The sequence below is a fragment of the Heptranchias perlo genome, unplaced genomic scaffold (assembly GCF_035084215.1).
Source record: "Heptranchias perlo isolate sHepPer1 unplaced genomic scaffold, sHepPer1.hap1 HAP1_SCAFFOLD_97, whole genome shotgun sequence".
Taxonomy (NCBI): Eukaryota; Metazoa; Chordata; class Chondrichthyes; order Hexanchiformes; family Hexanchidae; genus Heptranchias; species Heptranchias perlo.
The window spans coordinates 1,403,246-1,475,334 of record NW_027140014.1 but is presented as its reverse complement, the minus strand read 5'-3'; the positions used below and the strand labels follow the sequence as shown (position 1 = coordinate 1,475,334).

At 45.7% G+C, this 72,089-nt stretch overlaps 2 protein-coding genes and 1 non-coding gene across 3 annotated transcripts; 2 read left to right on the top strand and 1 right to left on the bottom strand.

Annotated features, from left to right (window-relative positions):
• Positions 1–29,653: 29,653 nt before the first annotated feature.
• On the top strand, positions 29,654–34,878 carry LOC137320058 (probable G-protein coupled receptor 139). Its single transcript, XM_067981861.1, has 4 exons — positions 29,654–29,723; positions 30,610–31,443; positions 34,191–34,328; positions 34,817–34,878. The coding sequence occupies exons 1-4, from the start codon at positions 29,654–29,656 to the stop codon at positions 34,876–34,878; spliced, it is 1,104 nt and encodes a 367-aa protein (XP_067837962.1).
• Positions 34,879–42,046: 7,168 nt separating this feature from the next.
• On the bottom strand, positions 42,047–42,118 carry trnay-gua (transfer RNA tyrosine (anticodon GUA)). The gene has a single exon. It is a non-coding gene; the product is annotated as a tRNA-Tyr (tRNA).
• Positions 42,119–55,958: 13,840 nt separating this feature from the next.
• Positions 55,959–56,864, top strand: LOC137320057 (probable G-protein coupled receptor 139). The gene has a single exon (XM_067981860.1). The coding sequence runs from the start codon at positions 55,959–55,961 to the stop codon at positions 56,862–56,864; it is 906 nt and encodes a 301-aa protein (XP_067837961.1).
• Positions 56,865–72,089: the final 15,225 nt, after the last annotated feature.

The window sequence follows — 72,089 nt, the reverse complement described above, 5'->3', positions numbered from 1 at the left end:
AAGAAATTCCTCCTCACCTCAGTCTTGAATGGCCGACCCCTTATCCTGAGACTATGCCGCCTCGTTCTAGACTCTCCAGCCAGGGGAAACAACCTCTCAGCATTTACACTGTCAAGACACCTCAGAATCTTCTATTTTTCAATGAGATCTCCTCTCCTTCACGAAGAAGTTTGGAACTTTGTGGGGTATAAGAGGAGGCAGTATTGGGACTTTTCGCTCTCTTGCTTCCTGCCTGCTCTCATCTTCGCTGGTCCTCACCTTCACAACAAGAACCGAGCACTCTGCCTGGGACGGAGAGAAGAAATCACAACGAGAAGGAGAGCCTCGCTCTTCAACTGTATGGACAAACCTCAAACTGAGACTTGAATACTGCGCGGCGGTACAGAACCAGGAGACTCGTTTTCTACAAGGGGAAACAGTGATAAAGTCAAGCGACAATCAGGTTGAGCATTGTCCACGTCCACATCCTTAAGACCACCGGGATTGTGTGAGGGGGTGTTGTGTGTTCCCAACCAAGCCACAGGGGTTTGGTTGGAAGGTTCTGTGGGGTTGGATATAGCGTATACTCTACTCTGGGTAGTGATGTGGTGCACTGTATTGTCTAACTCCACCGTTTTTATTTATGTATTGAAAATGGCGATGTGTGTTAACCTGAATAAACAATGTACAGTTGAGTCTGAAAAACTTGTCCGTGAGTCAATTCTGTTCACTGTAATTCCCGTCATCCAGAACCGTGTAAGGGGGAGGTGATTCGAACCCACCCATCCACTTACATTCCGGCTGTCGTGCTGACGACTTGTGCTCCAGAACTCGCCGCGCCTCTCGCAAAATTGTTCCAGTGCAGCTGCAACACTGGTATCTCCCCGACAATGTGGAAAATTACCCAGGTATGTCCTGTCCACAAAAAGCAGGACCAATCTAATGCGGCCAATTACCGCCCCATCAGTCTACTCTCAATCATCAGCAAAGTGATGGAAGGTGTCGTCGACAGTGCTATCATGAGGCAAGTGATAGACTTCAAGAGGCAACGGACAGGCTGCTGGCACGGGCGGAAACTTGGCAGATGAAATTTAAGGCAGAAAAACATGAAGTGTTACATTTCGTTGGGAAGAACGAGAAGAGGCAATATAAAATGGAGGGCTCAACTCTAAAAGGGGGTACAGGAACAGAGAGAACTGGGGTTATATGTGACTAATCGTTGAAGGTGGCAGGGCAGGTTGAGAAAGTGGTTAAAAAAGCATACGGGATCCTGGGCTTGATAAATAGATGCATAGATTACAATAGCAAGGAAGTCATGATGAACTTTAATAATTAACTTCGTTTGGCGATAACATGTGTATTGTGTCCAATTCTGGGCACCGCACTTCAGGAAATTTGTGAAGACCTTAGAGAGGGTTCAGGAGAGATTTAAAAGAATGATTCCACGGATGAGGGACTTCAGTGACGTGGAGAGACTGGAGAAGCTGGGATTATTCTCCTTCGAACAGAGCAGGTTGAGAGGAGATTTGATCGAGGTGTTCCAAATCATGAAGGGTCTATTCAGAGCAGATAGAGAGAAACTGTTCCCATTGGCGGAAGTGTCAAGAAGCAGAGAACACAGATTTTAGATGTTTGGTCAAAAGAACCAGAGGTGACATGAGGAAAAACTTTCTGAACGCAGCAAGTGGTACGGATCTGGAATGCACTGACCGAGTGGGTGGTGGAGGCAGTTTCAGTCATCGCCTTCAAAAGGGAATTGGATATTTACTTGAAAGAAAAAAAAAATGCATGGCTACAGGGGATGGGGCGGGGGAGTGGGAATCGCTGGATTGCTGTTGCATAGAGCAGGCACGAACTCGAAGGACCAAATGGGCTCCTTCCACGCTTTAACCTTTCTAAGTAGCTATGATTCAACAAGAGCAGATCAGAGGCTGAGTATACTGCCGCGAGTGACTCATCTCCTGACTCCCCAAAGCATTTCCACCATCTAAAAGCCATAAGTCAAGAGGCTCGACTCCATGCAGGACATGCAGCCAGCTTGATTGGCACCCCATCCACTGCATTAAACATTCACTCCCTCCTCCAGCGGCGCACCGTGGCTGTGGAGTGTCCCACCCACATGATGCACTGCAGCAATTTGAAACATAGAAACATCAAGAATTGGAGCAGAAGCAAGCTATTTGGACCTGTGAGCCTGCTCTGCAATTTATTATGATTATGGCTGATCGTCTGTCTCAATACCATATTCCCGCTCTCTCCCCATTCCCATTGATGCATTTTGTGTCTTGAATTCTATCTAACTCTTTCTTAAATATATTCAGTGACTTGGCGGAAAAGAGCTCTGCTCATGGAGGCAGAGAGGATGGCTGAGGTACGAAATGAATACTTTGCATCTGTCTTTACCAAGGAAGAAGATGCTGCCAGAGTCTCAGTGAGGGAAGATATAGTTGAGATACTGGAAGGACTAAAAATTGCTGAAGAAGAGGTGCTTGAAAGGCTAGCTGTACTTAATGAGAGGAGATCTTATTGAAAATTGCACGATTCTAATGGGACCCGATAGGGTAGATGCTGAGAGGATGTTACCCCTCATGGGGGAATCTAAAACTAGGGGGCATCGTCTCAGAAACAGGGGTCGCCCGTTTAGGACGGCAATGTGGAGGAATCTTTGGAATTCTTTCCCCCAAAAAGCTGTGGAGCTGAGTCACTGAATACATTCAAGGCTGAGTTAGACAAATTTTTGATCAGCAAGGGAGTCAAAGGATATGGGGAAAGGGCGGGAAAGTGGAGTTGAGGTAAAAATCAGATCAGCCATGATCTCATTAAATAGAGGAGCAGACTCTCGGGGCCGAATGGCCGTCTGCTGTTTCTATCTCTTATTGTCTTACGGTCTTATAAAGAAGAGGTAATTGAAATGCTAACTGTTCTTAAAGTAGTTTCGTCACCCCGTCCGGATGGGATGCATCCTCGCTTGCTGAGCGAAGTAAGGGTGGAAATTGTGGAGGTACTGGCCTTAATCTTCCAAACATCTGCAGATATGGGGGTGGCGCCTGAGGAATGGAGAATTGCGAATGTTACACCTTTTATCAAGATTGCGGCCCATGGAATAAAGGGGGCAGTAACAACAGGATAGAGAATTGGCAAAGGAACAGGGAACAGAGAATAGTGGTGAACAGTTATATTTCGCACTGGAGGGGTTGTACAGTGTTGTTCCACAGGTTTTGGTGATGGGACCACAGATTTTCCTGATATATATTAATCACTTAGACTTCGGTGTACAGGGAACAATTTCAAAATTTGCAGATGATAAAAATTTGAAAGGGCAGTAAAAAGTGAGGAAGTTAGTGATCGATTTCAAGAGGATGCAGACAGGCTGGTGATGTGAGCGGACACGTGGCAGGTGAAATTTAACACAGAAAAATGCGAAGTTATACATCTTGAACAAAATGGCGGAAAACGCGGTCACCATCTTGGACAAAAGGGCGGCAAGCGCGGCCACCATCTTGGACAAAATGGCGGACAACGCAGCCACCATTTTGGAAAAAATGGCCGCTGGGGCGGCTGCCATCTTATCAGATGGCGGCAAGTGGCCAACAGGGCGTCCCCGGTGATCCCGCAGTGAGCCCAGAATGTCCCAGTGACCTCAGAGTGATGGCAGAGTGCATCCAGGCATCCCAGAGTGGAGCCAGTCAGCCCAGAGTAAGCCCAGAATGCAGCCGGGGATGCCAGTGTGATGCCAAAGCGGCGGCCTTTGTGTTGGGGCCACCAGCACAACAACCACCACCACAACAAAAACTTGTATTTACTATTTATATTATCTACATATTTATATTGTATTTATCTAGTTCTATGTGTTATGCCATGGGTACAGCTTTGAAAAAACGGCGGCAAGCACTGAGTCCACCTTGAACAAAGCGACATGAAGCGCTGAGTCCATCTTGGACAAAATGCAGGAGACCGCGACACCACCTTGGACAAAATGGCGGCAAGCGCGGCCACCATCTTGGACAAAATGGCGGCCAACGCGGCCACCATCTTGGAAAAAGAAAAAGGGTGGCCAAGGCAAACGTCGGTCCCTTTCGAGGACGAGACCAGGAAATTAATGGTGGGAAACATGGAGATGGCAAAAATGCTGAACAAATATTTTGTTTCAGTCTTAACGGTAGAGGACATTAAGAATATCCCAACACTGGACAAACAGGGGGCTCTCGGGGGGGAGGAGCTAAATACGATTAAAATCACTAAGGAGATGGTACTCAGTAAATTAATGGGACTCAAAGCGGATAAATCCCCTGGACCTGATGGCTTACATCCTAGGGTCTTGAGGGAAGTGGCAGTCGTGATTGTGGATGCTTTGGCAATAATTTTCCAAAATTCCCTGAACTCAGGAAAGGTCCCGGCAGATTGGAGAACTGCTAATGCAACACCGTTATTTAAAAAGGATAGTAGGCAGAAGGCTGGAAATTATAGGCCAGTTAGCCTAACATCTGTGGTGGGTAAAATTTTGGAGTGTATTATTAAGGAGACAGTAACGGAACATTTTGATAAGCATAATTTAATAGGACAAAGTCAACATGGCTTAATGAAGGGGAAGTCATGTCTGACAAATTTGCTTCAGTTCTTTGAGGACATAACGTACAGTGTGGATAAAGGGGAACCAGTGGACGAAGTGTATTTGGACTTCCAGAAGGCATTCGACAAGGTGCCACATAAAAGATTATTGCTTAAGATAAAAACACACGGCATTAGGGGTAATATTCTGGCATGGGTGGAGGATTGGTTATCTAACAGGAAGCAGAGAGTTGGATAAATGGTTCATTCTCGGACTGGCAACCAGTAACCAGTGGTGTTCCACAGGGGTCAGTGCTGGGTCCCCAACTCTTTACAATCTATATTAACGATTTGGAGGAGGGGTCCGAGTGCAATATATCAAAATTTGCAGATGATACAAAGATGGGAGGGAAAGTAGAGAGTGAGGAGGACATAAAAAACCTACATGGGGATATAGACAGGTTGGGTGAGTGGGAGGAGATTTGGCAGATGCAATTTAATATTGGAAAATGTGAGGTTATGCACTTTGGCAGGAAAAATCAGAGAGCAAGTTATGATCTTAATGGCGAGAAACTGGAAAGTACTGCAGTACAAAGGGATCTGGGGGACCCAGTGCAAGAAAATCAAAAAGTTAGTATGCAGGTGCAGCAGGTGATCAAGAATGCCAACGGAATGTTGGCTTTTATTGCTAGGGGTATATAATATAAAAAAAAACAGGGAGGCATTGCTGCAGTTATATAAGGTCTTGGTGAGACCGCACCTGGAATACTGCATACAGTTTTGGTGCCCACACTTAAGAAAAGACATACTTGCTCTCGAGGCAGTGCAAAGAAGGTTCACTCGGCTCATCCCGGGGATGAGGGGCTGGACATATGAGGAGGGGTTGAGAAGATTGAGACTCGACTCATTGGAGTTCAGAAGAATGAGGGGCGATCTTATTGAAACAAATAAGGTTGTGAATTGGCTTGATCGGGTGGATGCGGGAAGGATGTTCCCAAAGATGGGTGAAACTAGAACTAGGAGGCATAACCTTATAATAAGGGGCTGCTCTTTCAAAACGGAGATGAGGAGAAACATCTTCACTCAGAGGGTAGTAGGTCTGTGGAATTTGCTGCCCCGGGAAGCTGTGGAAGCAACATCATTAGATAAATTTAAAACAGAAATAGACAGTTTCCTAGAAGTAAAGGGAATTAGGGGTTATGGGGAGCGGGCAGGAAATTGGACATGAAGCTGAGTTCGGATCGGTCAAGGTCCTGTGGGTGGCGGAGAGGGCCCAGGGGCTGAGTGGCCGGGTCCTGCTCCTACTTCTTATGTTCTTTAGATTTGTGGTTCGGATCAGATCAGCAATGATCTTATTGAATGGCGGAGATGGCTCGAGGGGCCCATTGGCCTACTCCCGCTCCTATTTCTTATGTTCTTATGTTGCAAATGGAGTCAAGCGTGGCCACCAGCATGGACAAAGTGGCGGGCAACGCGGCATCCAATTTGGAAAAGATTGCCGTTGGCGCGGCTGCCATCTTGTCAGATGGCGGCAAGTGGCCAACAGAGTGTCCCCGTTGATCCCGCAGTGACCCCAGAATGTCCCAGTGACCCCAGAGTGATGGCAGAATGCAGCCAGACATCCCAAAGTGCAGCCAGTCAGCCCAGAGTGAGCCCAGAGTGCAGCCGGGGATGCCAGTGTGATGCCTGAGCGGCGGCCATTGTGTTTGGGCCACCACCACGATTACTGGCAGTCCCATTTTCGGAGAGAAGTGACGATGTTTGCTGACGTTATAGATTGGTAGTTCTTCCGTTTTCAAAGCAGTCTTATTTGTACCAGAGGGAAAGCTCAAGTGAGGCACGAGCATTAGTTACCGTCCATTTAACAAACAAATTACGCCATGCTGCATTGACTCCTCCTGCCGAGGGTGTAGGATGGTTTGCAGTGATATTTCCTCGTTGAACGAGTAAGAGCACTAGAATAATATTTTCAGACAAAATATTTAATATTGCAACACAATGGCACAGAGGATGGAGGAGTCCATCTGCTGCATGAGTGAAATTGTGGCACAGGTACGGGAGGGAATCTCTGAGATAGTGTCGTGGGCAAGTGCGGGAATGTACGCAAAGGAGAGAAGGCTAGCCTCCATTGAGCTTCAAGCACGGCTCACAGATGAGTCCATTCAGGCCCTGACAATGGCCGTTCTGACTCAGGGTGAACAACAGTCTGTCCCCTTAAAGAGGCAGGCAGATACTCTCGCACTAGCCTGACAATGCTTCATACATGTCCTCCAAACTGTTGTCCAGAAAGGTGGTGGGATGTGGTGAGGGCCTGGCCCAGGCGAGTGACAATGTCCAAAGGGGACATGGAAATGGGGACGCCACCCAAAGTGCTCCCACGCCTCACCCATTGCCCCTCTCTCCTATACAGGGAGAGTCCACAACGAGTAAAAGGGAACGATTCACTCCTGTCTCATACTGTACGGCCGGTGTGTGCCTCAGTGTCGGTTCCCGTACATGAACAGTGCAAAGCAGGTAAAACGGAACGATTCGCTCCTGACTGGCACTGTACGGCCCATGTGTGTCTCAGTGTCAGCTCCTGTACATGTACAGTACACAGTGGGTAAAAGTGAACGATTCACTCCTGTCAGGTACTGTACGGCCCATGTGTGTCTCAGTGTCAGCTCCTGTACATGAACAGTACACAGTGGGTAAAAGGGAAGGATTCACTCCTGTCTGGGACTGTACGGCCCGTGTGTGTCTTCGAACTGCTCGTGTGCTTCTGGTGCCGACCGGCCGCCCATTATAGAAACGAGACAATTTTCAGTTCTGTTGCAATCAATGAGGATGAAAGACAAGCAATCCCAACAAGGGTTGTATAATTCAGAGCCCCAGTCTCACAGTGGACAGCTCGTCCAAAACCTCCCACAGTGTGATGGAACTTGGCGTTCGAAACTGTCCAATCGAGTTCTTATGCGAGCACATCGTTCAAGTTTGCTTTGAATGCTCGAGTGCATCGATTGGTGTAAAATTATCAATGATTGTGGAACCACAGGAATAGTTAAACACACTTGAAATATTATTTTATCCCACGTTGGAACAATCCTGCATGGCAATATGGTACAACAGTTTAAAAATAATTCAAGTGGGGATCAGAGGAGATTGAAACAGGCTGTTTCCAATAGTTGAGGGGCCAAGAACGAGCAGCCATCGGCGCAAGATTAAATGTTGCGTTTGGAATAAAGGGCAACAGATATTTCTTTACACCAATAGAACAACAGAGTCGAATCATAGAAAAGATGCAGCACAGAATGGGGCCATTCGGCCCATCGTGTCCGCGCCGGCTCGAAGAACAACCAGGTGCCCATTCCAATCCCACCTTCCAGCACCCGGTCCGTTGCCCTGCAGCTGACAGCACTTGAGCTGCAAGTCCAGGGACTTTGTAAAAGATGTGGAACTCTGCCTCAACCACCAATTCAGTCAGCGAATTCCGTACACCCACTCCCCTCCGGTGAAAAAAGTGTATCCTCATGTCCCCCTCCAATCATTCCACCAATCAGCTTAAAACGATGTCCTCCAGTTCTTGAACTCTCCACTAGGGGAAACAGGAACTTCCTGTCGACACGATCAAGGCCTCTCATAATTTTTTTCACCTCAAACAAATCTCCCCTTTGCCTCCTCTGCTCCAAAGAAAGCAACCCCAGCCTATCCAATCTCTCCTCGTAGCTGCAATTTTCAAGACCTGGCAACATTCTTGTAAATCTTCTCTGCACTCTCTCCAGATCAATAATATTGTTCCTGTAATGTGATGACCAGAACTGTGCATAATACTCCAGCTGTGGCCTTACCAGCGTTTTATAAAGTTCCATCATTAAATCCCTGCTTTTGTATTCTATACCTCGGCTAAGAATGGAGAGCACTCCGTCTGCTTTCTTCACAATCTTATCTGCCTGCACTGCCACCTTCTGGGACATGTAAACATGCAGTCCAAGGTGTCTCACTTCCACCACCCCTCTCATTATATTCCCGTTCACTCCGTATTCCCTTTTACTGTTTGCCCTCCCTAGGTGCATTACCTCACACTTCTCCAGGTTGAACTCCATTTGCCACTTTTCCGCCCACTCCACCAACCCGTTGAAATCTTATTGGAATCGACAGCGATTCTCTTCACGATCAACGACATGGCCAATTTTTGTGTCGTCTGCAAATTTGCCAATCATGCCCCTACATTCAAGTCCAAATCATTAATATATACCACAAACAGCAAGGGACCCAACACTGAGCCCCGTGGCACACCACTGGAAACGGATTTCCATTCGCAAAGACATCCATCAACTTTTACCCTTTCTTTCCTGTTACTGAGCCAATTGTTTTTGGATCCAATTCGCCACGTTTTCCTGTATCCCAAGGGCGTTTACCTTTTTGACCAGTTTGCCATGTGGGACCTTGACAAATACCTTCCTAAAATCCATGCAGACAACATCCACTGCACTCCCCTCATCAATCCTCCTTGTCACTCCCTCAAAGAATTCAATCAGATCTATTTTATTCGTTAATGCGTTATGGGCATCGCTGGCAAGGCCAGCATTTATTGCCCATCCCTAATCCCCCTTGAGAAGGTGGTGGTGAGCCACCTTCTTGAACCGCTGCGGTCCGTGTGGTGAAGATTCTCACACAGTGCTGTTGGGAAGGGAGTTCCAGGATTTTGACCCAGCGACGATGAAGGAACGGCGATATATTTCCAAGTCGGGATGGTGTGTGACTTGGAGGGGAACGTGCAGGTGGTGTTGTTCCCATGTGCCTGCTGCTCTTGTATATGGTAGAGGTCGTGCGTTTGGGAGGTCCTGTTGATGAAGCCTTGGCGAGTTGCTGCAGTGCATCCTGTTGATGGGAAACACTGCAGCCACAGTGAGACGGTGGTGAAGGGAGTGAATATTTAGGGTGGTGGATGGGGTGCCAATCAAGCGGGCTGCTTTGTCCAGGATGGTGTCGAGCATCTTGAGTGTTGTTGGAGCTGCACTCATCTACGCAAGTGGAGAGTATTCCATCACACTCCTGACTTGTGCCTTGTAGATGGTGGAAAGGCTTTGTGGAGTCAGGAGTTGAGGCACTCGCCGTAGAATACCCGGCCTCTGACCTGCTCTTGCAGCCACATTATTTATGTAAGGCATGAGCTTCCCTGAACAAATCCATGCTGACTCACCCTGATTGAACCATGCCTTTCGCAGTTACAGTTTATCCTATCTCTCAGTATTGACTCAAATTGTTCGCCCACCACTCAGGTCAGACTGACTGGCGTTTAATTGTTCGGCCTTTGCCTTGGACCCTTTTTAAACAATGGTACTATGTTTGCAGTCTTCCAGTCCTCCGGTACCTCCCCTGTATCTAGTGAGGATTGGAAAATGATCCTCAGAGCATTCAGTATTTTCTCCCTGGCTTCCTTCAATTGCCTCGGAAACAATCCATCCGGCCCTGGTGACTTATCAACTTTCATGGATTCAAGTCCCACTCGTAGGTCCTCTCTCGTCATGTTTACCTCATCCAATATTTCACACGCCTCCTCTTTAAATACTACGTCCGGAACATACCTTTCCTTTGTGAATACGGAGACTAAACATTCATTTAAAATCCTACCCACATCGCCTGCTTCTGCACACAAGTTACTCTTATCATTCCTGATAGGTCCCACCTTTTCCTTAGCTCTCCTCTTATTCTTAATCTGCTAATAAAACATCTTTTGGTTTTGCTTAATCTAATTTGCTAATATTTGTTCGTGCTCTCTCGTTGCTTTTTTCATTGCCTTTGTAACGTTATCCTTATAATTTTTATACACCTCTCGGCTTTCAGCAATATTTCGTTTTCTGCGACAGTCATAAGCTTACTTTTTCTGATTTATCTTGCCCCGTATACTTCGAGACAACCAGGGGGCTCTAAATTTGGCAGTGCCATCCTTTTTCTTTGAGGGGACGTGTCTGCATTGTACCCACAGAATTTCACTTTTTCGTGCCTCTGACTGCCTTGCCACTGATTTCTCTTCAAGTCGTTGTGTCCAGTCCACATCTGCCAAATCAGCTCTTCGTTCTGTTAATTTTGTCTTCCCCCAATTTAAAACGTTTACTTCTGATTTAACTTTGTCCTTTTCCATAATAATGCAAAAACTAACTGAATTGTGGTCACTATCCCAAATATGGTCACCCATTGTCACTTCACCCAATTGCCCATCTTCATTTCCCAGGACTAAATCGAGAATTGCATCCCGTCTTGTTGGGCTTGACATGTACTGGCTAAAAAAGTTCTCCTGGACACCGATCAAGAATTTTGCGCCTTCTGTGCCCCTCACACTGTTTGAATCCCAGTTGATGTTCGGGTAGTTGAAGTCACCGACTATTATTTCCCTCTTATTTTTGCATTCAGATATTTGACGACATATTTGTTCTTAAATCTCCCTTTCGCTATTCGGGGGTTCACAGTACATTCCTAGTAGTGTGACTGCCCCATTTTTCTTTCTTAGCTCATCCCACATGGCCTCTACTGATGATCCATTTAGCATATCATCCCTTCTTAGAACTGTAATTGATTCTTTAACCAATAATGCTACCCCCCTCCTTTTTTAATCTCCCACTCAATCCTGCCTGAAAACTCGATATCGAGGGATATTGAGCTTCCAATTATCCCCCTCTTTAAGCCAGGTTTCCGTTATAGCACTGAAATCATGCTGCCATGTGTCTGTTGTGCCCTTAGCTCATCTGCTTTGTTTGTAATACTCATTGCATTGAAGTATATGCCCTTCAACCCCGTCAAATTCCTGTGCTGAACGCTATTTAACGTTTGCTTCTTTTGCGTTTTTGAATCGCTAACTCCGTCATTAACTGCTTTTCTATTCCAGTTTCCAGATTGTGCTGGAATACAATTCAACAATACAAATGAGAGGTAACCGAGAGCAGAGATGATTTCTCAAGAAGAACAACAGTGACCGAGAGCAGAGCGGGGATATAAAGGAGAGGTATCAGTGACCGAGAGCAGAGCTGGTTTATTAAGGAGAGGGGCCAGTGATCGAGAGCAGGGCGGGGATATAAAGGAGAGGGAGGAGTGACCGAGAGCAGGGCGGGGATCTAAAGGAGAGGGAGGAGTGATCGAGAGCAGGGCGGGGATCTAAACGAAAGGGAGGAGTGACAGAAAACAGGGTGGGGATATAAAGGAAAGGGACCTGTGACCGAGAGCAGTGGGGAATAGAAAGGAGAGGGAGGAGTGACCGAGAGTAGGGCTGGGATATCAAGGACAGGGACCAGTGACCGAGAGCAGAGCGGGGATATAAAGGAGAGGGACCAGAGACCGAGAGCAGGGCGTGGATATAAAGGAGAGGGACCAGTACTTCATATCCCCGCCCTGGTCTCGGTCACTGGTCCCTCTCCTTTTTTCCTCGCTGTGCTCTGGTCATTGGTCACTCTCTTTTCTATCCCCGCTCTGCTCTCGGTCATGGTCCCGCTCCTTTGTATCTCCGCCCTGGTATCGGACAATCCTCCCTTTCCTTTACATTCCCGCCCTGCTCTCGGTCACTCCTCTCTCTCCGTTTTATATCCCCGCTCCACTCTCGGTCACTGGTCCCTTTCCTTTCCATCCCGGCCCGGCTCTCTGTCACTCCTCTCTCTCCTTTATATCCCTGACCTGCTTTCGGTTCCTGGTCCCTCTCCTTTATATCCCCGCCCTGCTCTCGGCCACTGGTCCCTCTCATTTTTTCCCCGGTCTGCTCTTGGTCACTGGTACCTCTCCTTGAAATGCCCGCTCTGCTCTCGGTCACTGGTCCCTCTCCTTTTTGTCCCCGCTCTGCTCTCGGTCACGACTCCCGATCCGTCATATAACCGCTCTGCTCTCGGTCACTGGCCCTGCTCCTTCTGCTTTAAAATGCATGTGCAGCAGGTAATTAGGAAAGCAAATGATATGTTGGTCTTTATTGAAAGGGGGTTGGAGTACAAGAGTAAGGAAGTGTTACGACAATTGTACAGGGCTTTGGTGAGACCTCACCTGGAGTACTGTTTACAGTTTTGTTCTCCTGATCTAAGGAATGATATACTTGCCTTAGAGGCGGTGCAATGAAGGTTCACTAGATTAATTCCTGGGATGAGAGTGTTGTCCGCTGAGGAGAGATTGAGTAGAATTGGCCTATATTCTCTGGAGTTCAGAAGAATGAGATGTGATCTCACTGTAACAGAGAAGATGCTGAGAGAGCTTGACAGGGCAGACGCTGAGAGGGTGTTTCCCCTGGCTGGAGAGTTTAGAACTCGGAGGCATAATGTCAGGATAAGGGGTCAAACATTCAAGACTGAGATAAGGAGGAATTTCTTCACTCACAGGGATGTGAATCTTTGGAATTCTCCACCCCAGAGGGCTGCGGATGCTCAGTCGTTGAGTATATTCAAAGCTGAGATCGATAGGTTTTTGGACTATCGGGGAATCAAGGGATATGGGGATCGGGCGGGAAAGTGGAGTTGAGGCCGCTGATGGAATGGTAGAGCAGGCTGGATGGGCCGAATGGCCGACGAATGCTTCTATTTCTTATGTTCTTATCAGCACCATACAGGTACAAGAGACATCGAGTAAAAGGGAGTGACTTCCTCCCGTCTCATACTGTACGGCCCATGTGTGTCTCAGTGTCAGCTCCGGCACATGAACAGTGCACAGTGTGCAAAATGGAACGATTCACTCCTGTTTTTTTCTGTACGGCCCGTGTGCGTCTCGGTGTCAGCTCCGGTACATGTACAGTGCACAGCGGGTAAAAGAGAACCCACCACACTCTGGGTAAAAAAGTTTTTCCTCATGTGCGCTCTACTCCTTCTGCCAATCAGCTTAAATCTATGTCCTCTATTTCGCGAACTCTCCACCAGCGCAAACAGTTACTTCCTGTCCACTCTATCTCGGCCCCTCATAACTTTGTATCCATCAATCAAGTCTCCCCTCAGGCTTCACTGCCCCAAGGAAAACAACCGCAGCCTGTCCAATCTCTCCTATGAGCTGCAATATTCAAGCCCTGGCAACATTCTTGTAAATCTTCTCTGCACTCTCTCCAGAGCAATTATATCCTTTCTGTTATGTGGTGACCAGAACTGCGCACAATACTGCGCACAATACTCCAGCTGTGGCATACCAGCGTTTTATACAGTTCGATAATTATTTCCCTGATTTTGTATTCTGTACCTTGGCTAATAACGGAGAGCGTTCCGTCTGCCGACATCAAAACCTTAAGTACCTGTACTGCCACCTTCAGGGACCTGTGCAAATGTACTCCAAGGTCTCTCACTTCCTCGACTCCTCTCAAGAAACCCCGTTTACTGCGTATTCCCTTTTACTGTTTGCCCTCCCTAAGTGCATTACCTCACACTTCTCCGGGTTGAACTCCATTTGCCACTTTTTCACCCAATCCACCAACCCATTGATATCTTCTCGGAGTCCACAGCGACCCTCCTCACAATCAACTGCACGACCAATTTTTGTGTCGTCTGCCAATTTGCCAATCATGCCCCCTACTTTCAAGGCCAAATCATTAATATATACCACAAACAGCAAGGGACCCAACACCACTGAAAACGAATTTCCATTCGCAAAGAAATCCATCGACTTTTACTTTTTGTTTTCTGTGACTGAGCCAATTTTGGATCCAATTCGCCACATTTCCCAGTGTCCCATGGGCTTTTCCCTTTCTGACCAGTCTGCCAGGTGCGACCTTGTAAAATGCCTTAATAAAATCAATGTCGATAACATGCACTGCAAAACCCTCATCAATCCTCCTTGTCACTTCCTCAAAGAACTCAATCAGATTTGTAAGGCATGACCTTCCGTCGACAAATCCTGAACAAATCGTCGTGAGGCCGTGGAATTCACTTGTCGGGTTAGTGGTCGAGGCAAAAACTATCTCAACATTCTAGCCTGAGTTGGACAGGTGGATGAAGAAACATCAGACATTGCTCCCATGATAAGTGGACAGTCGGAATCCAGCAGCAGACATGATTTCAGTTGTGATGAATTTACGTCTCCAGAACACCTGAAGGAGGCGCTTTCTCTGCCATGGATCAGGGCTGACAGGGAGCGACGCAATTGGATTGTCCACAACCACGGAGTTGAGAAGCAAGTTTATTCAACAAAAATTATTCGAATTACATTTCACTTTACAAGTCGGAAGTTAGCAAATTGGAAGCAAAATGGCAGATCAGGCAGGAAGACGCATTGGATAATCAACAATGTTAACACGTTGAAAAGACAAGCTCGCAGTTTCAGCAGATATGTGTTTCTGACGGGAGGAGGAGGAAGGAGTTTGAGGGATATATTCGGGAAACAAGTGTCGGGTTTAGACCGGTCAAAAGCGGCAGCTAACTTTGCATAATTGATTTGTTTCAGTACTAAATAGTTGGCATGTCTTTGTTTCAATCCGATACCGCTTGGCTTACATTATCGGCCAAGTTAATATTACCCAAAGTATCTTTGATCTCACACAGTATGACGTCTGATATGAGGACCAGATGGCAGCTCCCATTGGAGATTCCGTGTACATGTCAACTGGACAACCTCTGCTAGGTTCCGATGGATGGAATTACGTTTTACTCCAGTGCGGTTACTTAACGTATTTGAATACATTTATAATGAGGGTCACGGGACTCGTAATAAGATTCTTCAATTGCTCTCTGAACTTACTCTGGGACACTGCATAAATAAACGTGTTTGTGCATGAACTCAAATTCCGAAGCATGTAGCCGGTCTGCTCCATGATATTGAAAGGAGCATTGTAACTTGTTTCGGTAACTTGAGCCTCTGTAAACTGTACAAATATGAAAAAGACGAACGTTACCGCCTATAAGATCATGAAACTAGCAGATATGGTCAGCAGTAAAACGATGGACTTCCTTCGGTTCTCCACCTCTGGATCATTGTGATCCTCACTGTTATTTTTTCCACGGAGTCCCCGCCTCACTCTATTGGCCTGCACAATGTGCCTGATGGTTTGAGCATTGAACAGTAAAATGAAGAGAAATGGGAAAAATGCGCTAAGAATAATTTCCAACCACAGGTGTACTATCCATATGGTTCAGGCATAAAAGCTTGGTTTTATTATGCAGGACCATGGAGCACTGTTAATTATCTCCCGATGTTCAAATATAAAATTGATTGGAGCGTTTTCTATAAGACTTAAGGAACACACAACTGTTATAACCACAGCCGCAGTTTTCTCTGTGCAATATTTTTTGCGGAATGTTTCGTGACAGATGGCCACGAATCGGTCAAAGGTGAAAGCGACAGTTAACCAGATAGACCAATCGATGGACATGAAAAGCAGGGCGATATTGAGGCTGCAAATAGGAGTGTAGTTCAAGAATGAAAATGGGAAATAAGAGTCCTTAATTTCATACATGACCACTCCAAATATTAGGACCAGTAGATCAGCCACCGCCATGCCCAACAGGTAACGGGTAATGCATTTGGAGAGGCCGCAGTTTCCGCGGGACAGAACCACAATCGTCATCAAATTAGCTGCAAATAATAGAAAGGGCAATTCCTAACTGAAAATGTATTGATTATTTTTTGGTCTCTCTCTCTCTCCATCTAAGGTTAAGAATTCTGAAAAGATAAATCCCTTTATGTTTATGGAATCACAGAAAGCTTACGGAACGGAGGGAGGCCATTCGGCCCATCGAGTCCGCGCTGGCTGTTTGCAAGAGCAATCCAACAATCCGATTCCCCCCGCATCCCGACTTCGCCGCCATATCCCCGGAGCCCTGCATTTTTTTTCCTTTCAAATATTTCTCCAATTCCCCTTTTGAAATTTATTATTGAATCTGTTTCCACCGCCCGTTCAGGCAGTGAATTCCACATCATCACAACTCGCTGCGTAAAAAAATGTTTCCTCATGTCGCCTCTGGTTCTTTTGCCAATTATCTTAAATCTGTGTCATTTGGTTCACAACCATCCTGCCACTAGAAACAGTTTCTCCTTATTTACTCTATCAAAACCCTTCATGATTTTGAATACCTCCATTAAATCTCCCCTCAACCTTCTCTGCTTTAAGGAGAAGAACCCCAGCTTCTCCAGTCTCTCCACATAACTGAAGTCATTCATCCCTGGTACCATTCCAGTAAATCTCGTTTGAACCCTCTCGAAGGCTTTGACATCCTTCCTAAAGTGTGGTGCCCACAATTGAACAAAATATTCCAGCTGAGTTCTAAACCAGTGTTTTATTAAGCATCAGCATAACTTCCATGCTTTTCTATTCTATGCCTCTATTAATAAAGACCAGGATCCCATACGCTGCAAATGACACCAGTCACAGTGGACAGGTGATGTTATCACACCGACGGCAGCAGCAGTGATCAAATTAAACACTGTTAAAAATTAATAAGACCTGATTAGAACAGGCTTACCTGGAATACCTATCACTGCAAGGATAGGGTAGTAAATTTTTTCTATCTCTACGATTACTGGCAGTCCCATTTTCGGAGAGAAGTTACTTTATTTGTTGTCGTTATAGACTGGTAGTTCTTCAGTTTTCAAAACAGTCTTATTTATACCAGAGGGAAACCTCAAGTGAGGCACAAGCTTCAGTCACAGTCCAGTTAACAAACAAATTAAGCCAATCTGCGTTGACTCCTTCTGCCCAGGGTTTTGGACAATTTGCAGTGATATTTCCTCTATGAAAGAATAATGGGTCTAGAATGTTATTTTCAGACAAAATATTTCATATTGTAACAAAATAGCACAGGGAATGGAGGAGCCAACTCCTGCATGTTCGAAATTGTGGCACAGGTGTGGGAGGGAATCTCTGACATACTGTCAAAGGGACGTGAGGGCATCTCTGAGATAATGTCGTGGGCAAGTGCGGAAATGTATGCGAGGGAGAGAAGGCTAGCCTCCGTTGAGCTTCAAGCACGGCTCACACATGAGTCCGTTCAGGCCCGGACAATGGCCGTTCAGACTCAGGATGAACAACAGTCTGCCGCCTTAAAGAGGCAGGCAGATACTCCCTCATTGGCAACACAAAGCTTCAGACATGTCCACCAAACTGATGTCCAGCAGAGTGGTAGGAGAAGTGTGTGCCTGGACCAGGGGAGGGGTGATGGCGAAAGGGGACATGCAAGTGGGGACGCCACTCAAAGCGCTCCCACGTCACACTCATTGCCCGCCCCCCCGCCTCTCCCATACAGTGAGAGTAGACAACGAGTAAATGGAACGATTCACTTCCGTCTCATACTGTACAGCCGGCGTATGTCTCAGTGTCGGCTCCTGTACATGTACAGTACACAGTGGGTAAAAGTGAACGATTCACTCCTGTCTGGTACTGTACGGCCAGTGTATGCCTCAGTGTGTTCTCCTGTACATGTGCAGTATACAGTGGGTAAAATGGAACGATTCACTCCAGTCTGGTACTGTACGGCCCGTGTGTCTCTCAGTGTCAGCTCCTGTACATGTACAGTACACAGTGGGTAAAAGTGAACGATTCACTCCTGTCTGGTACTGTACGGCCAGTGTATGCCTCAGTGTGTTCTCCTGTACATGTGCAGTATACAGTGGGTAAAATGGAACGATTCACTCCAGTCTGGTACTGTACGGCCCGTGTGTCTCTCAGTGTCAGCTCCTGTACATGTACAGTACACAGTGGATAAAAGGGAACGATTCACTCCTGTCTGGGACTGTACGGCCCGTGTGTGTCTTACAACTGCTCGTGTGCTTCTGGTGCCGACCGGCCGCCCATTATAGAAACCAGACAATCTTCTGTTCCGTTGCAATCAATGGGGATGAAAGACAAGCAATCCCAACAAGGTATCTACAATTCAGAGCGCCAGTCCCACACTGGACAACTCGTCCAAAACCCCCTCCAGTGTGATGGAACGAGGCTTTCCAAACTGTGCTATCGAGTTCTTATGCGAGCACATCATTAAAGGTTGCTTTGAATGCTCGAGTACATAGATTGGTGTAAAATTATCCATGATTGTGGAACCACAGGAATAGTTAAACACACTTGAAATATTATTGTATCTCAGGTTGGAACAATCCTGCATGGCAATATGGTGCAACAGTTGAAAAATAATTCAAGTGGGGATCAGGGGAGATTGAAACAGAGTGTTTCCAATAGTTGAGGGGCCAAGAACGAGCAGCCATCGGCGCAAGATTAAATGTTGCGTTTGGAATAAAGGGCAACAGATATTTCTTTTCAGTAATAGAACCATAGAATAGAATCATAGAAAGGATACAGCACAGAATGGGGCCATTCGGCCCATCGTGTCCGCGCCGGCTCGAAGAACAACCAGGTGCCCATTCTGATCTCACCTTCCAGCACCCGGTCCGTAGCCCTGCAGCTTACAGCACTTTAGGCGCATCTCCAGGTACTTTTTAAAAGATGAGGGTCCCTGCCTCGACCATGAATTCTGGCAGCGAATTCCATGCACCATGGTTAAAAAAGTGTTTCCTCATGTCCCCCTCTTATCCTTCCACCAATCAGCTTAAAACAATGTCCTTCATTTCTTGAACTCTCCGCAAGGGGAAACAGGAACTTTCTGTCTGCACTGGAAGACCCCTCATAATTTGGATCACCTCAATCAAATCTCCCCTCAGCCTCCTCTGCTCCAAGGAAAGCAACCCCAGCCTATCCAATCTCTCCTCCTAGCTGCAAATTTCAAGCCCTGCCAACACTATTGTAAAATCTTCTCTGCACTCTCTCCAGAATAATTATATCCTTCCTGCAATGTGGTGACCAGAACTGTGCACAATACTCCAGCTGTGGCCTTACCAGCGTTTTATACAGTTCCATCATTAAATCGCTGCTTTTGTATTCTATACATCGGCTAATAATGGCGAGCATTCCGTCTGCTTTCTTCACAACCTTATCTGCCTGTACTGCCACTTTCTGGGACCTGTCCACATGCACTCCAAGGTCTCTCACTTCCACTACCCCTCTCAATATATTCCCGTTCACTATCTGTTCCCTTTTACTGTTTGCCCTCACGAAGTGCATGACCTCATACTTCTCCGGGTTGAACTCCACTTGCCACTTTTACGCCCACTCCACCAACCCATTGATACCTTATTGAATCTACAGCGATTTTCTTCACTATCAACAACATGCCCAATTTATGTGTCGTCTGCAAATTTGCCAATTATGCCCCTACATTCAAGTCCAAATCATTAATATACACCACAAACAGCAAGGGACACAACACTGAGCCCTGTGGCACACCACTGGAAACGGATTTCTATTCGCAAAGACACCCATCAACTTTTACCCTTTCGTTCCTGTTACTGAGCCAATTGTTTTTGGATCCAATTCGCCGCATTTCCCTGTATCCCACGGGCGTTTGCCTTTTTGACCAGTTTGCATTGTGGGACCTTGTCAAATGCCTTATTAAAATCCGTGTAGACTGCATCCACTGTACTCCCCTCATCAATCCTCCTTGTCACTTCCTCAAAGAAATCAATCAGATTTTTTTTATTCGTTCATGGGATTTGGGCGTCGCTGGCAAAGCCAGCATTTATTGCCCATCCCTAATTCCCCTTGAGAAGGTGGTGGTGAACCGCCTTCTTGAACCACTGCGGTCCGTGTGGTGAAGGTTCTCCCACAGTGCTGTTAGGAAGGAGTTCCAGGATTTTGACCCAGCGACGATGAAGGAACGGCGATATATTTCCAAGTCGTGATGGTGTGTGACTTGGAGGGGAACATGCAGGTGGTGTTGTTCCCATGTGCCTGCTGCTCTTGTCCTTCTCGGTGGTAGAGGTCGCGGGTTTGGGACGTGCTGTCGAAGAAGCCTTGGCGAGTTGCTGCAGTGCATCCTGTAGATGGTACACACTGCAGCCACAGTGAGCCGGTGGTGAAGTGAGTGAATATTTAGGGTAGGGGATGGGGTGCCAAACAAGCGGGCTGCTTTGTCCTGGATGGTGTCGAGCATCCTGAGTGTTGTTGGAGCTGCACTCATCTACGCAAGTGGAGAGTATTCCATCACACTCCTGACTTGTGCCTTTGAGGTGGTGGAAAGTAATTGTGGAGTCAGGAGGTGAGTCTCTCGCCGCAGAATACCCGGCCTCTGACCTGCTCTTGCAGCCACAGTATTTCTGTAAGGCATGGCCGTCCCTGAACAAATCCATGCTGACTAACCCTGATTGAACCATGCCTTTCACAGTGACAGTTTATCCTATTTCTCAGCATTGATTCGAATTGTTCGCCCACCACAAAGGAAAGACTGACAGGCGTATAATTGTTCGGCCTTTGCCTTGTACCCTTTTTAAACAATGGTACTACGTTTGCAGTCTTCCAGTCCTCCGGTACCTCGCCTATATCTAGTGAGGATTCGAAAATGATCCTCAGAGCATCCAATATTTTCTCCCTGGCTTCCATCAACAGCCTCGGAAACAATCCATCCGGCCCTGGTGACTTATCAACTTTGAAGGATTCCAGTCACTCTCATAGTTACTCTCTCGTTAAGTTTACCTCATCCAATATTTCACACGCCTCCTCTTTAACGACTACGTCCGGATCATCCCATTCCTTTGTGAATACGGAGACAAAATATTCATGTAAAATCCGACCCACAGCCCCTGCTTCTGCACACATGGTACCCTTATCATCCCTGATAGGTCCCAACTTTTCCTTAGCTATCCTCTTATGCTTAATGAACTGATAAAACATCTTTTGGTTTGCTTTAATCTTATTTACAAATATTTGTTCGTGCCCTCTCGTTGTTTTTTACATTTCCTTTTTTACGTCATCTTTAGCCTTTCCATACACCTCCAGGCTTTCTGCAATATTTAGTTTTCTGTGACCGTCATAAGCTTTCTTTTTCTGCTTTATCTTGCCCCGTATACTTTTCGACAACCAGGGGGCTCTAAATTTGGCAGTGCCACCCTTTTTCTTTGAGGGGACGTGTCTGCATTGTTCCCATAGAATTTCACTTTTTAGTGCCTCCTACTGGCTTGCCACTGATTTCTCCTCAAGCAGTTATGTCCAGTCCACTTCGGCCATATCACATCTTCGTTCTGTCAATTTTGTCTTCCCCCAATTTAAAACGTTTACTTCAGATTTAACTTTGTCCTTTTCCATAATAATGCTAAAACGAACTGAATTGTGGTCGCTATCCCCAATATGGTCACCCATTGTCACTTCAGCCACTTGCACATCTTCATTTCCCAGGACTAAATCCAGAATTGCATCCCCTCTTGTTGGGCTTGACATGTACTTGCTAAAAAAGTTCTCCTGGACACCGATCAAGAATTTTGCACCTTCTGTGCCCCTCACACTGTTTGAATCCCAGTTGATGTTCGGGTAGTTGAAGTCCCCGACTATTATTTCCCTCTTATTTTTGCTCTCAGAAATCTGCCTACATATTTGTTCTTCTATCTCCCTTTCGCGATCCGGGGGTCTATAGTACACTCCTAGTAGTGTGACTCCCCTTTTTTTCTTTCTTAGCTCAACCCACATGGCCTCGATTGATGATCCATTTAGCATATCATCATTTCTCAGAACTGTAATTAATTCTTTAACCAATAATGCTACCCCCTCCTTTTTTAATCACCCACTCAATCCTGCCTGAAAACTCTATATCGAGTGATATTGAGCTGCCAATTATCCCCCTCTTTAAGACAGGTTTCAGTTATAGCAATGAAATCATGCTGCCATGTGTCTATCTGTGCCCTTAGCTCATCTGCTTTGTTTGTAATACTCATTGCATTGAAGTATATACCCTTTAACCCTGTCAAATTCCTGTGATGAACGCTATTTAACCTTTGCTTCTTTTGCCTTTCTGTGTCGCTAACTACGCCATTAACTGCATTTCTGCTTCAAGTTTCGTGGCCTGAATTTGTCCTATCGATATCTGCACTTTGGCTCCCATCCTCCTGCCATGAGAGTTTAAACCCTTCCCAACAGAACTCGCAAATGTCCCCGCGAGGATATTGGGCTCGGTTTTGCTTTGGTGCAACCGGTCCAGCTTGTACAGGCCCCGCCTTTCCCAGAATCGGTGCCAATGCCTCAGGAATTTAAACCCCTCCCTCCTACACCATCTCTCAAGCTACGCATTCATCTGTTCTATTCTCCTATTTCTGGACTCGCAAGCTCGTGGCACTGGGAGTAATCCTGAGATTCCTACCTTCGAGGTCCTGCTTTTTAATTTATTTCCAAACTCCCCAGTTTCTGCTTGCAGGACCTCATTCCTTTTTTCACTGATGTCGTTGGTAACGATCTGGATTATGACATCTGGTTGTTCACCCTCCCCCTTCAGAATGTCCTGCAGCCGCTCCGTGGCATCCTTGACCCTTGCACCAGGGAGGCAACATACCATCCTGGAGTCACGTCTACGGCCGCAGAAACGTCTATCTGTTCCCCATGCGATGGAATCCCCTTTCCCTGTTGCTCTCCCATTTTTATTCTTCGCTTCCTGTGCAGCTGAATCACTAATGGTGCCACGGTCTTGGCTCTTGCTGCAATCCCCCGATCGGCCATCTGCCCCAACAATATCCAAAGCGGATTATCGGTTTGAGAGGGAGACGGCACCAGGGGACTCCTGCTCTACCTGCCGAGTCCACTCACAGTCTCTTCTGACATGATCAGGATGTGAATTCTGCAATGTGCACACGTTTCCATTCGTTAAGTCCCACGACTATTCAGTAACCTGCAACTGAATATATTGAATTCACACTTGTTGCTGTCACTTCACACACTATCTCCACCTGTCCATTCTTGCCTAATGCCTGCTGGATGCTTATTTATTATATTGATTGGATACTCTGTACACTCCCCACAGCCTTTTCAACATCGACAAGGCAAAGTCAGGAGTGTGATGGAATACTCTCCACTTGCCTGGATGAGTGCAGCTCCAACAACATTCAAGAAGCTCGAGACCATCCAGGACAAAGCAGCCCGCTTGTTTGGCACCCCATCCACCACCCTAAACATTCACTCCCTTCACCATCGGCGCACTGTGGCCGCAGTGTTTACCATCCACAGGGCGCGCTGCAGCAACACGCCAAGGCTTCTTCGACAGCACTTCTCAAACCCGCGACCTCGACCACCTAGAAGGACAAGGGCAGCAGGCACATGGGAACAACACTACCTGCACGTCCCCCTCCAAGTCACACACCATCCCGACTTGGAAACATATCGCCGTTCCTTCATCATCGCTGGGTGAAAATCTGGAACTCCCTACGTAACAGCACTGTGGGAGAACCTTCACCACACGGACTACAGCGGTTCAAGAAGGCGGCTCACCACCATCTTCTCAAGGGCAATAAGGGATGGGCAATACATGCTGGCCTTGCAAGCGACGCCCACATTCCAGGAATGATTTTTTTAAAACATGCATGTAAAGAGGAGGTATCTGGATTGGAACCAATGATCTCATAATTCGTAATTAAATGCTCTACCATTGAGCTACACCCACACATCTGTACGTTTTTGTCGTGCAAGCAAGGTATCGGATCTCTTTCGCTGGCAGTCATCACCATTGATAGGTCCAACCTGAATACAAAGTTCATCACTTATTCTGGGAGAAAAATAACTGTGGCAATCAGAAATGTTTCATGAATGGAGTGAGTCACACTGTTGTGTACAGATGCGATGCACAACCTAACATGGAAACCCTTGTCACTAATCTTCAGTGAACACATCCTTACCACTGAACGTGGAAGCAGAAGCAACAGACAAAAGAAATCTGAATTTCAAACAGAGGTTTCTCCATCTGCAGCCAAATGCTCTCTCACTGTGCTCCGCCCCCAGCTCTTTCGATCGTTCCAGTCAACACAAGAAACATAAGTTTCAATGTGCAGTTTCACAAGATCACGCCATCAGTGCCATATATGGAAGTGGACAAAATATCACATCAGTGTAATAAACAAGCATCCAGCAGGCATGAGGCAAGTGTGGACAGGAGGAGATAATGTGGGAAGTGATTATAACATGTTTTAAGTCAATATATTCAGTTACAGGTTAAGGAATGGAAGTGGGTCTCAATGAATGGAAAAGTGTGTAAAATGCAGAATTCACATCCTGACCATGTAACACTGGGCTGTGAGTGGACTAGGCAGGTCGAGCTGGAGTCCCCTGAGGCCATCTCCGTCTCAAACCGATAGTCCACATTGGTTATTGTTTGGGGAAATGGACAATCAGAGAATTGCAGCAAGAGCCAAGACCGTGGGTGAGCAATAGTGATCGGAGATTCCATCGTATGGGGAACAGTTAGGTGTTTCTGCGATCGCAGACGTGACTCCAGGATGGTATGCTGCATCCCTTGTGCGAGGGTCAAGAATGTCACGAAGCGGCTGTAGGACATTGTGAAGGGGGAAGGTGAACACCCAGTGGTCGTGGTCCATATCGTTACCAACGACATCGGTAAAAAAAAGGATGAGGTTCTGCAAGCAGAATAGAGGGAGTTAGGAAATAAATTAAAATGCAGGACCTCAAAGATAGTAATCTCAGGATGCCTCCCAGTTCCACGTCCTAGCGAGAGCAGAAACAGGACAATAGAACAGGTGAATGGGTGGCTTGAGAAATGGTGTAGGAGGGAGGGGTTTAAATTTCAGAGGCATTGGGACCGATTCTGGGAAAGGCGGGGCCTGTACAAGCTAAACCGAGACCAATATACTCGCGGGGGCATTTGCTAGTTCTGTTGGGGAGGGTTCAAACTAGTATGGCAGGGGGATGGGAACCAAAGGGCAGGTACAGATAGGCCAAATTCAGACCAGGAAACGGGAAGTAGAAAAGCAGTTAATGGCGGAGTTAGCGACTCAGAAAGGCAAAAGAAGCAATGGTTAAGGAGTGTTCAGCGCAGGAATTTGAAGGAGTTAAAGGGTATATACTTCAATGCAAGGAGTATTACAAACAAATCAGATGAGCTAAGGGCATAGATGGTCACATGGCAGCATGATATCATTGCTATAACGGAAACCTGGCTTAAAGAGGGGGATAATTGGCAGCTCAATATCCCTCGATATAGAGTGTTCAGGCAGGATAGAGTGGGTGATAAAAAAGGAGGTGGGGTAGCATTATTGGTTAAAGAATCAATTACAGTTCTGAGAAGGGATGATATGCTAAACAGATCATCAATCGAGGCCATATGGGTTGAGCTAAGAAATAAAAAAGAGGCAGTCACAGTGCTAGGAAAGTACTATAGACCCCCGGACAGCGAATGGGAGAAAGAAGAACAAATATGTAGGCACATTTCTGAGTGGAAAAATAAGAGGGCAATAATAGTCGGGACCTTCAACGAACCTAACATCAACTGGGATTCAAAGAGTATGAGGGGCACAGAGAGCTCAAAATTCATGATCGGTGTCCAGGAAAACGTTTTTCGACAATACATGACAAGTCCAACAAGAGGGGATGCAATTCTAGATTTAGTCCTGGGAAATGAAAATGGGCAAGTGGGTGAAGTGACAGTGGGTGACCATATTGTGGATAGTGACCACAATTCAGTTAGTTTTAGCATTATTACGGAAAAGTGCAGAGTTAAATCAGACGTACACGTTTTAAATTGGGGGAAGGCAAATTTGACAGAACTAAGAGGTGATTTGCCAGAAGTGGACTGGACACAGCTGCTTGAGGAGAAATCAATGACGAGCCAGTTGGAGGCACTAAAAAGTGAAATTCTGCGGGTGCAATGCAGACACGTCCCCTCAAAGAAAAAGGGTGGCACTGCCAAATTTAGAGCCCCCGGTTGTTTAGAAGTATACGGGGCAAGATAAAGCCGAAAAAGAAAGCTTATGACTGTCACAGAAAACTAAATACTGCAGAAAGACTAGAGGTGTATAGAAAGTATAAGGATGACGTAAAAAAGGAAATGAAAAAAAACAACGAGAGGGCATGAAAAAATATTAGCTAATAAGATTAAAGAAAACCCAAAGATGTTTTATCATTACATTAAGAACAAAAGGATAGCTGAGGAAAAGTTGGGAGCCATCAGGGATGATAAGGGTAAATTATGTGTGGAAGCAGATGATGTGGGTAGGGTTTCAAATGAATATTTTGTCTCCGTATTCACAAAGGAAAGGGATGATCCAGACGTCGTAGTTAAAGAGGAGGCGTGTGAAATATTGGACAAGGTGAACATAACTAGAGGGGAAGTATTAGAGGGACTGGAATCCTTGAAAGTTGATCAGTCACCAGGGCCGGATGGATTGTTTCCTCGGCTATTGAAGGAAGCCAGGGAGAAATTAATGGATGCTCTGAGGATCATTTTCCAATCCTCACTAGATACAGGGGAGGTACCGGAGGACAGGAAGACTGCAAACATAGTACCATTGTTTAAAAAGGGTACAAGGCAAAGGCTGAACAATTATACGCCAGTCAGTCTTACCTCAGTGGTGGGCGAACGATTAGAATCAATACTGAGAGATAGGATAAACTGTCACTTGGAAAGGCATGGTTTAATCAGGGATAGTCAGCATGGAATTGTTCAGGGAAGGTCATGCCTTACACATCTAATTGAATTCTTTGAGGAAGTGACAAGGAGGATTGATGAGGGTAATGCAGTGGATGTTGTCCACATGGAATTTAGTAAGGCATTTGACAAGGTCCCACATGGCAGACTTGTCAGAAAGGTAAAAGCCCATGGGTTACAGAGAAATGTGGCGAATTGGAACCAAAAAGAATTGGCTCAGTAAGAGGAAACAAAGAGTAAAGGTTGATGGAAGCCTTTGCGAATGGAAATCCGTTTCCAGTGGTGTCACTGGGCTCAGTGTGGGGTCCCTTTCTGTTTGTGGTCCATATTAATGATTTGGACTTGAATGTGGGGAGCATGATTGGCAAATTTGCAGACCACACAAAAATTCGTCGTGTAGTTGATAGTGAAGAGAATCGATGGAGATTCCAAGACGATATCAATGGGTTGGTGGAATGGGCGGAAAAGTGGCAAATGGAGTTCAACCCGGAGAAGTGTGAGGTAATGCACTTCTGGAGGGCAAACAGTAAAAGGGAATTAGCAGTAAACGGGAATATATTGAGAGGGGTCGAGGAAGTGGGAGACCTTGGAGTCCATGTGCACAGGTCCTTGAAGGTGGCAGTACAGGCAGATAAGGTTGTGAAGAAGGCAGACGGAATGCTCTCCCTTATTGTCGAAGCAGGGAAGGCAAAAGCAGGGATTTAATGATGGATTTGTATAAAACGCTGATAATGCCACAGCTGGAGTATTGTGCGCAGTTCTGGTTACCAAATTACAGGAAGGACAAAATTGTTCTGGAGAGAGTGCAGAGAAGATTTACAAGAATGTTGACAGGGCTTGAAAATTGCAGCTGCGAGGAGAGATTGGATAGGCTGGGGTTGTTTTCCATAGAGCAGAGGTGGCTGAGGGGAGATTTGATTGAGGGGCACAGATAGAGCAGACAGGAAGTACCCGTTTGGCCTTGCGGAGAGTTCAAGAACTCGAGGATATAGTTTTACGCTGATTGGCGGAAGGATTATTGGGGACATGAGTAAACACTTTTTTTTACACCGAGGGTGGTGGGTGTGTGGAATTCACTGCCAGATTTAGTGGTAGAGGCAGGGACTCTCAACTCTTTTAAAAAGTACCTGGACCTGCAACTAAAGTGCTGTCAGCTGCAGGGCTACGGACCGGGTGCTGGAAGGTTGGGATTGGAATGGGCACCGAGTTTTTCTTCAAGTCGGCAAGGACACGATGGGCCGAATGGCCCCTTTCTGTGCTGTAACTTTTCTATGATTCTATTCTATAGTTCTATCGGTGCAAGGAAATATATGTTTCCCAATGTTCGAAACGCAACAATTAATCTTGGACCGATGGCTGCTCGTTCTTGGCCCCTCAACCACTGGGAACAGTTTGTTTCAATCTTGCCTGATCCCCACTTGAATTATTTTTAAACTGTTGTCCCATATTGCCATGCAGGATTGTTCCAACGAGAGATAAATTAATATTTCAAGTGTGTTTAATTGTTTCTGTGGTTCCACAATCATGGATAATTTTACACCAATCTATGTACTCGAGCATTGAAAGCAAACTTTAATGATCCGTTTGGATATTAACTTGATAGGACAGTTTCGAACGCCACGTTCCATCAGACTGTAGGATGTTTTGGACGAGCTGTCCAGTGTGAGACTGGCACTCTGAATTATACATGCCTTGTAGGGATTGCTTGTCTTTCATCCCCATTGATTGCAACGGAACTGAAAATTGTCCGGTTTTTACAATGGACGGCCGGTCGGCATTCGGCGCACACGAGAATTTCTAAGACACACACGGGCCGTACAATACCAGGCAGGAGAGAATCGTTCCCTTTTACCCACTGTATACTGTACATGTACAGGAGATGAAACTGAGACACACACGGGCCGTACAGTACCAGACAGGAGTAAATCGTTCCCTTTTACCTACTATGTAATGTACATGTACAGGAGCTGAAGCTGAGACACAAACCGGCCGTACAGTATGATGCAGGAGTGAATCGTTCCCTTTTACTCGTTGTGTGCTCTCCCTGTATCGGAGAGGGTGGGGTGCAATGCGTGAGATGTGGGAGCGCGTTGAGTTGCGTCCCCACTTCCATGCCCCCTTTCGACATCATCCCTCCCCTGGGCCAGGCCCTGACAACTCCCACCACCCTTCTGGACATCAGTTTGGTGGACATGTTTGAAGCCTTGACAGGCAAGTGCGAGCGTATCTGCCTGCCTCTTTAAGGGGGTAGACTGTTGTTCATCCTAATTCTGAACGCCCATTGTCAGGGCCTGAATGGACTCATGTGTGAGTCGTGCTTGAAGCTCCATGGAGGCTAGCCTTCTCTCCATTGCGTACATTCCCACACTTGCCCGCGACACTATCTCATATATGCCCTCACGTCCCTGTGACAGTATGTCAGAGATTCCCTCCGTACCTTTGCCACAATTTCACTCATGCAGGTGTTGGACTCCTCCATCCTTTGCGCTATTTTGTTATAATATGTAATATTTTGTCTGAAAATAATATTCCAGAACTCTTACTCTTTCAACGAGGAAATAACACTGCAAATCGTCCTACATCCTGGGCAGTAGGAGTCAACGCAGCTTGGCATAATTTGTTTGTTAACTGGACTGCAACTAATGCTTGTGCCTCACTTGAGATTTCCCTCTGGTATAAATAAGACTGTTTTGAAAACGGAAGAACTGCCAGTCCATAACGTCAACAAACAAAGTCACTTCTCTCCGAAAATGGGAGCGCCAGTAATCCTAGAGATAGAAAAAATTTACTACCCTGTCCTTGCAGTGATTGGTGTTCCTGGTAAGCCAGTTCTAATCAGGTCTTATTAATTTTTAGTAGTGTTTAACTGTATCACTGCTGCTGCCGTCGGTGTGATAACATCACCTGTCTACTTTGACGGGTTTCATTTGCAGCATATGGGATCCTGGTCTTTATTAATAGAGGCATAGAGTACAAAAGCAAGGAAGTTATGCTAAAGCTTTGTAAAATGCTGGTTTAGACCTCAGCTGGAGTATTGTGTTCAATTCTGGGCACCACAATTTCGGAAGGATGTCGAGGCCTTCGAGAGGCTGCAGAGGAGGTTTACTGGAATGGTACCAGGGATGAGGGACTTCAGTTATGTGGAGAGGCTGGGGTTGTTCTCCTTGGAGCAGAGAAGGTTCCGGGGAGATTTAACAGACGTGTTCAAAATCATGAAAGCTTTTGATAGAGTAAATAAGGCGAAACTGTTTCCAGTGGCAGGAGGGTTGGAAACCAGAGGACACAGATTTATGATAATTTGCAAAAGAACCAGAGGCGACATGAGGAAACAATTTTTTTACGCAGCGAGTTGTGATGATCTGGAATTCACTGCCTGAAAGGACGGTGGGAACAGATTCAATAATAACTTTCAAAAGGGGGAATTGGAGAAATACTTGAAGGGAAAAAATTGGAGGGGTAAGGGGATAGTGTGGAGAGGGCGGAGTGGGTGTGGAGTGGGACGAGCTGGATTGCGCTTGCACAGAGCCAGCACGGACTCGACGTGCCGAGTGGCCTCTCCCCGTGCCGTAACATTTCTGTGATTCTATAAACATAAAGGGATATATCTTTTCGGAATTCCGAAGCTGAGAGAGAGAGAGAGGTTCGAGTGATCAAATAAATAATCAATAAATTTTCAGTTAGTCTTTGCCCTTTCTATTATTTGCAGTTAATTTGATGACGGTTGTGGTTCTGTTCCGCGGAGACTGCGGCCTCTCTAAATGCATTTCCCGTTACCTGTTGGGCATGGCGGTGGCTGATCTACTGGTCCTGATATTTGGAGTGGTCTTGTATGAAATTAAGGACGCTCATTTCACATTTTCATTCCTGAACTACACTCCTATTTGCAGCCTCAATATTGCCCTGCTTTTCATGTCCATCGATTGGTCTGTCTGGTTAACTGTCGCTTTCACCTTTGACCGATTCGTGGCCATCTGTCACCAAACTTACAGCAAAAAATATTGCACCGAGAAAACTGCGGCTTTGGTTATAACAGTTGTGTGTTCCTTAAGTCTTATAGAAAACGCTCCAATCAACTTTATATTCGAACCTCGGGAGATAATTAACAATGCTCCATGGTCCTGCTATGTAAAACCAAGCTTCTGTACCTTAACCATATGGATAGCATTCCTGTGGTTGGAAATTATTCTTACCCCATTTGTCCCATTTCTCTTGATTTTACTGTTCAATGCTCAAACCATCAGGCACATTGTGCAGGCCAATAGAGTGAGGAGGGGACTCCGTGGAAAAAATAACAGTGAGGAACACAATGATCCAGAGTTGGAGAATCGAAGGAAGTCCATCGTTTTACTGCTGATCATATCTGCCAGTTTCATGATCTTATGGGCGGTAATGTTCGTCTTTTTCATATTTGTAAATTTTACAGACGCTCAAATTTCCGAAACAAGTTACGATGCTCCTTTCACTATCGTGGAGCAGACCGGTTACATGCTTCGGTATTTGAGTTCATGCACAAACACGTTTATTTATGCAGTGTCGCAGAGTAAGTTCAGAGAGCAATTGAAGAATCTTATTACGAGTCCCGTGTCCTTCATTATTAATTTATTCAAATCCGTTTAGTAACCGCACTGGAGTAAAACGTAATTCCATCCATCGGAACCTAGCACAGGTTGTCGAGTTGACATGGACACGGAATCTCCAATGGGAGCTGCCATCTGGTCCTCATATCAGACGTCACACTGTGTGAGATCAAAGATTCTTGGGGTAATGTTAACTTGGCCGATAATGCACATTCCTGCTGAAACTGCGACTAAGTCTTTTCAACGTGTTAACTTTGCGGATTATCCAATGGGTCTTCCTGACTGATCTGCCATTCTGCTTCCAATTTGCTAACTTCCGACATGTAAAGTGAAATTTATTTCCAATAATGTTTGGTTGAATAAATTTGATTCTCACCTCCGCGGTTGTGGACAATGCATTCGCGTCGCTGCCGGTCTGCCCTTTTCCAAAGCAGAGAGAGGGCCTCCTTCAGGTGTTCTGGAGACGTAAATTCATCACACCTGGAATCATGTCTGTTGCTGGATTCCGACAATCCACTTATCATGGGAGCAATGTCTGATGTTTCTTCATCCACCTGTCCAACTCAGAGATAGATTTTGTCTCGACCACGAACCCTCCAAGTGAATTCCACGGCCTCACGACTATTTGTTCAGGGTTTGTTGACGGAAGGTCATGCCTTTCTAATCTGATTGAATTCTTTGAGGAAGTGACAAGGAGGATTGATGAGGGTAGTGCAGTGGATGTTAATTACATGGATTTTTGTAACGCATTTGCAAAGTCCCACATGGCAGACTGGTCAGAAAGGGTAAAAGTCGATGGGTGTCTCTGTGAATGGAAATTCGTTTCCAGTTGTGCGCCACAGGGCTCAGTGTTGGGCCCCTTGCTGTTTATGGTATATATTGATGATTTGACGTGAATGTAGGGGGCATGATTTGCAAATTTGCAAACGACACAACAATTGGGCTTGTAGTTGAGAGTGAAGAGGATAGCTGAAGACTCCAAGAAGATATCAATGGGTTGGTGGAGGGGGTGGAAAAGTGGCAAATGGAGATCAACCCGGAGAAGAGTGAGTTCATGCACTTAGGGAGGGCAAACAGTAAAAGGGAATGCCCATCAAACGGGGTTCCATTGAGAGGGGTCGAGGAAGTGAGAGAACTTTGAGTGCATATGCACAGGTCCCTGAAGGTGGCAGTGGAGGTAGATTAGGTTGTGAAGAAGGCAAACGGAACGCTGGCCATTATTCGCCGAGTAATAGAATAAAAAAAGCAGGGAAGTTATGATGGAACTGTATAAAACGCTGGTAAGGCCACACCTGGAGTATTGTGCGCAGTTCCGGTCACCACATTACAGGAAGGACATAATTGCTCTGGAGAGAGTGCAGAGAAGATTTACAAGAACGTGGCCGGGGCTTGAAAATTGCAGCTGGGAGGCCAGATTGGATAGGCTGGGGTTGTTTTCCTTTGCAACAGTGGAGGCTGAAGGGAGACTTGATTGATGTGTACAAAGTTATGAAGGACCAAGATAGAGTAGAGAGGAAGTACCTGTTTGCCCCAGCGGAGAGTTCAAGAACTAGAGGACATAGTTTTAAGCTGATTGGCGGAAGGATTAGAGGGAACATGATGAAAATCTTTTTTACCGAGAGGGTGGTGGGTTCCCTTTTACCCGCTATGTACTGTACATGTACAGGAGCAGACACCGAGAAACACACGGGCCGCACAGTACAAGCCAGGAGGAGAGAATCGTTCTCTTTAACTCGCTGTCTGTTGTATCTGTATGGTGCTGATAAGAACATAAGAAATAGAAGCAGGAGTCGGCCATTCGGTCCCTCGAGCCGGCTCTACCATTCCATCAGCGGGCTCAACTCCACTTTCCCTCCCGATCCTCATATCCCTTGATTCCCCGAGAGTCCAAATATCTATCGATCTCAGTTTTGAATACATTCAACGATTCATTATCCAGAGCCCTCTGCGGTCGAGAATTCCAAAGATTCACAACCCTCTGAGTGAAGAAATTCCTCCTCACCTCAGTCTTGAATGTCCGACCCCTTATCCTGAGACTATGCCTCCTTGTTCCAGACTCTCCCGCCAGGGGAAACATCCTCTCAGCATTTACCCTGTCAAGACACCTCAGAATCTTCTATTTTTCAATGAGATCTCCTCTCATTCACGAAGAAGTTTGGAACTTTGGGGGTATAAGAGGAGACAGTATTGGGACTTTTCGCTCTCTTGTTTCCTGCCTGCTCTCATCTTCGCTTGTCCTCACCTTCACAACAAGAACCGAGCACTCCGCCTGGGACGGAGAGGAGAAATCACAACGAGAAGCAGAGCCCCGCTCTTCAACTGTATGGACGAACCTCAAACTGAGACTTGAATACTGCGCGGCGGTACAGAACCAGGAGACTCGTTTTCTACAAGGGGAAGCAGCGATGAAGTCAAGCGACAATCAGGTTTTGCATTGTCCAAGTCCACATCTTTGAGACCACCGGTATTGTGTGAGGGGGTGTTGTTTGTTCCCAACCAAGCCATAGGGGTTTGGTGGGATGGTTCTGTGGGTTTGGATTTCGCGTAAACTGTACTCTGGGTAGTGATGTAGTGCACTGTATTTTCTTACGCCACCGTTTGTTATGTATTGAAAATGGCGGTGTGAGTTAACATGAATAAACAATGCACAGTTGAGTCTGAAAAACTTGTCCGTGGCTCAATTCTGTTCACTGTTATTCCCGTCATCCAGAACTGTGTAAGAGGGAGGTGATTCGAACCACCCAGGCAACCCAGCCATCCTTTTGCATTCCGACTGTCGTGCTGACGACTTGTGGTCTGGAACTGGTCGCGCCTCCAGCCAAACTGTTCCAGTACAGCTACAACACTGGTATCTACCCGACAATGTGGAAAATTACCCAGTTCTGTCCTGTCCACAAAAAGCAGGACCAATCCAATCCGGCCAATTACCGCCCCATCAGTCTACTCTCAATCATCAGCAAAGTGATGGAAGGTGTCGTCGACAGTGCTGTCCAGCGGCTCGTGATAGAATTCAAGAGGCTGCAGACAGGCCGGTGGCACGGGCGGACACTTGGCAGATGACATTTAAGGCAGAAAAACGTGAAGTGATACATTTCGTTGGGAAGAACGAGGAGAGAAAATATAAAATTGAGGGCTCAACTCTCAAAGCGGGTACAGGAATAGAGAGAACTGGGGGTATGTGTGACTAATCGTTGAAGTTGGCAGAGCAGGTTGAGAACGTGGTTAAAAAAGCATACGGGATCCTGGGCTTTATAAATAGAGGCACAGAGTACAAAAGCAAGGAAGTTATGATGAACTTTAACTGAACACTTGTTCGGACACAACTGGTGTGTTCAGTTCTGGGCACCGCACTTCAGGAAATATGTGAAGACCTTCGAGCGGATGCAGAAGAGATTTAATAGAATGATTCCAGGGATGAGGGAGTTCAGTTGCTTCGAGAGACTGGAGAAGCTGGGGTTGTTCTCCTTGGAACAGAGAAGGTTGAGAGGAGATTTAATTGAGTTGTTCCAAATCATGAAGGGTCCATTCAGAGTAGATAGAGAGAAACTGTTCCCATTGGCGGAAGGGTCATGAAGCAAAGTGCACAGATTTGAAGTGTTTGGCAAAAGAACCAGAGGTGAAATGAGGAAAATCTTTTTTAACGCAGCAAGTGGTTAGGATCTGGAATGCACTGCTCGAGGGGGTGGTGGAGGCAGATTCAATCATGGCCTTCAAAAGGGAATTGGATAAGTACTTGAAAGGAAAAAAATGCTGGGCTGCAGGGATGGGGCCGGGGAGTGGGACTAGCTGGATTGCTGTTGCATAGAGCAGGCAAGAACTCGAAGTACCAAATGGGCTCCTTCCACGCTGTAACATTTCAATGCTGCCATGATTCAACAAGAGCAGATCAGAGTCTGGGTATACTGCCGCGAATGACTCATCTCCTGACTCCCCAAAACATTTCCACCATCCAAAAGCCAGAAGTCAAGAGGCTCGACTCCATCCAGGACAAAGCAGCCAGCTTGATTGGCACCCCATCCACTGCATTAAACATTCACTTCTTCTTCCAGCGGCGCACCGTGGCCGCAGTGTGTACCACCCACAGGATGCACTGCAGCAATTTGAAACATAGAAACAACAAAAATTGGAGCAGAAGTAAGCCATTTGGACCTTCGAGCCTGCTCCGACATTCATTATGATTAAGGCAGATCCTCTATCTCAAAACCATATCCCGCTCTCTCCCCATACCCATTGATGCATTTTGTGTCTTGAATTCTGTCCAACTCCTTCTTAAATATATTCAATGACTTGGCGTAATGGAGCTCTGCTCATGGAGGCAGAGAGGATGGCTGAGGTACGAAATGAATACTTGGCATGTGTCTTTACCAAGGAAGAAGATGCTGCCAGAGACAACGTAAGAGAAGATATAGTTGAGATACTGGAAGGACTAAAAATAGCTGAAGAAGAGGTACTTGAACGCTCGCTGTACTTAATGAGAGGAGATCTTATTGAAACATACAAGATTCTGAGGGGACGCGATAGGGTAGATGCTGAGAGGATGTTACCCCTCATGGGGGAATCTAACACTTGGGGACATAGTCTCAGAAACAGGGGTCGCCCGTTTAAGACGGAAATGTGGAGGAATCTTTGGAATTCTTGTCCCCAAAACTGTGTGGAGCTGAGTCACTCAATACATTCCAGGCTGAGTTCGGCAAATTTTTGATCAGCAAGGGAGTCAAAGGATATGGGGAAAGGGCGGGAAAGTGGAGTTGAGGTAAAAATCAGATCAGCCATGATCTCATTAAATGGTGGAGCAGGCCCTCGGGGCGGAATGGCCGACTGCTGTTCCTATCTCTTCTGATCTTATGGTCTTATAAAGAAGAGGTAATTGAAAGGCGAGCTGTTCTTAAAGGAGTTAAGTCACCCTCTCCGGATGGGATGCATCCTCGCTTGCTGAGAGAAGTAAGGGTGGAAATTGCAGAGGTATTTGCCATAATCTTTCAATCATCCCTAGATACGATGGTGGTGCCGGAGGACTGGAGAATTGCGAATACTACACCCTTTTTCAGAAAAGGGTGTAACGATAAACCCAGCAACTATAGGCCAGTCAGTTTAACCTCAGTGGTGGGGAAACTTTTCGAAATGATAATCCGGGACAGAATTTACAGTCACTTGTTCGAGTGTGAATTCATTAGGGAAGCCAGCACGGATTTGTTAAAGAGAATTCGCGCTAAATAACGTGATAGGGTATTTGATGAGGTAACAAAGAGGGTCAATGAGAGTTGATGTGGTGCATCTGGACTTTCAAAAGGCGTTTGATAAACTGCCGCTCGTCAAGTTTTTTATCAAGATTGCGGCCCGTGGAATAAACGGGTAAGTATCAACACTGATAGAGAATTGGCAAAGGAACAGGGAACAGAGAATAGTGGTGAACGGTTATTTTTCGTTCTGGAGGGAGATGTACAGTGATGTTCCTCAGAGGTCAGTGCTGGGACCATTGCTTTTCTTGATATATATTAATCATTTAGACCTGGGTGCACAGGGCACAATTTCAAAATTTGCAGATGATAAATAACTTGGAAGGGTAGTAAACAGTGACAAAGATAGTGATAGATTTCAAGAGGAGAGAGACAGGCTGGTGGCATAAGCGGACACGTGCCAGATGAAATTTAACACAGAAAATACGGAGTGATACATTTCGGTAGGAGGACGAGTAGAGGCAATGTAAACTAGAGGGCACAACTCTAAAAGGGGTACAGGAGCCGAGAGATCTGGGAGTATATATACACAAATCACTGAAGGTGGCAGGGCAGGTTGACAAAGTGGTTCAAAAAACAAACAGGATCCTGGGCTTTAGAAATAGAGTCATAGAGTACAAAAGCAAGGAAGTCTTTATGATCCTTTATAAAACACTGGTTCGGCCACAACTGGAGGATTGTGTCCAGTTCTGGACACCACACTTTTGGAAAGATGGAAAGGCCTTAGAGAGGGTGCAGAAGAGATTTACTAGAATGATTCCAGGGATGAAGGACTTTAGTTACGTGGATAGACTGGAGAAGCTGGGGTTGTTCTCCTTGGAACAGAGAAGGTTGAGAGGAGATTTGATGCAGGTATTCAAAATCATGAAGGGACCAGACACAATAGATGGAGAGAAACTGTTCCCATTGGCGGAAGGGTCAAGAAGCAGAGGACGTAGATTTAAGGTCATGAGCAAAAGAACTGAAGATGATATGAGGAAAAACTTTTTTTACACAGCGAGTGGTTAGGATCTGGAATGCACTGCCCGAGGGGGTGGTGGAGGCAGATTCAATCATGGCTTTTCAAAGGGAACTGGATAAGTAGTTGAAACGAAAAATTTGCAGGAGTGTGACTGAATACTCTCCACTAGATGAGTGCAGCTCCAACAACACTCAAGAGGCTCCACTCCATCCACGACAAAACAGCCCGCTTGAATGGCACCCCATCACTGCATTAAACATTCACTCCCTCCTCCACCGGCGCACCATGGCTGCAGTGTGTACCATCCAAAGGTTGCACTGCAGCAACTTGAAATATAGAAACATTGAAATATCAAAAATAGGAGCAGAAGTAGGCCGTTCGGACCTGCGAGCATGCACTGCCATTCAATGTGATCATGGCGGATCCTCGATCTCAACATCATATTCCCAGTCTCTCCCCATACCCCGTGATGCCTTTTGTTTCAAGAAATCGACCTAGCTCCTCCTTAAATATATTCAGTGATTCGGCCTCCACAGCCTTCTGTGGTGGAGAATTCCACAGGTTCACCACCCTCTGAATGAAGAAATTTCTCCTCATCTAAGTCCAAAACGTCCTTCCCCCTATTCTGAGACTGTGACCCTTCCTTCTGGACCCTCCAGCCAAGGCAAACATCCTCCCTACATTCAGCCTGTCGAGCCCTGTCACAATTTTATGTGCCAAGGCTTCATTGAAAGCTCCTCCCAAAACCGCAACCTCTACCACCTAGAAGAACAAGGGCAGCAGGCACTTCGGAACAACATAACCTGCACGCTCCCATCCAAGTCAGTTCGGCCACAGCTGGAGTACTGTGTGCAGTTCTGGTCGCCACACTACAGGAAGGATGTGATCGCTTTGGAGAGGGTGCAGAGGAGATTCACCAGGATGTTACCAGGGCTGGAGCGTTTCAGCTATGAAGAGAGACTGGGAAGATTGGGTTTGTTTTCCTTGGAGCAGAGGAGGCTGAGGGGGGACATGATTGAGGTGTACAAAATGATGAGGGACATAGATAGGATGGATACTAAGGAGCTTTTTCCATTCGTTGAGGGTTCTACAACAAGGGGACATAGATTCAAGGTAAAAGGCGGGAGGTTTAGAGGGGATTTGAGAAAGAACTTTTTCACCCAGAGGGTGGTTGGAGTCTGGAACTCACTGCCTGAGAGGGTTGTGGAGGCAGGAACCCTCACAACATTCAAGAAGCATTTGCATGAGCACTTGAAATGCCATAGCATACAAGGCTACGGACCAAATGCTGGAATATGGGATTAGATGAGACTGGGCTTGATGGCCGGCGCGGACACGATGGGCCGAAGGGCCTCTATCCGTGCTGTATAACTCTATGACTCTCGAAGACTCTAAGTCACACACCATCCCGACTTGGAAATAGATCGCTGTTCCTTCATTGTCGCTGGGTCAAAATCCTTGAACTCCCTACCTAACAGCACTGTGGGAGAACCTTCACTGCAGGGACAGAAGCGATTCAAGAAAGTGGCTCATCACCAACGTCTCATGAGCAATTAGGAATGGGCAATAATGCTGGCCTTGCCAGCGAAGCCCACATCCTAGGAATGAAGTATAAAAAAGGTAAGAATTTAAAAACGAGAGGGGCGTCTTGATATAATCCAAAGATCTCTTGATCTGCAGTCAAATGCTCGACCACTGAGTTACACCCCGACATCTGTTGAGCGTCATATTAAAAACAGTAAGTGGCAGTTATCGTCATTGATAGGTCCAACGTGAATACAATGTTTATCAGTTAATCTGGGCGACAACGACCTACGGTCATCAGCAATGTTTCATGAATGGCGTGAGTCACATTATTGTGTACAGATGCGATGCACAACCTAACATGGAAAGGATTGTCACTAAGCTTCAGTGAACACATCCTTACCACAGGACGCGGAACTACAAGCAGCAGCCAAACGTCACCTGAATTTCAACCAGAGATTTCTCCAGCTGCAGTCAAATGCTCTCTCACTGTGCTCTGTCCCCAGCTGTTTCGAACGTTGCAGTCAGAGGGAGAAAGTTAGGGCAACCAAAGCCAGAGCTCCCTGGATGACTAAAGAGATAGTGAGTAAGATGAAACGGAAGAAAGGGACGTATGATAGATGTTAGGTTGATAACACAAGTGAGAACCAGATAGAATATAGAAAGTTCAGAGGGTAAGTGAGAAAGGAAATAATGTTTATAATGTATTTATATATTTCAGTGTGATATGGAACGCAGTGACCCCAAAATGTTCCAGTGACCCCAGAGTGATGGCAGAGAGCAGCCAGACATCCCAGAGTGCAGCCAGTCAGCCCAGAGTGAGCCCAGAGTGCAGCCGGGCATGCCAGAGTGATGCCAGAGCGGCGGCCTTTGTGTTTGGACCACCACCACAAAAAACAACACCACAGCAACAACTTGATTTATAATATATATAATCTATATATTTATAATGTATTTATATATTTCTATGTGTTATGGCACGGGGACAGCATGGACAAAACGGCGCCAAGCGCTGAGTCCACCTTGGACAAAATGGTGTTGAGCGCGGCCACCATCTTGTACAAAATGGCGGCCAACGCGGCCACCATCTTGGACAAAATGGGGGCCAACGCGGCCACCATCTTGGACAAAATGGCGGCCGGCGCGGCCACCATCTTGGACATTTTACCCGGGCCAGATCTGTTCTCATCCCATTGAAATTTGCCCTCCTTCAATTGAGTATTTTTACTTTAGATTGATCCATGTCAATTCCCATAGCTACTTTAAACCTTATGATATTATGGTCGCTGCTCACTAAATGCTCCCCCACTGACACTAGCTCCACTTGGCCCATGATTTCCCTGCAAAATTTGCTCCTCTATCTCCTTCCCACTGGTTGGTGGCTTATAGAATACACCCAGTAGTGTAATGGCAACTCTTTTATTTCTTAATCAAATAAATTCACTCTTTGACCCCTCCAGGACATCATCTCACTCCAGTACTGCAATATTCTCCTTAATCAATACTGCCACACCCCTCCATTCTTTCCTTCACTATCTTTCCTGAACACCTTGTACCCAGGAATATTCAGCACCCAATCCTGCTCTTTTTGAGCCAGGTCTCCGTTGCTGCGACAACATCGCATTCCCATGTGGCTATTTGCGACTGCCGCTCACCAAGCTTGTGTATCACGCTTTGTGCGTTTTCACACATGCACTGGAATGAGTATATCCTCTCAGAACTAGTATATCCTCTCGGTTCTCGTTTATCTTCTCAGTTCTAGTATTTCCTCTCAGTTCGAGTATATCCTCTCAGTTCTCGTGCATCCGCTCAGCTCAATTATATCCTCTCAGTTCTTATATATCCTCTCACTACTGGATATAGTAAAGGGAATTGAAACGGAGCAGATAGAAGTAAGTTTCGGGAACATCGAGGTAGTAGTGATCATAACATAATAAGATTTGAAATAATGATTAAGAAAGACGGCCACAAGCCTGTCGCCAGCATTTTATGCATGCATCTCACGACCAAAAAGACGCTGTTCAGCAATTTCCACTTCAATTTCTTGGGCAATTCACACTTTGGACACTAACAGCCTCTAATTTCGTGGTCAGGGTGTGATTTCTGCAATTTACACATTTTAAAATTCATTAAGACCCACTTCTGTTCCGTGACATGCAACTGGATATATTCACTTAACACATGTTAGAGTTAATTCATACATTGACTGCTCCTGTCCACACTTGTGTATTGCCTGCTGGATGCTTATTTATCACAGTGATGCGGTAATCTGTACACTGACATGCGGGCACGGACAATTTCATTTTCTGTGGGGTTGCGAATAGAACTGAAAACCGTGCAATCAGCAGTGAACATCCCCATTTATGACCTTAGGATGGAGGGAACGTAATTGATGAGGCTGTTTAAGATGTTTGGGCTTCGGACACTGCCGTGAGGAACTCCTGCAAAAATGTCCTGGGGCTAAGATGATTGGCCTCCAACAACCACGACCATCTTCCTTTGTGCGAGGTGTGACTCCAGCCACTGGAGAATTTTCTCCTGATTCCCATTGACTTCAATTTTTCTCGGGCTCCTTGGTACCACACTCGGTCAAATGCTGCCTTGATGTCAAGGGCAGTCACTCTCACCTCACCTCTGGAATTCAGCTCTTTTGTCCACGTTTGGATCAAGTCTGCAATGAGGTCTGGAGCCGTCTGGTCCTGGCGAAAACCAAACTGAGCATCGGTGAGCAGGTTGTTGATGAGCAAGTGCCGCTTGATAGCATTGTCGACGACACCTTCCGTCACTTTGCTGATGATTGAGAGAATTAATGTCCGACTCCCAAAATAAGCATTTAAAAATGCAAGTGGGCGCTTGGATTTGAACCAAAGACCTCTTGATCTACAGTCAAATGTTCTGCCACTGAGCTACACCCCCACTTCTGGTTAATATTCTTGCACACAAAGTTAACTGATCTCAACAACTGGCCGTCATCAATGTTGATTGGACCAACCGAAAAAGAAACTTCATCAGTTATTCTGGGAGTCAAATAATTACGGCAATCAGAAATGTTTCATGCATGGAGTGAGTCACACTGTTGTGTATAGATGCGATGCACAACCCAACATGGAAAGCCTTGTCACTGAGCTTCAGTGAACACATCCTTACCACAGAACGTGGAACGAGAAGCACCAGGAAAACGACAGCTGAATTTTCACCAGAGGATTCTCCAGCTGCAGTCAAATGCTCCCTCACTGTGCTCTGCCCCCAGCTCCTTAGATTTTTGCAGTCCACACAAGAAACACGGTGTTCAATGAGCAGTTTCAAATTATCATACTCTCAGTGCCATATATGGAAGTGCACAGAATATCCAATCATTGTAATAAATAAGCATCGAGCAGGCATTCGTCAAGTGCCGGCAGGAGGAGATAGTGTGTGAAGTGACTGTAACCTTTGATAACTCAATACATTCAGTCACAGGTTACGGAACAGAAGTGGGTCTTAACGAATGGAAAAGTGTGCAAAATGCAGAATTCACATCCAGACCATGATATAAGCGGCTGCGAGTGTCCAAAGTGTGAATCCTCTAGGAAATGAAAGTGGAAAATTCTGAAAAGTCTCTTTTCGTCCGTCAGATGCAAGCAGAAAGTGCTGGCGACAGGCTTGTGGTCGTCTTTCTCAATCACTATTTTAAACCTGAACACTTGTGCCTCGATATTCTCCTACATTTACTTTTCTTATCTGCACCGTTTCATTTCCCATTACTCGATCCAACAGTGAGTCCTCCCTTATCAGCCTGCCTCCCTTTGTCATTTCATCGCTCCTGCCTGCTCCATATGTCGCCCTCTCGCGCTCACTAACTCACACACTCACTCCCTCAATCCCTCCACCGTAAAAGATTGAGAAAGTATTAAGAAAGACAAAGACCAAATTAATTGATTGGAAGCACACTAATTTTGAGGGAATCAGACTGGAACTTGGGAAGGTGAACTCGGAAAATAAGTTGACAAAAATGTGGAACAGGAGTGGGAAATATTTGAAACGGTGATCAATAGAGTTCAAGAGAAATATATTCCTCCAAAAAACAATACAGTTGAAAAGCAAACAAGTTACGTTTAGCATGTATAGAGCCTTGGTTACACCACCCTTGTCGTACTGTGCACAGTTCCGGTCTCCATATCACACTTGGAGCACTGTGAGCAGTTCTAGTCTCCCAATTATAAAAAGAACACAGAGGAATTGGCGAAGTTGCAAAAAAGGATGATGCAAGAACTGAAAGATAAAACCTCTCAGTAAAGATTGAACAGGCTGCGGCTCTTTTCTCTGGAAAAGAGAAGGCTGATGGCTGACATGATGGAGGTCTGTGGATAACAAAAGGGTTTGATGGGGTCGACGTCATGAAAATATTTCCACTCGTAGGGGACTCCAATACTAGAGTTTATCAAAAGAAGATAGTCACCAATGAATACAATTGAGAATTCATGAGAAACATCTTTACCCAAAGAGTTGCAAGGATGTGGAACTCGCTGCCACAAGGAGTAGTTGAGGCAAATAATACAGATACATAAAATGGGAAACTAGATAATCACACGCGGGAGAAAGGAATGGGAGAGTGTGTGGATAGGGGTAAGTGAATAATGGAGGGAGAGAGGAGTCTTGTGTGAAGCATAAAGGCTGGCACAGACCCGTTGGGTCAAATGGCCTGTATCTGTGCGGCAAATTCATACATCAACAATCCGAAAGCTGTAGCGAAGGCAGAATGACTGTATGACTCCCCAAAAGATGCACTTAAAAAGGCCGCACTTGGATTTGTACCAAAGATCTCTAAAATCTGCACGTAAACGCTCCGCCACTGAACTACACTCACACGCAATGTAATGGAGTTCAGTAGCTGGCAGTCACCAATGTTGATATCACCAACATGAAAAGAAGCTTCATCAAGTTATTCTGTGAGACAAATAATTAAGGCAATCAGAAACGTTTCATGAATGGAGTGAGTCACACAATTGTGTACAGACGTGATGCACAACTCCACATGGAAAGCCTGGTCACTCAGCTTCACTGAACACATCCTTACCACAGAACGCAGAACGAGAAGCACCAGCCAAGCAACACCTGAAATTGAACCAGAGGCTTCTCCAGCTGCAGTTAACTGCTCTCTCACTGTGCTCTACCCCCAGCTCTTTAGAAACTTGCAATCAATAAATGCAATGCCAGGATCGATGTTTCGTTTTCCAAGATCATGCAATCAGTGCCACATATGTAAGTGTACAGAATATAATAAAGATGCATCCAGCAGGCATTAGGCAAGTGTGGCAGGAGGAGCTCGTGTGTGAAGCAACTGTAACCTGTTAGTTCGGAGGCAATGCGTGAACTGGTTCGAGGGAATGAGGTGGTTAATATGGTGCAAGATTCATTGGGGTAACATTTATGGAACAGTGATCAGTGTATCATAATGTTTAGAATAGCAATGGAAAAGGAGAAGGAGCAATCAAGAGACAAAATTCTTGATTGAAAGAGGGTCAATTTCAATGCGTTGAGAACGGATCCGGCCCGGGGAAATTGGAATCAAAACTATAATCAGTCAATGGGCGGCCTTTGAGGAGTTGATGGTTCGGGTACAGTCTGGGGACATTCCCACGACCGGGAAAGGTAGGGCAACGAAAGCCAGAGCTCCTTGGATGACGAAAGAGATAGAGAGTATGATGAAGCAGAGAAAGGGGGCGCCTGACAGATGTCAGGTTGTTAATCCAAGTGAGAACCAGGCTGAGTACGGAAAGTTTAGAGGTTTGATAAAGTCCCACATAAGAGGTTAGTGTGCAAAATTAAAGGACATGGGATTGGTGTAATATAATGGCATGGATTGAGAAATGGTTAACAGACTGGAAACAGGGAGTAGTAATAAATGGATCTTTTTCGGGGTGGCAGGTTGTGACTAGAGAGGTACCGCAGGGATCAGTGTTTGGGCCCCATTTATTCACTATATATATATATATATATGTATACATCAATGATTTGGATGAGAGAACCAAATGTAATATTTGCAACTTTTTTGACGACACAAAACTCGGTGGGACTTTATGTTGTGAGGAGGATTCAGACAAGATGAGTGAGTGGGAGATGCAGGTTAATGTGGATAAATGTGAAGTTATCCACTTCGTAAGGAAAATCAGAAAGGCAGACAATTATTTAAATGGTGATAGATTGGGAAAAGTTTGTATACAAAGGAACCTGGGTGGCCTTGTACACCAGTCACTGAAAGCAAACATGGAGGTGCAGCAAGCAGTTAGGAAGGCAAATGGTAATTTGGCCTTACTTGAAAGAGGATTTGACTCCAGGAGCAAGGATATCTTCCTGCATTTATACAGAGCCTTGTTGAGACCACATCTGGACTATTGTGTGCAGTTTTGGTCTCCTTACCTAAGAAAGGATATACTTGCAATGGAGGGGGTGCAGCGAAGGTTCACCAGACTGATTCCTGGAATGGCAGGACTGTTTTATGAGGAGAGATTAGATCGGCTCCTCCTGTATTCGCTTTAGTTTTGAAGAATGAGATGGGATCTCATTGAAACATACAAAATTCTGACAGGGCTAGACAAACTGCATACATGGAGGACGTTTCCCATGGCTGGGGTGGCCAGAACGAGGGGTCACAATCTCAGGATACGTGGTAGGACATTTATGACTGAGATGAGAACACATTTCTTCACTCAGAGGGTGGTGAAGCTGTGGAATTCTCCACCACAGAAGGCTGTGGAGTCCAAATCACTGATTATATTTAACAAGGAGCTAGATGGATTTCTCGATACAAAAGGCATCAAGCGGTATGGGGAGAGATCGAGAATATGGTATTGAGATGGAGGATCAGCCATTATTTCGATGTTTCTATGAAGTGACAATGGAAATAAGAGGGGCAAAGAGAGAGATTGAGAATAAACTGGTAACTAATATAAAATGGAATCCAAAAGTCTTTGAAAGGCATATAAATAGTAGACGAGTGGTCAGAGGACGGATGGGGCCGATTCGGGACCAAAAAGGAGATCTACACATGGAGGCAGAGGTACTAAATGAGTAATTTCCATTTGTCTTTATCAAGGAAGAAGATGCTGCCCAAGTCACAGTAAAAAAGGAGGAAGTAGAAAGGCTGGCAATTTCAATACAACAGATAAAAGATAATTGATAAACGAATCAAACTTAGAAAGGATAAGAGCCCCGATCAGGATCGATTGTCCTCGCGCACATTTAATGAAGTTAGAGAAGAGGCAGCAGAGGTACTATTACATATCTGTAAACATTCATTAAAAAAGGGAATAGTGCCAGAGGATAGGCGGACGGCTAATGTTATTCGAAAATAAGAAGGGGAGATACAACAAACCCAGGGAACTACAAACCAGTTAGCTTAAAGTGTTAGTAAAGATAATGGAATCATCATTCAATGATGTAATCGAAAAATATCCAGAAAACTAAAATATAAGAAAGAATAATCAGCATGAATTTCAGAAGGAAAATTGACGCTTGACCGAACTTATTGATACATTTGAAGAAGTAACAGAAAGAGTAGGGTAATGTAGTAGATGTAATATATTTGGATTTTAAAAAGGCCTTTGCTGAGCTACCTCAATGTCGACTCATGACTAAGGTCAGAGGCTGTGGAGTCAGATGACAGGTAGCAGAATGGAGAGCAAGCTGGCTGCAAAACAGAAAAGAGAGAGTAGGGGTTAAGGGTTGTTACTCAGACTGGCAAAAATGAAAAGTTGTGTTCCAAAAGGATCGCTGCTGGGACTGCGAAAGAATGCAATTGAAAAGCAGAGAAGTTATTTTAGATTGGTAAATAACCTTGGTTAGACTACACTTGGAGTAATGCGAACAGTTCTTATTCTCGAGATTCAAGCAGAAAAGCGAGGAATTCGCAAAGGAACAAAAAAGATTCCCACAGATCATAGTAGAAATTGAGGATAGACTTACCAATAATACTAAACAGGTTGGAGCTGTTTTCACTCGAAAAGAGAATGCTGAGTGGTTGCCTGAGAGAGATCTTTAAGATTATGAAAGGGTTTGATAGGGTTGACGTGGATAAAATATTTCCAATTGTGGGTGCGTCCAAAACTAGAGGTCATAAATATAAGATAGTCACTCATAAATCCAATAGGGAATTGAGGCTAAATTTATTTATCCAAAGCTTGGTAAGAATGTAGAACTCTCTACCAAAAGGGATAGTTGAAGCAAATGGCATAGATACATTAAAGGGGAAGCGAGATATGCAGATGAAGGAGAAAGGAATGGAAGGGAAGGGTGAGAGAGTGAGATAAAATAGGGAGGGAGGAGGCTCGTGCTTAGCAACCGAGAACGTCAAATCGAGATGAGTCGCTTCTTTATGTGCTGTGGATTCAATGCAACACGATGCAAACAACAATTCTGCTGCTGCAGGGAAGGCAGACTGAACCTTTGATTCCCAAAATTAGCATTTAAAAATGTAAGGGCGTGGTTGGATTCGAACCAAAGCCCTCAAAATCTGCAATCAAATGCTCTACCACTGAGCTACACCCCCACCACTATCGAGCACTGTTGCACACACAAGGACCTACCGAAAAAGAATACTTTATCAGTTATTCTGGGAGTCAAATAATTACGGCAATCAGAAATGTTTCATGAATGGAGTGAGTCACACTATTGTGTACGGATGCGATGCACAAACAAAGATATTCTCCTACTTTAACTTCTCTTATCTGCTCCGTTTCATTTCCCATTACTGGATCCAGCAGTGATTCCTCTCTCGTCTGCTTGCCTCACTTTTGTCATTTCATCGCGCCTGCCTGCTCTATATGTCGCCCTCTCGAAGTCACTCACTCACACGATCACTCACTCACACACTCATTCCTTCAATCCTTCCACCGTAAAAGATTGAGAAAGTATGAAGAAAGACAAAGCCCAAATTAATAGATTGGAAACACACTAAATTTGAGGGGACTAGAATGGAACTCGGGAAGGTGAACTCGGAAAATTAATTGAAAACATGTCGAACAGGAGTGGGAATTATTTGAAACGGTGATCATTAGTGTTCAAGAGAAATATATTCCTCTAAAAAACAAGAACAAACAAGCCAATAATGGAACACCATGAATGAATAAAGAGATGAGGGTAAAATTAAAACTAAACAAAGGCATATTCTAAGTACATGGACACTAAAGGAAAGGATGACAAAGGGGAAAACGAAGAGGTTGGGAACGATGTCTAAAAAACAATCAGGAAAGCAGAAAGGAACTACAAAATTAAATTACCAAGAAATATAATAAGAAATAGTGAATTATTCTATAGACTCATCAATAACAAAAAAAAATAAGGATAGGGATGGGGCCAACAGGGGATAGACGAGCTAAAGTCACAGTTAATGACAATGAAACGGCAGGGATATTGAATTATTACTTTGCCACAGTATTTACCAGGGAGGAGAACAATGTGGGCAGGACATAGAACCATAGAACCATAGAAAAGATACAGCACAGATAGTGTCCATTCGTCCCATCGAGTCCGCACCATCTCTAAGAACAACCAGATGACCGTACGAATCCCACCTTCCAGCACCCAGTCTGTAGTCCTGCAGCTTACAGCACATTAGGTGCAGGTCCAGGTGCTTTTTAGAAGAGTTGGCGGGCCCTGCCTCGACCACGAATTCGGGCAGCGAATTCCATACACGCATCACCTTCGGGGTAAAAAATTGTTTTCTCATGTCCCCTCCAATCCGTCCGCCAATCAGCTTAAATCTATACCTTCTAGTTCTTGAACTCTCCGCTAGGGGAAACAGGTACTTCCTGTCTACTCTGTCGAGGTTCCTCAAAATGTTGTGCACCTTAATCAAGTCTCCCCTCAGCCTCCTCTGCTCCAAGGAAAACAACCCCAGCCCATCCAATCTCTCCTGGTAGCTGCAATTTTCAAGCCCTGGCAACATTCTTGTAAATCTTCTCTGCACTCTCTACAGACAATTACATCATTCCTGTAATGTGGTGAGCAGAACTGTGCACAATACTCCAACTGTGACCTTACCAGAGTTTTATACAGTTCCATCATTGCATCCCTGCTTTTGCATTCTATACCTCGGCTAATAGGAGAGCATTCCGTATGCCTTCTTGACAATCTTATCGACCCGTACTGCCACCTTGAGGGGCCTGTGCCCATGCACTCCAAGGTCTCTCACTTCCTCTCCCGCTCTCAATCTATTCCCGTTTACTGCGTATTCCCTTTTACTGTTTGCCCTCTCTCAGTGCATTAACTCACACTCCACCGGGTTGAACTCTATTTTCCACTTTTGCACCCACTCCACCAACCCATTGATATCTTCTTGGAATCTACAGCTATCCTCTTCACTGTCAAATGCACAGCCACTTTTTGTGTCGTCTGGCAAATTTGCAAATGATTCCCCCTATATTTAAGTGCAAATCATTAATATATACCACAAACAGCAATGGACCCAACACTGAGCCCTGTGGCACACCACTGGAAACGGATTTCCATTCACTAAGACATTAGAAGAAGAGATAAGAAAAGGTATAAAGACTGTTTAGAAAGAAAGGGCGAGATAATTAATAAACTAATCAAACTTAGAGTGAATAATACCCCCTGTCCGGATGGATTGCATGTTAAAAGGAGTTAGGGAAGAGATAGAAGAGGCACTATTGCATTCATATAAAAATTATTAGAATATGAATATTGCCAGAGGACTGGTGGACAGGTAACGTGAGTCCTAAAATAGAAAGGGAAGATGCAACGAGTCCAGGGAATAACGGATCAGGTAGCTTAACGACAGTGATGGGAAAGATAATGGAATCTTTACTCAATGAGGTAAAAGAACACAATCTACATAACAAAAATATAACTAAGAGCAGTCAGCACGGATATCACAAACGAAACGCATGCATGATCAACTTTACTGAATTATATGAAGTAGTAACAGAAAAAGTAGACAAGGGTAATGTAGTAGATGTAATTTCTTGGAATTTTCAAAATACCTTCGATCAGTTATCGCATTGTCGACTCATGACTAAGGTCAGAGAGTGTGGAGTTCGGGGACAGCTGGCAGAATGGGTAGTAAGCTGGCTGCAAAACAGAAAATAAGAGAGTTGGGGTTAAGCGTGGCTACACAGGTTGGCAAACGTGTGAAGTGGTATTGCACAGTGATCTGTGCTGGAAGCACTGTTATTCACCATTTATGTCAACGATTTGGACTCAGGAATCGGAAGTACAATTTCAAAATTTGCGCACAGCACGATATTGGGGAGGAGAGTAAATGCAAAGGGAGAATGGGTTAAAGTGCAAAAAAACATTTATAAACTTGCAGAATGGGCCTGTAATTGGCAAATGAATTTCAATCTAGTTAAGTGTGAGATGTTGCATTTTGGTTGAAAGACGAAGGGGACCACATATTACTGGGATAACAGGAGTCGAAATGGGACAGAGCAGCAAATGGATCTCGGACTACAGATAAACAAATCGCTGAAAGTAGTCACGCCATAAAAAATGCAAAACAAACACTGGGGTTCATTTCTTGGGTGAAAGAATTGAAAAGCAAAGAAGTTATGTTAAGAAAATATAGAACCTTGGTAAGACCACACTTGGAGCACTGTGCACAGTTCTGGTTTCCATCTCACACTTGGTGTGCTGCGAACAGTTCAGCTCTCCCGATTATAAAAAGGATATAGAGGAATTGGCGAAGGTGCAAAAAAATTCAGCAGGATGATGCCAAAGCTGAAAAATAATACCTATCAGTAAAGATTGAACAGGCTGGGGCTCTATTCTCTGGAAAACAGAAGGCTGATGGTTAACATGGTAGTGGTATTAGCATAATAAATAGCTTTGATCGGGTGGATGAATTATGGGAACAACACCACCTGCACGTTCCCCTCCAAGTCACACACCATCCCAACTTGGAAATATATCGCCGTTCCTTCATCGTCGCTGGGTCAAAATTCTGGAACTCTCCACCTAACAGCACTATGGGCGAACCTTCACGACGTGTAGTGCAGCGTTTCAAGAAGGCGGCTTACCATCACCATCTCAAGGGCAATTAGCGATGGGCAATAAATGCTGACCTTGCCAAGGACACCCACAGTCCACGAAAGAATAAAAAAAAGACGTGGAGAAAATGTTTCCACTCGTAGCAGATTCCAAAACTAGAGGTTATCAATATTAGATAGTCACTCATAAATCCAATAGGGAATTCATGAGAAACTTCTTTACCAAAGAGTTACAAGAATGTAGAACTCGCTACTCTAAGTAGTAGTTGAGACAAATAACATCGATACATTAAATGGGAAACTCGATAAGCACACGGGGGAGAAAGGAATGGAAGACTGTGCAGTTTGGGTTAAGTGAATTAGGGAGCGAGGAGACTTGTGTGGAGCATGAAGTCTGGCACAGATCAGTTGGGTCAAACAGTCTGTATCTGTGCTGTAAACTCAATGTAAACAACAACCCTGCTTCTGCAAGGAAGGCATACTCACTGTATTACTCCCAACAGGATGCAGTTAAAAAGTAAAATGGTGGATGCTCGTGTGGAGCAACAAGGACGGCATGAGCCAAACGAGACTAGTCGGCCTGTTTCCCTGCTGTAAATTCGATGTAAACATCAATCCTGCTGCTACAGAGAAGGCAGACTGACGGTTTCAGTCCCAAGATAAGAACTTAAAAGGGAACGTCTGGATTTGAACCAAAGAACTCTTAAGCTGCAGTTAAATGCTGTACCACTGAGGTACACCCACACATCTGTGCCGATTTCTTGCACATTCAAGGTAACGGAGCTCAGTACCTGGCAGTCACCAGTGTTGCCATAACCAACCTGAACAAAAGCTTCATCAGTAATTCGGGTCGACATTGCGGAAGTATTGGCCCGAGTCTTTCAAACATTCATAGATACGGGGTTGGAGCCAGAGGCCTGGAGAATTGCAAATGTTAAACCCTTGTTCAAAAAATGGTGCAAGGATAAACCCAGCAACTGGAGGTAACAGAGAGGGAAGATGAGGGCAATACAGATGATGTGATGTATCCTTACCACAGAACGTGGATCAAGAAGCACCAGGCAAACGACACCTGAATTTCTGCTGCTCTCTCACTGTGCTCTGCCCCCAGCTATTTCGATATTTGCAGTCATCACAAGAAACACCAGGATCAATGTGCAGTTCACAAGGTCATGCTATCAGTGCCACATATGTAAGTGGACAGAGTATCGCATCAATGTAATAAATAAGCACCCAGCAGGCATTAGGCAAGTGCGGACAGGAGGAGTGAGTGTGTGAAGTGATTTTAACATGTGTTCAGTCAATATATTCAGTTGCAGGTTGCGGTACAGAATTGGGTCTTAACGAATGGAAAAGTGTGTAAATTGCAGAATACACATCCTGGCCATGAAATAAGAGGGTGTGAGTGTCCAAAGTGTGAATTATCGAGCAAATGAAAGTGGAAAATGCTAATAAATCTATTTTTGTCCATCAGATAGAGGGATAAATTGGGGCCGACAGGCGTGTGGCCGTCTTTCTCAATCATTATTTTAAATCTTATTATGTTATGATCACTATTGCCTCGATGTTCTCCGACAGCTGACATTTCTGATCTGCTCCGTTTCACTTCCCGTCAGCAGGTCCAGCTGCGATTCATCTCTTGTCTGCCTTTCTGAGAAGCGTCTTTATGGCCGTCAGATGCAAGCAGAGAGTGCTGGAGACAATCTTGTGGCCGTTTTTCTCAATCATTATTTTAATCCTCACTATATTATGATTGCTATTGCCGAGATGTTCCACTGAACTTACTTTGCTTATCTGATCCGTTTCATTTCTCATGATTTGTTCCAGCAGTCAGAGGATATACTGGACTGAGAGGTTATACCAGAACTGAGTGGATATACCCGAAAAATGTTTTATTCGTTCATGGGATGTGAGTGTCACTGGCGAGGCCGGCATTTATTGCCCATCCCTAATTTCCCTTGCGAAGGTGGTGGTGAGCCGCCTTCTTGAACCGCTGCAGTCGCTGTGGTGAAGGTTCTCCCACAGTGCTGTTGGGAAGGGAGTTCCAGGATTTAGACCGAGCGACGATGAAGGAACGGCAATATATTTCCAAGTCGGGATGGTGTGTGACTTGGAGGGGAACGTGCAGGTGGTGCTGTTCCCATGTACCTGCTGCTCTTGTCCTTCGAGGTCGCAGAGGTCGCGGGTTTGGGAGGTGCTGTCGAAGAAGCCTTGGCGAGTTGCTGCAGTGCATCCTGTGGATGGTACACACTGCAGCCACAGTGCGCCGGTGGTGAACGGAGTGAATGTTTAGGGTGGTGGGTGGGGTGCTAATCAAGCTGGCTGCTTTGTCCAGAATGGTGTCGAGCTTCTTGAGTGTTGTTGGAGCTGCACTAATATCGGGCCAGTGTGGAGAGTCGAGTCCTCACCATCTGGACACAGGAGCGCCCATAAAAGCCCAGAACCTCCCCACCCGTCCCTGCACAAAAGAGTCCAGCAACGACACATGGACCCACTGTAGAGTGACCCAATGGGTGGAATCAAATGCTGGCGTTCATGCTGAACCCCATGAAAGGGCCTTATTACACAAGCCAGTCAAGCATGGCGAAGACGTGGCAGTAGTGGTGACAATAATAATATTTAATGTGAGTTTAACAAAAAGCAAATATAAATAAAAAACCATGACCGACCGTCAAACAACATTCTGCAACCCCTTTGTGCACACAAAATCTTCGCCTTACGCTCTCGACTACTCCTACGTGATGCCTCCCCTTTGGCTGCAGCAGAGGTAGTGTCAGGTTGCTCTTGTTCATGCCCTGACCGATTTGATGCTTTGGGCTTAAGCCCTCTCGATTTCGGTGACCGTTAGGAGCCCCCAATAGACTGCTCCAGCTGCACCTGTGCAGGGGCAGACTCGGCCAGCTGGGGAGGAGGCAGCATTGTGGTATTGGTTGAGACGGTCTGGGGGGCAATGGTTGAGACGTGGGAGCGCTTTGACTGGCGTCCCCACTTCCACGTCCCGTTTCGCAATCATCCCTCCCCTGGGTCAAGCCCACACCACTCCTACCACCCTGCTGGACATCAGTTTGGAGGACATGTATGAAGCCTTTTCAGGCCAGTGCGAGAGTATCAGCCTGCCTATTTAAGGCGACAATCTTGTTCACCCTGAGTCTGAACGGCCATTGTCAGGGCCTGAATGGCATCATTTGTGAGCCGTGCTTGAAGCTCAACGGAGGCTGGACTTCTCTCCATCGCAGACATTGCCGCACTTGCCCGCAACACTATCTCAGAGATGCCCTCAAGTCCCGATGACGCTATCGCAGAGATGCCCTCACGTCCTTATGACACAATCTCAGAGATACCCTCCCGTACCTGATCCACAATTTCACTCATGCAGGAGTTGGACTTCTCCATTCTCTGTCTTATTGTGTTGTAATATGAAATATTTTTTCATTGGAAATAATATTCTGGACCGCTTACTCTTTCAACGATGAAATATCACTGCAAAACGTCCTCCACCCTGGGCAGTAGGAGTCAATGTAGCTTGGCTTAATTTGTTTGTTAACTGGACTGTAACTAATGCTTGTGCCTCAATTGAGGTTTCCCTCTGGTATAAATAAGACTCTTTTGAAAACAGAAGAACTACCAGTCTATAACGGCAACAAACAAAGTAACTTCTCTCCGAAAATGGGACTGCCAGTGATCAGAGAGGTTGAAAAAAACTACTACCCTATCCTTGCAGTGATAGGTGTTCCCGGTAAGCCTGTTCTAATCAGGTCTTATTAATTTTTAACAGTCTTTATCTGTAGCACTGCTGCTGCCGTCGGTGTGATAACATCACATGTCTACTTTGATGGGTTTCATTTGCAGCATATGGAAACATGGTCTTTATTAAGAGATGATGTGGAGATGCCGGTGATGGACTGGGGTTGACAATTGTAAACAATTTTACAACACCAAGTTATAGTCCAGCAATTTTATTTGAAATTCACAAGCTTTGTAAAATTGTTTATATAATTTATTAAGAGAGGCATAGAGTAAAAAAGCAAGAAGGCTGTGTTAAAGCGTTAAAAATGCTGGTTTAGAGCTCATCTGGAGTATTTTGTACAATTCTGGGCACCACACTATAGGAAAATGTCAAGGCCTTACAGAGGCTGCAGAGGAGATTTACTAGAATGGTACCAGAGATGAGGATCAAAAGTCATGTAGAGACTGGTGAAACTGGTTTGTTCTCCTCAGAGCAGAGAAGGTTAAGGGGAGATTTAATTGAGGTGTTCAAAATCATGAAGGTTTTGATAGAGTGAATAAGGAGAAAGTGTTTCCATTGGCAGGAGGTTCGGTAACCAGAGGACACAGATTTCAGATAATTGGCAAAAGAACCAGAGGGGACATGAGGAATCATTCTGTTCCGCAGCGAGTTGTGATGATCTGGAATCCACTGCCTGAAAGGGCGGTGGAAACAGATTCAATAATAACTTTCAAAAGGGGAATTGGAGAAATACTTGAAGGGAAAAAAAAATGCACGGCGACAGGGGTCGGGCGGCGAAGGCGGGTTACGGGGGGGAATGGGAGAGGCTGGATTGTTCCTGCTTACAGCCAACGCGGACTCGATGGGCCGAATGGCCTCCCTCCGTACCGTAACCTTTCTGTGATTCCATAAACATAAAGGGATTTATCTTTTAAGAAATCCTAAACTTAAAGCGAGAGAGAGAGAGAGTTTCGAGTGACCAAAAAATAAGCAATACATTTTCAGTTATTAATTGCCCTTTCTATTATTTACAGCTAATTTGATGACGATTGTGGTTCTGTTCCGTGGAAACTGTGGCCTTTCCAAATGCATTACCCGTTACCTGTTGGGCATGGCGGTGGCTGATCTACTTGTACTGATATTTGGAGTGGTCATGTCTGAAATTATGGACTCTTATTTCCCATTTTCATTCCTGAACTACACTCCTATTTGCAGCGTCAATATTGCCCTACTTTTCATGTCCATCGATTGGTCTGTCTGGTTAACTGTCGCTTTCACATTTGACCGATTCGTGGCCATCTGTCACCAAACTTTCTCCAAAAAATATTGCACAGAGAAAACTGCGGCTGTGGTTATAACAGTTGTGTGTTCCTTTAGTGTTATAGAAAACGCTCCATTCAACTTTATATTCGAACCTCGTGAGATAATTAACGATGTTCCATGGTACTGCTGTATAAAACCAAGCTTCTACACCTTAACCATATGGATAGCATTCACGTGTTTTGAAATTATTCTTACCCCATTTCTCCCATTTCTCTTGATTTTACTGCTCAATGTTCAAACCATCAGGCACATTGTGCAGGCCAATAGAGTGAGGAGGGGACTCCGTGGAAAAAATAACAGTGAGGATCAGCATGATCCAGAGGTGGAAAATCGAAGGAAGTCCATCGTTTTGCTGCTGACCATATCTGCTAGTTTCATGATCTTATGGGCGGTAATATTCGTCATGTTCATATTTGTAAATTTTACAGACGCTCAACTTACCGAAACAAATTACAATGCTCCTTTCACTATCATGGAGCAGACCGGCTATATGCTCAGGTATTTGAGTTCATGCACAAACACGTTTATTTATGCAGTGTCCCAGAGTAAGTTCCGAGAGCAATTGAAGAATCTTATTACGAGTCCCGTGACCATCATTATTAATTTATTCAAATCCGTTAAGTAACCGCACAGGACTTAAACGTAATTCCATCTATGGGAACCTCGCAGAGGTTGTCCACTTGACATGTGCACGGAATCTCCGATGGGAGCGGCCATCTGGTCCTCATTTCAGACATCATACTGTTTGAGATCAAAGGTACTTGGGGTAATATTAACTTGGCCGATGATCTCAGCCAGGCGGTCTCGGATTGGAACAAACACATGGCGATTATTTAGTATCGAAACAAATCAATTATGCAAATTTAGCTGCTGCTTTTGACCGGTCTAAACCGGGCACTGGTTTCCAGAACATATCCCTCAAAGCCCTCCCTCCCCCTCCCCATCAGAAACACACATCTGCTGAAACTGCCAGCTGGACTCTTCAACGTGTTAACATTGTGGATTATCCAATGGGTCTTCCGGCCTGATCTGCCATTTTACTTCCAATTTGCAAATTTCCGAATTGTAAAGTGAAATTTAAATCGAATAATTTTTGATTGAATAAACTTGATTCTCACCTCCGTGGTTGTGGACAATGCAATTGGGTCGCTGCCTGTCTGTCCTTTACCAAGGCAGAGAGAGCGCCTCATTCAGGTGTTCTGGAGACGTCAATTCGTCACACCTGGAATCATGTCTGTTGCTGGATTCCGACTGTCCACTTATCATGGGAGCAATGTCTGATGTTTGTTCATCCACCTGTCCAACTCAGGCTAGAATGTTGAGATAGTTTCTGCATCGACCACTAACCCTACAAGTGAATTCCACGACCTCACGATTATTTGTTCAGGATTTGTGCAGGGACGGTCATGCCTAACAAATCTGAGTGAATTCTTTGAGGAAGTGACAAGGAGGATTGATGAGGGTAGTGCAGTGTATGTTATCTACATGGATTTTAGTAAGGCATTTGACAAGGTCCCACGTGGCAGACTGGTCGGAAAAGTAAAATCCCATGGGATACTCGGAAATGTGGCGAATTGGATCCAAAATTGGCTCAGTCACAGTGAACAAAGGGTAAAAGTCGATGGATGTCTTTGCAAATGGAAATTCGTTTCCAGTGGTGTGCCACAGGGCTCAGTGTTGGGTCCTTTGCTGTTTGTCGTATATATTAATGATTTGGACTTGAATGTAGGGGGCATGATTGGCAAATTTGCAACCGACACAAAAATTGAGCGTGCAGTTGATAGTTAAGAGGAGAGCTGTAGACTCCGAGAAGATATAAATAGGTTGGTGGAGTGGGTGGAAAAGTGACAGATGGAGTTCAAACTGGAGAAGTGTGAGGTAATGCACTTGGGGAGGGCAAACAGTAAAAGGGAATACGCAGTAAATGGGGTTGGAATTGAGAGGGGACGAGGACGTGAGAAGCCTTGGAGTGCATATGCACAGGTCCCTGAAGGTGACAAGGTTGATAAGGTTGTGATGAAGGCATCCGGAACGCTCGCCATTATTAGCCGAGGTATCGAATACAAAAGCAGGGATGTAATGATGGGACAGTATAAAACGCTGGTAAGGCCACAGCTGGAGTATTGCGCGCAGTTCTGGTCGCAGCATTACAGGAAGTTCATAATTGATCTGGAGAGAATGCAGAGAAGATTTTCAAGAACGTTGTCATGGCTTGAAAATTGCAGCTACGAGGAGAGATTGGATAGGATGAGGTTGTTTGCCTGGGAGCTGAGTCGGCTGAGGGGAGACTTGATTGAGGTGTACAAAATTATGAGGGACCCAGATCAGTCGACAGGAAGTATCTGTTTGCCCTTGCGGAGAGGTCAACAACCAGACGACATAGATTTAAGCTGATTGGCGGAAGGATTAGAGGGGACATGAGGAAACACTTTTTTTACCCAGAGGTGGTGGGTTCCCATTTACCCGCTGTGTACTTTACATGTGTAGGAGCTGTCACCGAGAGGGTGTTTCCCCTGGCAGGAGGGTCTCGATCGAGGGGAGCATTGTCTCAGGATAGGGGGTCGGACATTCAAGACTGAGGTGAGGAGCAATATCTTGACTCAGAGGGTTTTGAATCTTTGGAATTCTCTACCCCAGAGCGCTGTGGATGCTCAGTCGTTGAGTATATTGAAAGCTGAGATCGATAGATTTTTGGAATATCGGGGACACAAGGGATATGGGGATCGGGAGGGAAAGTGGAGTTCAGGCCGCTGATGGAATGGTAGAGCAGGCTCGAAGGGCCGTACAGTACAAGACAAGAGTGAATCGTTCCCTTTTTTCCTCTGTGCACTGTGCAAGTACAGGAGCTAACACTGAGACACACAAGGGCCGTACAGTATGAGACGGGAGTAAATCATTCCCTTTTACACATTGTTTATTGTACCTGTATGGTGCTGATAAGAACATAAGAAATAGAAGCAGGAGTAGGCCATTCGGCGCCTTGATCCTGCTCTGCCATTCAATGTCAACCTCATTGCCCTCATGTACCCTGTCTGCCACCTCATCAAAAAAACTCGATCAAGTTCGCTGAACACGATTTGCCTTTAACAAATCCGTGCTGGCTTTCCTTTGTTAATCCACAGTCATCCAAGTGACTATTAATTCTGTCCCCGGTTATCGTTTCTACAAGTTTCCCCACCACAGAGGTTAAACTGACTGGCCTGTCGTTGCCCGGTTTATCCTTACATTCGTTTTTGAACAAGAGTGTAACATTTGCAATATTAATTGTACTGGTTTATCGTTGATTGAGGGAGAACTATCTTCAAAAATGGGTCAATAATGAATCAAATCATGAAGTAAGAAGGGGATAAAATTTACAGCAGAGGTTAATAATAGTAGTAATCTGTGGATTACTCCCAGTGCCATGGGCCAGTGAGTAAAGGAATAGTAGGATAAGACAGTTTAATGCTGATGACATGGTGCAGCAAGAGGGAGGGAGGGAGGGAGGGAGATCTTCATTTCTGGGGCATTGGGTCCAGTTGTGGGGCAGGAGTGAGAGAGGGAGGGTTGTGTTCAATGTGAGCGGCTTGCACCTCAACAAAGCTGGGACCAAAGTCATGGCGTGCAGGGAGGGAGGTGGGTGGGGGCGGAGGTGCGGTGGCTTTGGTCTCAACACCTGCCTTCCACCCAGGCCTGCCCAGTCCAATCCAATGGGCAAGTGTATGGACCCTTGATCTTCTGCTCGCTCTCGCTCGCTTGCGCCCACTCTCACCTCTCCTCTCGCTCTCCTACACTGTTGGAAAAATCTCGATTTTAGCTGGATATGAATGTTGGTTCATTTTCTCTCTCCCTATGTCTGTCTGTGTGTGTATGTCTCTCTCTCTGCCTTTAGCTCTCTCTCCCTGCCTGTCTCTCTGGCTCCACCTGATTGAGTCTGTGTCTGTGTGTCTACTTCTTTCACTCTGACTTCCTGCCTGTCTCCCTTTTATCATTTCATTGCTCCTGCCTGTCCTCCCTGCCTCCCTCTAAAAATGAACATAAGAACATAAGAAATAGGTGCAGGAGTAGGCCATACTGCCCCTTGATCCTGCTCTGCCATTCAATCAGATCATGGCTGATCTTCGAAATCAACTCCACTTTCCGACCTTGCTGCATACGGGCACGGACTGCTTCATTATCTGAGGGGTTGCGAATGGAACTGAACACAATAGGCCGGATACAGATAAAGTGGACACAGAGAAACTGGTCATGCACAGACTCATGATGCAGATACCAATAACACAACGAATGGACAAAAAACAGACGGGACACACAGACTGGGCACATCACAGAATGGAATCTCACAAACTGAATGTACACTGTGTGGACATGCATATAGTGGACACGCAGAGACTGAACATACAGAGACTGAACATGTCACAGAATGAACTCTCACATGCACAATGTACACAGAGTGGACATGCACAGACTGGACACGCAAAGACTGGACAGACACAGACCGGATGACGCAAAATATAACACTCACATTCTGGAGACACAGAGGCTGGACACAGTGAGAATGGACACAACGAGAATTCACATACAGACTGGACTGAGAGAAGCTGGACAGACACAGACTTGACACACAGACTGGACAATGACAGACTGGACAGACACAGACTGGATACGGACAGACCGTCAGGCACAGACTGGACATACACAAACTTGACGCACAAAGACTGGACAGACAAAGACTGGACACAGAGCCTGGACACACACAGACTGGACAAACACCGACTGGACACAAACCAACTGGGCACACACAGCCTGGACACACACAGACTGGACACACAAAGCCTGGTCAAACACAGACTGGGCACACACAGACTGGACACGCACATATGGGAGACAGGCAGTCTGGACAAACACAGACTGAACAGTCACAGACTGGACACTCACAGACTGGACAAACACAGACGGGACACACACAGACTGGCCACACACAGGCCGAACAAAACAGAATGGACATACACAGACCGCTCACACACAGACTGGACACACACAGACTGGACACAGAGCCTAGACACACACAGACTGGACAAACACAGACAATCAGAGGGGACACGTAGACAAGAACCAATTGCTGTACACATAAACTGGATACTCATAGACTGGGCACGCACAGACTGAACACACTCAGACTGGACACTCACAGACAGGACACACAGACTGGGCACATACAAACTGGAGACACACAGAAAAGACACACACAGACTGGATACTGAGAGAATGGGCGCACGCAGACTGGACGCACACAGACTGGACACAGAGGCTGTAAACACATAGTCTGAACACACACAGACTGAACTCACACACACTGGACACAAACAGACTGAACACACAGACTCGACACACAGACTGTACTCACGTAGACTGAACACACACAGACTGGACACAAGACTGGACTCACATAGACTGGACACACAGACTGGACACACAGAGACTGGACTCACACAGACTGGACACACAGCCTGGACACTCACAGGCAGGACTGACAGACTGAACACATACAGACTGGAGACACACAGACTGGACACACACAGACTGGATACTGAGAGAATAGGCGGACGGAGACTGGACACACACAGACTGGACACAGAGAATGGACACACACAGTCTGAGCTCGCACAGACTGGATACTGAGAGACTGGGCACACAGAGACTGGACACAAACAGGCTGAACAAACACAGACTGGACACACAGACTGGACTCACATAGACCGGACACACACAGACTGGATACTGAGAGACTGGGAACACACAGAGACTGGACACACAGAGAACACACACACAGAGAGCACACACATAGACTGGACACACACATATTGGACACATACAGACCGGACATACGCAGACGGTACTGGGATTGCAGACACTCACAGGCTGGACACAGAGCGAATGGACACTCAGTCTGAACAAACACAGGCTGGACACGCAGAGGCATGACATGCACAGACTGGACCTAAACAGGCTGGATGAATATAAACTGGATGATGATAAACTGAACACACACAGACTGGATACACAGAGACTAGTCACGCATCCGATGGACATTAGCAGACTGGACACACACAGACTGGACACTTTGACTGCACAAACGCAGACTTGACACGCACACACACAAACTGGGCATGCACAGACTGGAAACACGCAGTTCGAACTGCACACACGGGGCACACACAGGCTGCACAAATACAGGACTGACATACACAGATTGGATACAAAACAGAATGAACACTCTCAGACTGGGTGTACACGGACTGGATGCGCACAGACTGGAAATGCACATACTGGACACACATAGACTGGACATAGACAGACTGGACTCGTACAGTCTGAACACGCAGACCCTGGACACAGACAGACTGGACACACCGAGAATGGACAGGCACAGACTGGACACACAAAGACTGGCACAGATAAACTGGACGCAGAGAAACTGGACACACTCAGACAGGTCACTCACAGACTGGTCACTAACAGACAGGATATACGTAGACTGGAGAGACAGACAGGACGCATACAGACTGGACACTAGGACTGGGCAAACACAGACTGGACACACACACACCAGACACGAACAGTCTGAACACACACAGACTGAAAACACAGGCTGGACACACAGGCTGGACACACACAGACTGGTGGCACAAAGACTGGACACACACAGACTGGACACACACAGACCGGACATACACAGACCAGATATCATTGTCCATCCCTAATTGCCCTTGAGAAGGTGGTGGTGAGCCGCCTTCTGGAACCTCTGCAGTCCGTTTGGTGAAGGTTCTCCCTCAGTTCGGTTAGGAAGGGATTTCCAGGATTTTGACCCAGCAACGATGAAGGAACGGCGATATATTTCCAAGTCGGGATGGTGTGTGACTTGGAGGGGAACGTGCAGGAGGGGAACGCAGTGAGAATGGACGCAGCGATTATGGACACAGTGATAATGGACACAGTGATAATGGACACAGCGATAATGGACACAGCGATAATGGAGACAGCGAGAATGGAAACAGCGAGAAATGACACAGCCTGCTGCCCTTGTCCTTCTAGGTGGTAGAGGTCGCGGGTTTGGGAGGTTCTGTCGAAGAAGCCGTAGCAACTTGCTAAAAGTGCATCCTGTGGATGGTGCACACTGCAGCCACTGTGCGCCGGTCGTGAAGGGAGTGAATGTTTAGGGTGCTGGATGGGATTCCAATCATGAGGGCAGCTTTGTCCTGGATGGTGCCGAGCTTCTTGAGTGTTGTTGGAGCTGCACTCATCCAGGCAAGTGGAGAGTATTCTATCACACTCCTGACTTGTGCCTTGTCGATGGTGGAAATGATTTGGAGAGTCAGGAGGTGAGTCACTCGCCGCAGAATACCCCGCCTCTGACCTGCTATTGTAGCGACAGTATTTATATGGCTGGTCCAGTTAAGTTTCTGGTCAATGGTGACCCCCAGGATGTTCATGGTGGGGGTTCTGGCGATGGTAATGCCGTTGAATGCGAAGGGGTGGTGGGTGGATTCGCTCTTGTTGGACATGATCATTCCCTGTCACTTGTGTGGCATGAATGTCACTTGCCACTTATCAGCCCAAGCCTGGATGTTGTCCAGGAGTTGCTGCACGCGGGCACGGACTGCTTCATTATGTGAGGGGTTGTGAAAGGAACTGAACACAGCAGACCGGATATAGATAAAGTGGACACAGAGAAACTGATCATGCACAGACTCATTACGCAGAGACTAGTAACGCTACAAATGGACAAAAACAGACTAGACACACACAAACTGGAAACACACAGACTGGATACTGAGAGACTGGACTCACACAGCCTGGACAAACAAAGGCTAGAGACTCAGGCTCAACACGCATAGACAGGTTACGAGCAGACTGGACATGCACAGATTGGACACACACAGACTGGACACACGCAGACTGGGCATGTCGCAGAATGGACTCTCACAGACTGAAAGTACACAGAGTGGACATGCACAGACTGGACACGAAAATACAGACCGGAAGAGGCAAAAAAGAACAGCGATAATGGACACAGCGAGAATGGACACAGCGAGAATGGAAACAGCGAGAATAGATACAGCGATAATGGATACACAGACTTGTCTCAAAAGAATTGGAAATACACAGGCAGATCACTCACAGACTGGTCATGCACAGACTGGACACATACAAACAGGACGAAAACAGAGTGGACACTCAGAACAGGCAAACATATGCTGAACACAAACAAAAATGACATACAGACTGGAGAATGACAGACTGGGTACTCACAGGCTGGAGACACACAGACTGGACACACACAGACTGGATACACACATACCGGATACACACAGAGTGGACACAGTGATAATGGACACAGCGATAATGGACACAGCGAGAATGGACACAGCGATAATGGACACAACGATAATGGAGACAGCGAGAATGGACACAGCGATAATGGACACAACGATAATGGAGACAGCGAGAATGGAAACAGCGAGAATGGAAATAGTGATAATGGACATGACTGGAAACACACAGACTGGATATAGACAGACTGGATACACACAGATTGGAAACACAGATAATGGAAACACACAGACTGGATACACACAGACAGGAAATACACAGACTGGATACACACAGCCTGGATACACACAGACTGGATACACACAGGCTGGATACACACAGACGAGAAACACACATACTGGATACGGACAGACTGGATACACACAGACTGGATACACACAGACTGGATACACACAGACTGGATACACACAGATTGGATACACACAGACTGGATACACACAGGCTGGAAACACACAGAGTGGAAACACACAGACAGGATACACAAAGACTGGATAAACACAGACTGGAAACATACAGACTGGATACGGACAGACTGGATACACACAGACTGGAAACATACAGACTGGATACGAACAGACTGGAAACACACAGATTGGATACACACAGACTGGATACAAACAGACTGGAAACACACAGACTGGATACGGACAGATTGGATACACAAAGACTGGATACGTCCAGACCGTTCACGCACAGATTGGAGAAACACAGACTGGATACACACAGACTGGAAACACACAGACTGGTTAAACACAGAATGGAATCACACTGACAGGAAACACACAGACTGGAAACATACAGACTGGAAATACACAGACTGGAAATACACAGACTGGATACACACAGATTGGATACACACAGGCTGGAAACACACAGACTGGATACACACAGACAGGAAACACACAGACTGGATACTCACAGACTGGACACACACAGACTGGTTACACACAGACTAGACACATACAGACTGGATATACACAGACTGGAAACACACAGACTGTATATGGACAGACTGGAAACACACAGACTGGATACACACAGACTGTAAACACACAGACTGGAAAAGGGCAGACTGGATAAACATTGACTGGATACACACAGACTGGATACACACAGGCTGGAAACACACGGACTGGATACACACAGACTTTTTACACACAGACTGAATACACACAGACTGGATATACACAGGCTGGAAACACACAGATTGGAAACACACAGATTGAACACGGACAGACTCGATGCACACAGACTGGAGACACACAGACTGAAAACATACAGACTGGATACGGACAGACTGGAAACACACAGACTGGATACGGAGAGAATGGATAGAAACAGACTGGAAACACACAGACTGGTTACACACAGACAGGATACACACAGCCTGGATACACACAGACTGGAAACACACAGATTGAATACGGACAGACTGGATACACACAGACTGGAAACGGACAGACTGGATACACAAAGACCGGATGCGTCCAGACCGTTCACGCACAGATTGGATACACACAGACTGGATACACACAGACTGGAAACACACAGACTGGTTAAACACAGAATGGAATCACACTGACAGGAAACACACAGACTGGAAACATACAGACTGGAAATACACAGACTGGAAATACACAGACTGGATACACACAGATTGGATACACACAGGCTGGAAACACACAGACTGGATACACACAGACAGGAAACACACAGACTGGATACTCACAGACTGGACACACACAGATTGATTACACTCAGACTAGACACATACAGACTGGATATACACAGACTGGAAACACACAGACTGTATATGGACAGACTGGAAACACACAGACTGGATACACACAGACTGTAAACACAAAGACTGGAAAAGGGCAGACTGGATAAACATTGACTGGATACACACAGACTGGATACACACAGGCTGGAAACACACGGACTGGATACACACAGACTTTTTACACACAGGCTGAATACACACAGACTGGATATACACAGGCTGGAAACACACAGATTGGAAACACACAGATTGAACACGGACAGACTCGATGCACACAGACTGGAGACACACAGACTGAAAACATACAGACTGGATACGGACAGACTGGAAACACACAGACTGGATACGGAGAGAATGGATAGAAACAGACTGGAAACACACAGACTGGTTACACACAGACAGGATACACACAGCCTGGATACACACAGACTGGAAACACACAGATTGAATACGGACAGACTGGATACACACAGACTGGAAACGGACAGACTGGATACACAAAGACCGGATGCGTCCAGACCGTTCACGCACAGATTGGATACACACAGACTGGATACACACAGACTGGAAACACACAGACTGGTTAAACACAGAATGGAATCACACTGACAGGAAACACACAGACTGGAAACATACAGACTGGAAATACACAGACTGGAAATACACAGACTGGATACACACAGATTGGATACACACAGGCTGGAAACACACAGACTGGATACTCACAGACTGGAAACACACAGACTGGTTACACACAGACTAGACACATACAGACTGGATATACACAGACTGGAAACACACAGACTGTATATGGACAGACTGTAAACACACAGACTGGAAAAGGGCAGACTGGATAAACATTGACTGGATACACACAGACTGGATACACACAGAATGGAATCACACTGACAGGAAACACACAGACTGGAAACATACAGACTGGAAATACACAGACTGGAAATACACAGACTGGATACACACAGATTGGATACACACAGGCTGGAAACACACAGACTGGATACTCACAGACTGGAAACACACAGACTGGTTACACACAGACTAGACACATACAGACTGGATACACACAGACTGGAAACACACAGACTGGATACACACAGACTGTAAACACACAGACTGGAAAAGGGCAGACTGGATAAACATTGACTGGATACACACAGACTGGATACACACAGGCTGGAAACACACGGACTGGATACACACAGACTTTTTACACACAGACTGAATACACACAGACTGGATATACACAGGCTGGAAACACACAGATTGGAAACACACAGATTGAACACGGACAGACTCGATGCATACAGACTGGAGACACACAGACTGAAAACATACAGACTGGATACGGACAGACTGGAAACACACAGACTGGATACGGAGAGAATGGATAGAAACAGACTGGAAACACACAGACTGGTTACACACAGACAGGATACACACAGCCTGGATACACACAGACTGGAAACACACAGATTGAATACGGACAGACTGGATACACACAGACTGGATACGGACAGACTGGATACACAAAGACCGGATGCGTCCAGACCGTTCACGCACAGATTGGATACACACAGACTGGATACACACAGACTGGAAACACACAGACTGGTTACGCACAGAATAGAATCACACTGACAGGAAACACACAGACTGGAAACACACAGACAGGAAATACACGGACTGGATACACACAGGCTGGATACGGACAGACTGGAGACTCACAGATTGGATACACACAGATTGGAAACACACAGATTGGATACACAAAGACTGGACAAACACAGACTGGATACACACAGGCTTGAAACACACAGACTGGATACACACAGACAGGAAACACACAGACTGGACACACACAGACTGGAAACACACAGACTGGTTACACGCAGACTAGACACACACAGACTGGATACACACAGACTGGAAACACACAGACTGCATATGGACAGACTGGAAACACACAGACTGGATATACACAGACTGTAAATACACAGACTGGAAAAGGGCAGACTGGATAAACACTGACTGGATACACACAGAATGGATAAACACAGGCTGGAAACACACGGACGGGATGCACAAAGGCTTGTTACACACAGACTGAATACACATAGACTGGATACGCACAGACTGAACACGGACAGACTGGATGCACACAGACTGGATACACATAGACTGGAAACATACAGACTGGAAACACACAGACTTGAAACACACAGACTGGATACCCAGAGAATGGATACACACGGACTGGAAACACACAGACTGTTTACACACAGACAGGATACACACAGCCTGGATACACACAGACTGTATATGTACAGAGTGGAAACACTCAGACAGGATACACACAGACTGGATACACACAGACTGAATACACACAGACTGGAAACATACAGACTGGATACGGACAGACTCGAAACACACAGACTGGATACACACAGACTGGATACACACAGACTGGATACACACAGACTGGAAACACACAGACTGGTTAAACACAGAATGGAATCACACTGACAGGAAACACACAGACTGGAAACATACAGACTGGAAATACACAGACTGGAAATACACAGACTGGATACACACAGATTGGATACACACAGGCTGGAAACACACAGACTGGATACTCACAGACTGGAAACACACAGACTGGTTACACACAGACTAGACACATACAGACTGGATATACACAGACTGGAAACACACAGACTGTATATGGACAGACTGTAAACACACAGACTGGAAAAGGGCAGACTGGATAAACATTGACTGGATACACACAGACTGGATACACACAGAATGGAATCACACTGACAGGAAACACACAGACTGGAAACATACAGACTGGAAATACACAGACTGGAAATACACAGACTGGATACACACAGATTGGATACACACAGGCTGGAAACACACAGACTGGATACTCACAGACTGGAAACACACAGACTGGTTACACACAGACTAGACACATACAGACTGGATACACACAGACTGGAAACACACAGACTGGATACACACAGACTGTAAACACACAGTCTGGAAAAGGGCAGACTGGATAAACATTGACTGGATACACACAGACTGGATACACACAGGCTGGAAACACACGGACTGGATACACACAGACTTTTTACACACAGACTGAATACACACAGACTGGATATACACAGGCTGGAAACACACAGATTGGAAACACACAGATTGAACACGGACAGACTCGATGCATACAGACTGGAGACACACAGACTGAAAACATACAGACTGGATACGGACAGACTGGAAACACACAGACTGGATACGGAGAGAATGGATAGAAACAGACTGGAAACACACAGACTGGTTACACACAGACAGGATACACACAGCCTGGATGCACACAGACTGGAAACACACAGATTGAATACGGACAGACTGGATACACACAGACTGGATACGGACAGACTGGATACACAAAGACCGGATGCGTCCAGACCGTTCACGCACAGATTGGATACACACAGACTGGATACACACAGACTGGAAACACACAGACTGGTTACGCACAGAATAGAATCACACTGACAGGAAACACACAGACTGGAAACACACAGACAGGAAATACACGGACTGGATACACACAGGCTGGATACGGACAGACTGGAGACTCACAGATTGGATACACACAGATTGGAAACACACAGATTGGATACACAAAGACTGGACAAACACAGACTGGATACACACAGGCTTGAAACACACAGGCTGGATACACACAGACAGGAAACACACAGACTGGACACACACAGACTGGAAACACATAGACTGGTTACACGCAGACTGGACACACACAGACTGGATACACACAGACTGGAAACACACAGACTGCATATGGACAGACTGGAAACACACAGACTGGATATACACAGACTGTAAATACACAGACTGGAAAAGGGCAGACTGGATAAACACTGACTGGATACACACAGAATGGATAAACACAGGCTGGAAACACACGGACGGGATGCACAAAGGCTTGTTACACACAGACTGAATACACATAGACTGGATACGCACAGACTGAACACGGACAGACTGGATGCACACAGACTGGATACACACAGACTGGAAACATACAGACTGGAAACACACAGACTTGAAACACACAGACTGGATACCCAGAGAATGGATACACACGGACTGGAAACACACAGACTGTTTACACACAGACAGGATACACACAGCCTGGATACACACAGACTGTATATGTACAGAGTGGAAACACTCAGACAGGATACACACAGACTGGATACACACAGACTGAATACACACAGACTGGAAACACACAGATTGAATACGGACAGATTGGATAAACACAGACTAAATACACACAGACTGGAAACATACAGACTGGATACGGACAGACTCGAAACACACAGACTGGATACACACAGACTGGATACACACATACTGGATACGGACTGACTGGATACACACAGACTTGATACACACAGACTGGAAACACACAGACTGTATATGGACAGACTGGAAACCCTCAGACTGGATACACACAGACTGGATACACACAGACTAAATACACACAGACTGGAAACATACAGACTGGATACGGATAGACTCGAAACACACAGGCTGGTTACACACAGACTGGATACACACAGACTGGATACACACAGACTGGAAACACACAGGCTGGTTACACACAGACTGGATACACACAGACTGGAAACACACAGACTGTATATGGACAGACTGGAAACCCTCAGACTGGATACACACAGACTGGATACACACAGACTAAATACACACAGACTGGATACACACATACTGGATACGGACTGACTGGACAAGGGCAGACTGGATGGACACAGACTGGAAACACACAGGCTGGAAACACACAGACTGGATACCCAGATAATGGATAGAAACAGACTGGAAACACACAGACTGGTTACACACAGACAGGATACCCACAACCTGGATACACACAGACTGGAAACACACAGATTGAATACGGACAGACTGGATACACACAGAATGGAAACACACAGACTGGATACACACAGACTGGATACACACAGACTGGAAACACACAGATTGAATCCGGACAGACTGGATGCACACAGAATGGAAACACAGACTGGATACAAACAGACTAGAAACACACAGACATGAAACACACAGACTGGATACGGACAGACTGGATACACACAGCCTGCAAAGACACAGACTGTATATGGACAGACTCGAAACACTCAGACTGGATACACACAGACTGGATACGGACAGACAGGTCACGCACAGAATGGATACGGACAGACTTGATACCGACAGACTGTAATCACACAGGCTGGATACACACAGACTGGATACACACCGACTGGATACTCACAGATTGGATATGGACAGACTGCATACACACACATCCTTGATACTTGCAGGCTGGAAACACGTAGACTGGATACACACGGACTGGATAAGGACAGACTGCAAGCACACATATTTAATACTCACAGACTGGGTACACACAGACTGGATAAACACAGACTGGAAACAAAACAGATTGGATACACACAGAATAGAATCACACTGACAGGAAACACACGGACTGGAAACACACAGACTGGAAATACACAGGCTGGAAACACACAGACTGGATACAGACAG

Excerpts from the sequence above, each read along its gene's own strand:
- LOC137320058 (XM_067981861.1), top strand. The coding sequence starts at position 29,654 with ATGGGAGCGCCAGTAATCCTAGAGATAGAAAAAATTTACTACCCTGTC. Across the intron at positions 31,444-34,190 it reads TATTTATGCAGTGTCGCAGA|AACTGTGTAAGAGGGAGGTG; the intron begins GTAAGTTCAGAG and ends CCCGTCATCCAG. Across the intron at positions 34,329-34,816 it reads CCAGTACAGCTACAACACTG|TTCTGGGCACCGCACTTCAG; the intron begins GTATCTACCCGA and ends TGGTGTGTTCAG.
- LOC137320057 (XM_067981860.1), top strand. The coding sequence starts at position 55,959 with ATGACGATTGTGGTTCTGTTCCGTGGAAACTGTGGCCTTTCCAAATGC.